The sequence below is a fragment of the Oreochromis niloticus genome, linkage group LG1 (genome assembly GCF_001858045.2).
Source record: "Oreochromis niloticus isolate F11D_XX linkage group LG1, O_niloticus_UMD_NMBU, whole genome shotgun sequence".
In the NCBI taxonomy this organism is placed as follows: domain Eukaryota; kingdom Metazoa; phylum Chordata; class Actinopteri; order Cichliformes; family Cichlidae; genus Oreochromis; species Oreochromis niloticus.
Window position 1 is genome coordinate 36,252,636 of NC_031965.2, and position 72,089 is coordinate 36,324,724.

Genomic DNA, 72,089 nt, shown 5'->3' on the forward strand with positions numbered 1-72,089 from the left:
GCATGTTTGATCAAAGAGTTTTAAAATAATATAAAACTCCAAAAGGGTAAAAGAAAAAAAGTATGCTGTGATTTGGAATGAAACTGTTTACTTGATAGCATCGTCAAGGCTTCCATTTTTAAGAATGTTGTCTACATAGTTCATACAGCAACAGGAATCATCAGTGAAATAAAATAAATAAAACATATGCACATTTTCCCTAAAATTAGGTTAATAAAGTCCTACAGAATCTGTCACATTTTCATCTGAAAACTTTGTTACATTCTGATTTACTGTATCACTGAAGAACAAAGATGTGTGGGTGAGTCTTAGGTCAATATTAAAGTATTCTACCTTTATTCTGACACTGATCCTTGCAGGAAAATCCTAATTTTTTATCTTTCATTGTGTTCCAGTCTGTTTTTGTAGGATTGCATGCAGAGGGTTGGTGTGAGAGAAAAACAGCAGCCACCAGAGAAGCCAGCACTTCATCCTGTGAAGTGGAGAGGATTAATTTCAAACAGTATCTGTGCTTTACAACCAATCATAGACTTTGTCACAGAAGAAGCTAATTCTTTGTCATAGCAAATACTGCCTGATGAGGTTTAAGTTTTATTAAGATATTATAGAAGATAAAACTTTTTAATTTAAGAGACAAATTTGTGAAAGGTCTGTGGGTTTTAAGAACAGCGTAAATTTAATCCTAAACAGTACTGATGTGGCAACACCAGCAACAACAATCTCCTTCTTCTTCTTTCACCTGTATCCTTTAGGAGTCGCCAAAATCGATCATCTTCCTCCATCTTACCCAGTCTGTAGCATCCTTCTCTGTTACACCAACCCTCTGCATGTCTTACTTCACTACATCGATGAACCTCCCCTGAGGTCTTCTTCTTTACTCTCTCCCTAGCAGCTCCATGTTCAACCTCCTTTGTGCAATATATCCACTATCCCTCCACATGTCCAAACTATCCCAGCCTTGCCTCTCTAACTTTGTCTCCAAAGGGCTCACACTGGACTGTCCCAGTGATAGATCTGCTTATACTCTAGTCAGTCTGGTCACTCCCAATGAAAATCGTAACAGTTTCAACTCTGCCTCCTGTCATTTTGCTAGTGCCCCCAAACTATACATCATATCTAGTCACACTACCATCTTGTAAACCTTCAGTTTCACTCTCGGTGCTATTGATCTATTGCACTAGTACTGCTCCTGACGGTGCAGAAGCAGCACGCTGACAGCTAACCTGTCGGTTAATTTGGCACATTTTACTGCGTTATTTCTTCATTCTTTTTCTTTCTTTTTTAAACTTTTCAGCTTTTCTTTGCCCATCTGTATCACCTACATACTAAACTCTTTTCTACAAGGTGCACAAGCACATAGGGACGGTAGAGTTGGACAATCCAGTGTCCGTAATGAAAGGGAACAAACTGTCTGCTGTCAGTGCTCACAGGGCCTGTGTAAAAATGTTGTCAACGAAAAATATATTGATCCATCGGCCCACACGTGCGTTAGTAGCCCCTAAGAATACTGTAGATCTGAGGCCACACATCTCAGCAGCAACTGCACGTCCATCCCACCACGATGACCCCAGATGGGGCGCCCACGACCAAAGGGTGGTAGAGAACCAGGGGACACCGGTAGCCAAAGGCCAGTCACCCTGACATGAGCAGAGAACAGGGCTAGAGGTGCCCAAGTACCACCTGGTACGAAGCAGAGACAACCCCCAACATGCCAGCCCAGACCACCACCCACTGATCAAAAGACATTTCTTTGAACACGAGTGTAATATTTTTTTTGTTGTTCTATCTCAGGAATACTTCCTGATGCCAATCAGGAAGTACTGATGAACACTGACTTCTATCGGTCACAGTGAAAAGACTTGAACAAACAACCTGTTGTGAATCAACAACAGGTGACTCACAAAATATTACATAATGTTATGTTATTTACATTTATTTATGAAAACAGCAGACCTGCTCACACGACAAGATATCACTCATTGCTGTATAATATAATATGATATACTGGGCTTTGCAAGGTTATATTATATTATATCATTTTTGATATACAAACCTTTTCCACATCATCACTGTGAAATATTGCAAAATACATTTTTAAGAAATAAATTCCAAAAAAATGCCTGATGTAGCAAATATGGTACAAATGAAAACTCACATATGCAAATTAAATTTTATTTCTTTTTCAAATCTTTTTCCTGAGGTTCAATAAACAGTCCATTTTCAAAAACCTTCAAAAACAATTTTCTGGTAATGATTTAATTCAGGATTTAAATGGATAATATAATTTAAAACATGCGTGTAATCCAATGTTTAACAACATTTGCACAAACAATTGCAAAAATATGTTGCTTTCAAAAGTATCTATGGCTGAAAAAAATAAGACAAATACCCACAACATTTACATCTGAACATATCTGAAATTAATAGTTTTTTCAAACAATAATATTAAAACTGTAATATTAGCATCAATACAGAAAGCTCATCTAGATCACAAACACAAAGACAGCAAAAGCATAGCCTACCTTTGCATGTTGTTGAGTCCCGGTTAAAATGATTTTATATGAGAAAAGTGCAGAACACAGCTGATGTGACAGCAGGAAAAAAGCAAATGAAAAACCCTGGAAATATTTGTTGGAGCTTGTTGCCATTTCATGTAAATTACTTTTTGAATAAGAAAACAGGAAACATGCTGAGAACTAAAAAATCACTCATCTCTTCCTCTACTGAATCACCACTGAGTGTACAGCAAATACAGACTGACATTTAATTGTTGTAAAAACATTTCCCTGAGTTGTGGACACTGTAGATATATTTTGTTCACACATTCAGCACTAAGTTATCTTTTTAGATGCTAATTCATTCTGAAATTGAAAGCAATTTATCATCACAGGCCAACTGGATTATGTCACTGCAATGACCAACAGATGGCAGTAGTGCATTAAAGAAACCAAACAAATCCCCAGCAGGTTGAACATTATCTACAGAATCTCATAGTTTTGTGTATATTGTAATTTTCCTCTTGTAATTAAAACAATAAAAGTATTGCATACTATGAACTTTTTTTTCATAAACATACAAATGAATTAACACATTTTTTTTAATTTTTTCATTGTGTTACTTTTCTGGTATGAAAACAAAGTTCCTGAGTCTGATGCCAGGCCAGAGACAAGGTTGTGGTGAGAGATGTATGAACCTGGTATTGTTATCATATGAACTTGAATTAAAGCCACCAACTCAAGTCTAATGTAGATTTATACAACATCTATATATTTGTGTATTTGTGGCACTTCATGTCTGTCTGTTGGCAGGTTTACTGGCTCATCATGCAGGTGTCCATTCTGGCCCTCACGGTATAGAGACAATGAAAAACACTACAGTGGGAAAAATGTGATCATATTGAGTACACTAGACTCTTTCTACATTTTAAATTTTACATGTACACTGTGTACATTCAGGTCTTAAAACTGCATGTATAGTACATATATAATGACATATAACCTGTTTTTATTACTGGAATACAGTAAATAGAATAACAGAATGACACACTACAGTGTTTCTGATAAATTTCTGTAATCTATACAAAAGCATAGCACAAAATAATGTATATCCAAAACACTATTAGTATATATTGCAGTGCTATCAATGCCTTTATAAACCATTGTGTTTTGAGTGTTTCGGTTTTCTTGTTGGGAGACAAATGCTGCCCGTGTCCCAAAAATTTGGATTTTTGTGTGTTTGGTTAGTTGATGTGAACATAGCATAGCTCACCTTCAGTCTGTAATGTAAGCAGTATGTAATGGCTGCTCACCTGGAGAAAGAAAGAGCAGTGAACCATGACTCACACAGAGCAGGTGTTCATCAAAACAAACAAACAAACAAACACAAAAGCTGTGACAACGCAAATTTTCTATTAGTGAAATCAGAAAAGGGAGCTACAGACAATAATAATAACGTGGATATTCCCAAGATGCAAAATTCTTTTTTGCATCTTCTGCTTATGTTTCTTTAAATTTTCACCAAGCTGGATGAAAATTTTTAGCATTTTTTTTTTAGCACTTTTTAGAACTTTTCTCAAAACTTAAATAAAGCACTTAAGTCTAACAGAGTAACTTTTTTCAAATACTGTGTTCATTTAACAAATTTGAAGTACTTGTGCTTTTTTTTTAGATTTTGAATGATGAAACTCTCCTGAGTGGAACTGCTCCAATTTAAATTCACAAACAACAACAACAATAATGTAGTCACGTTTTTTTTTATCTCAGTGTATCAATTACATGACTTTTACTTGTGTGATTTTTACAGTGTGGAATTAATATTTCTTTTTAATTTATGAGTGTATTAACTAATGTATAAGGTCAAAGAAATCATGCAAAGCCCCTAATTACCACTCATGCCCATGATGAGTGTATGTACTTATGACCACAACTGTAAATACTCTCAACATAGCTTACAGTAAAAAGTGTTTGCAAGAGTCAACTTGAATTTACTATGTGCTGATTTGTATGGGCTGACGTTCAAATTCTGAGGAAATAATCCTTTACAAACATTGTGCAAAGTGTCTGAAAACATTACCTCTTCCCATGTAAAGACCTCTAGCTAAAAGTTCACTCAGCTGTTTTGCTGCACTATCCTGCAATATCAAGCACTGCATAAATGACATATTCTTAAAAAAATCAAGACCCTATAAACCCTTATGTTTGTATTTAGAAGTGGTTAAAGTGTTTATATGTTTAACCGGAGACATTCAGCAGGGAGGTGTTTCCTCTTGTCCTAGATTGGATCCATTGATAGGGACATCTCTGTCTAAGCAACCTCTCTGACTGATGACAGGTGCTTTCATCTCACCTGAGTCCATCTTGACAGCTTATCAGTCACCTTTTTAGTTTCTAAACAAAACAAAGTTTGTTCTTTTTTTGTTAACTTTTAACAATAGCAGAAATTCTGTGGAATTATATTCAAGTACTGTTACTGAACGGAACTTACAATAACAATGATGTCACATTGATTGATGACTGAGTTTTTAGAAGTTTATAGTCACCTTATGAGTGTTTTACGTCGCATATCTTATAATTACTAGAGAGTATGTATGTGTTTGTGTGTCTAATGTAGTCGATTATCTCGTTTTTCGTGGAAAACCACATCAGTCCGACTAATAAGAGCGTCAATTTTAGGTCAGATAAGCTAATACCGGAAATGTGTTGCCTTCAAAATAATCGTCATTAATAGAAAATCGTGGAGTTAGGAGGTAGGCTACATTTCCCCTTGATGCCTATATCAAATGTTTATCAAATTTATCAAATAAGTGCACCTTAAAAAAGTATGTCCTTACTCAGCAGTAGATAGTTGTCACTCTTTCTCTAAATACCATCAGAGTGCCTTAGACTGAATTCTGTATTTTTACAACGGACCCAAGATCTCATGTTAATTAATGTGTGCTATTTGTGCCATTTTTGGATAAGCCAAAAAATGAGTTAATTCGTTTGCTGCTTAATATTCCTTTTGGTGGTTAAGATGAAATATTAATATGAAAATAAATGAGAAAAATGGGAGAATTTAAGTTTTGCATCCTCGTTTACAGACCCCTCCCCACAGGCAAGCTACTATGCGTTTATTTTGAAAAGCACGGCAGGAAAACGCCGTTAGCGTGATCCAGGTGCAGTAACAGCAGGATCTGAGGACCATTGTCCGTCCCGGTCCCGGAGGGTGACAACACGGGACCCGTTTCAGGACAGGACTGAGAGCAACTAACAAAGTACCGGGCTCCCGAGAACATTTCCTCCGAGAAAAGGGAAAACTGGATATTTAAAGGGCAAAGAAACCGTCTTATATGTGTTTTTAAAGGACAGGTCCCGATCTGAAACATTCATATTCGACTGTTTATTTCTTGCAGCTGCTGCTGAAGGAATCGGTCAAGTGTGCTGAACTTTGGACTTTGCAACTTTGCTGCTCTGGTTAAATTCAGCTGCACTATTTTGGGCATTATTATCACGAGACGCGGTTATTAGCTCACCGGATCCGGACATGTTCGCAGTAAAATTAATGTCAAGCTTTCCTGTGGTAAACACAGTTTCTTGAGAGTGGTCATTGCTGGTTCTTTTTTTGAAGTGCACGTTGGAGGTTACTAATTAAGGAGCGACTTTGATTTAAATTAAATGAGGCGTGGGCTCTCGTGGGCAACTCCCGCTTCTGATAAGAGCTCAGTCCGCGAAGGAAGGTGACACTCGCTGCCAGCGGTGTAAAAAACTTGGAGGAGTGAAGCTGTGTGCACTCACGGGAACATTTTGCTTACTTTTAACTGTATCAGGGATGGAGCTCTTCGGTAGTTCGCAGATGCGCTCTTGAAGATTGCTGCAGACTGTAGGGACTAGTTTACTAAAGTTTGGGTTGTTTTTACGGCACAAACCAGCGAGTAAAACACGACTGAGAGATCTTTTTGAACCCTTGGGATCGAACTACAACGAAGGAGCTCCCCTCGAGCCCGCACCATGGCCACTAGCTCGCGGGACAGCTGCTTCTGGTTGCTCTGGAGACGCACCCTCCTCGCGCTTTGGCTGTGCGCTGTAGGAGCGCGTGCAGCGGAAGAGAGCGCGTTTAACACAGAGGTAAGACGGCACAGAAGATGTGAGAGGCTTTGGGCGCCTTTAGGCATCGCAAATGATCGAAATGCTTTATTTAAAGCAGTCAACAAAAAGCAGGGATTCTCCACTGCTTTGCCAGGAAGAGTTCTGCTTTACTTGGGTGTAGATTTCTATAATGTCACGTTAATTAAATTAACCACAGTTGTGCTAAATGTTAGTCATCTGTTTAACGGCGTACTGACTTGATAGTTACCCTTGGAAGCGCAATATGTCCATGCCTATCAAAAATAAGGCAGAGCACACGATCTGTTTTCCTCCTATTACACGATGATGTAGGTTTTGTATGAGTATTTCGAGGGAACACCTTAAGTGGAACATTTGGAGGTCCCTCTCCAGCAAGTGTGCATCAGACACTTAATTTGTCTTTTCCCCTCTTTTTAATACACGTATTTCTGCATTTTTCACAGTTTGAAAACTCTAGCACACCCGGTGATAATGTAATGCTGGAGTGATATATTGGAACATAATTTTGTTTCGCTTTCAAATGAAAATATATCGTTTATTTCTTTCATTTAATGTTATCCCTACTGAGTTAACACAGATTAAGACATGGTTTCCATTTGTGCTCTTTTTTCTGTTTGCCTGGGTGCAGATGTGAGAGTCAAGAGTGCAACAAGCCACTATTATGTCTGTTATCAGGTTTGGGGGAGTCACCTGCTTACTTGCGCATGTGTCACCTGTTAATTATATATACACACTGTAGACTTTTGATAGCACATACATGTTTCTGTACACATTTAAAACTTTCTTCCCATTAAGCACACATCACATATATCTGCATATATCTGTGTGAAGGCTGGTTGGCAACAGCAACACTTGGCAATAATATTTCTAAGCTCTAATAAAAACTTTCTCACAAATAATGTTTTTAGACTTTTTGTGAAAAAAAATGTCCTAGTATTGGACATCCTCCATTGTTATCCACCTGTTGGAGTGCACACAGTGCTGGGCAACTGATGACTCAGAAATTATGCATATTTTAGTAAATGTATATATTGTAGTTTTTCTGGTCTTGTTGTCCTCCTTTAATGAGCGCTATGCCTGAATGTAGGAGTGCTGCCAGTTAACTTAAGTAAATGGTTAATCTTAAGTACACACATGCAAAGATGCTTTGTGACTAATCATTACCTGAAGAGCCGAAGTTTCATAAATTGTTTTGGAAGCCAGCTCATTTCTCAAATATCCACTGGCTATTTCTTTTTTTGTAGGTTTTGCTTCCTTGTAACCAGTAAAACCAGTGGTACACATTTATTCCATGTGTACTTAGGTGTGTCAGTAAATGCCAGAGTATCAAGTTGGAACTTGAACCAGTGCTTCTTGCACTCTTACTTCACCAGTCCAGCAGTTCATCCATCACACTTGTTTGTTTTGAGAGACAAAAACAGACAAGAGTTGACAAAAAGTTGATCAGTGCTGGAGTTTCTTTTGTGTGTAGCTTGACAAAGAGAGAGAGACAGACTGACAGACACTGAGACCTCCCAATCATTAGAGGTGAGCTTGCATTACCAAACTCACTGACCTTGGTGTGGGGGGGTTGCTGTCTGGTTGTCAGTCAGTTTACAACCCCTGATGGGCTGTTAACATAGTTGTGGTGAATGTGTGTGTATCTGTGTATGTGCAGGTGTGTGCTAATGCACAGACAAAGAGTTTCCACATTGTGTGGACTGATGAGAAATTTCCAGCCACTCGTTGCTAAATGTGCATGTGTGTTTGTAACAACTGAACCCCTGTTGTCAGTTTAACCTTAGGAGTTCTCCATACATGCAGAGGTCAGTGCTCGCTGCATCCTGGGAACTGTGCTTTTCTAATTTGTTGAGGCACATACAGTTTGAGTATCTGGAGAAATGCTTGACCGCTTCCAACTAAGGATATTACAAAAAAAAAAAAAAAACATGGCTCAGAAAAACTTAATATGTATGAAAATCAGGGCACAGACAAGTACTGTTACCCTCCAAGCATTTCTAGGGTAACCATTAAAATATATATACATATATATTACACAGCTTTCTTGGGCATAACTCAAATAACTGCACTTTTGAAGTTGATGAGTTTTAGTGTAATATGTAGACAATTAGAATTATATGAATAAAAAAAATACTAAAACAGTGAACATATCAGTAAAGAAATTTGATGTAATAACAGCGAATATGGTAAACAGAAAATGTTTTCCAGAAAATTAGATTTTATTTGTGGAGTGCAGCAGGTACTGAAGAATGACACTATATTTATATATACGTATACACTTTGTGATTTCAAAAAAATGGAGCAATAATTAGCTGCTTCATCAGTGAGCTTCTCTTCATCTCTGCCAGATGGTGACAATCCTTGTACTGCTCAGTAAGCTTGTAGCAGTGGCTCTAGTTATCCACCTGCTGCAGGTTAGTGTGGTTATAGTGTACCTGTAAAGGGCGATGTATGAAAGGTGGAGGTTTCTGGTCTGAAACGCAACTTGTATTCTTTGTAGTGGCCAACAGGGCCTCAGTAAACACTTTAATGATGAGGTGATCATCTCAGTTGGCAGTTTTGAATAATAGCGAAAACAACAGGAAGTTAATATGTACATTTTGGTGCCTGTTGGCACCAGAAAGAAGGATTAGGCCGTGTTCCTTGGTTCCAAAGATCCTCCCTGAACTTGTGACCTCTGCTTTCTAAAATCTAAACTGATGATGATTCATAAAGGTAGGTTGAGATTTCACAATGCACATTTATTATCCAGTAAGTGTTGGTGGCTAGATCCATCCTTTATGTACAGTCTGTGAGCCCAACTGAGCTTCAGAGCAGAACAAAGAATATTGTCACCTGCTGCTGCCCACAACAGTGAAACTGGAGTTTCTCTAACAGAGTCTCTCTTGATAGGCAAAGAAATGTCACTGATGATCACCACAAATGTGACCTGGTGGTTCTGCTGTCAAGAATTAGGAGATTACCCATTACTTACGTAATCATACTGTTTTCTCAGATGGCTAAAAAAAATATTCCACCCTTTAATTGGCTTTGCCCACCCAAGTAAAGTCAGTATGCAGAAAACATGGTGACAATTCTTGTGCTATGCCACAAGTGCTATGATTCATTTTGCAAATGTACAAATGCTGCCTTAAAGTAAATTATAATAAGCACCTGTAGCATCAATTCTTCCACTTGACCAGCTAGGATAATCTTAGTGTTTTGCAGCAACACAAAAACTGATCGCTTAATCTGAAAATCAGAAATTGTCCAGTAAATCTTGCAGAATGGAGACTCTCAGATTACAGTATATGTTACTTGACAACCTTAGAAGAAGAGCTATTGTTTGTTGTTGACTCAGCTAATCTTTAACACAATTTAATGGGAGACAAGACCTTGCTTTAGTGAAGGCTCGGATAGACACACTGAATAAATGAAGTCTAAGAACATTCGCCATCGCTCACTATAGATTTATGTTTTGGTATTTTCAATGTGTGAGTGGAAAATATGCTTGAATTTCAGTAGTAATAACATAAAGGGGCTAATAAAGAAGAAATGAGTGTAAATTGTGCAACATAATCAACATACAAAATGAAGTAATATATATTTTGGTTTGTTTCAAAGAAGCTGTGTTGTATTGTGTTAAAATTAAATTAAATACCTGTTTTGAAACTTATACACATATTGAAGTACTCTGTGTGGAAGTCTGATCCAGTCTTCAGGCTGTGTTTTAGAATGCGACCTGAAATCTCAACTCCTACTCTGTCTGGACAAAAAGGATGAAGTGGGAGGTTAAAAGAAAAGAGGAAAAAGAGAGGGATTATTAGTGTGTGTGACAAGAATCTGAGATATTTTGATTAACAAAAGGGAAACACGGAGAGAGATCTGATAGATTTGTTTATGAAAGAGGGAAGGAGGGACAAAGATGGAGGGAGTTGACGGGGAAGGTAGCGCTCTGTCTCAGCTGTGCGGCATGTGATGGCTGAATGTGACAGCTGTTCTCTAACTGGGACACACACACACACACACTGTGCGCATGCATGGCGGGCCTGGGACTCCAGGGCATGTCAGGAAATACAATGGACCCTCTTGTCTGAGGAGAGGGAACTGTGAGAGAAAAGTTTTGAATAAGAGGGAGAGAGAGCGGATGAGGGAGTGCAGACATGGACATGATAAGAAAAGCTTGGTTTATAGAGAGAATGCAAAATGTGTTCAGCAGCAATTTGTTGCTGAAACAGTGAGAGTGGTAAGAGGAGGGGGTAATAGGTGACTTATTGCAGAACACAAGTAGACTGCTATTCTCTTTGCAGCCATCCAATCTGCAAACGTCCATCTCTTCAGGTTCTGCACACTGTCCCTCCTCTTCCTCGTGATTGACTATCATATTCACACATATATACTACAGTGACGGTTTGGAAGTGATGGAAGGGGAATGATATTTCTCATCGTGCATTAGGGACATTGTGCTCTTGTGTATATGTGTTTTTGTGTTTGCGTGTCTTTGAATATGGTAAACGCTACAACAGCTGTTAATTCTGTGCTGTTTTCTACAAGAAGTGTCAGAAACATTGACACAACTGTGGATTGTTGTAGGCTAAAATACTGTAATCAGGGTTTACCTATCATGTGTTTCAATGGTGAGAGAAACCAAACTTGTACACAGTTTGCATGCTCCTGTTTTTGAACTCAGAACTTTATTGCTTTGAGGTAAAAGTGCTAAACATCAGATCATTGCATGATTGACTCCATTGTGGATTACTCTACTTTTTATTGCTGTTCATATTTGTCATGTGAACAGCGGGTAGGTCTTCTAACATGCTGTTCAGCACTGGACACTCCTTTGAACTGCAGCACAAGCTTCTCAGTTTTTCATCTGTTTCAAACCACAAGTGTTTAGATCAACTCACAAAAAGAGAGAAACAGAGAAGTCTTGATGAAATCCAGGTCTTACGAGTTGACTGCTGAATCCACACCGACGCCACAACAGCTTCTGTCAGACCTCAGCTTTTGAGATGCTGTTGAGATACGTCTTGGGCTGAATCTAGCCCCTAACTTCTGAAGCATGAAATATTTTAAAAATTACAGTTACATGTCTGGATGTAAACTCAGAGTGTGGCTCGTACCTTGATTTTTGGTTGACAATTTCAGTTTGTACCTTGGATTTTGCAAACAATGTGTTTTTGATCTGGATGAAAGAACGCTGATGACAAGACAAGACATTCTTAATTGTTACATCATAGGTGAGAATGAATTAGTTCATATTAACTAGCTAGTTATTGAGCATTGAGCCAACGGTAGTTAGTTTAAGGTCATTATAGGCAGCTGTGATAAGACTAATATTATGGTTAGATTTTCATAATTTTTCTTTTTAAATCACATAACTTATTTCCATTATGTGTTAAATGAACCCCCACTGATAAACTGCACTGCTGTAAAAGGTTTTGGAGAAGTGTGTGAACAAACTAAGCATCCAGTTTGTAGTGCATCTCATTATCATTTTGTTGAAATTAACTTGTTAAAATAAACCAGCAGGTGACAAAGGAAAGCCCACATGACTTGCTTGCATTTCTGATCCCTCCAAATTAAACAAATACAACTCTCTTCTGCTTCCTCCTCCTCTGTCGGTCTCACTTTCTCTCTCACTTCTCATTTACTTATCCATCCTCTTGGTAGGACGTCAGGAGGTAAAAAATGGCAGCAGACCAAGCCTCGGAATAAAAGCTGTTAGTATCTTGGCTGACATTGTGGTGGACACACACAAATGCTCTCTCACTTACACACACACACACACACACTGCCAGGTTTTACAACTCTCTGTATATTGCTGGGTCTGGTTTTGGCAGGTAAGCTCAAGGACTCTTTGAAAGACCATTTAATAGACGAGGCCCAGCGTGCACACACACCCATACACACACAAGCCTCTCCTATTCCTTACGTTGTTTTGTATTCAGCTCAGCTGACGAGGGAAAGTGAGCAGCCAGGCAGAAGTACTTTACTACTTTAGACGATGGAGGTGAGGGTTCATAAGCCCCCATACGTCTTCCTAATAGCACTGAAACTCTGCCCTTGTACCTGACAACAGCCTGTTGTAAATATACATAGATTTAAAAGCAATGGGACAGAGAAAACACGTGTAGAGACAACAGCAGACGCCTGCCACAAAAGCACCAAACATAAAGTGTGTACAAATGTGTACATGAAGGCAATTCCTGTGTTTATCAGGTAATATTACAGCAACCATGTGGAGATGCTGATCACAGAGGAGATGAGCAAGTGGCTGACATGACAAAAGATTCTTTGGAAGGCAGACTTTTCTTTGCATTCCAGAGTTTCTATCAGTGTATTGTGCAGTCAGTGGGCAGCCTCAGTTAAATCTGGCTGGGCTTAGGCAGCATAGATATGGTAAACTGTCCTGTGATATACAGTGCTGTGAAAAAATATCTGCCCCTTCCTGGATTCTTAATTTTTTGCATATTTATCCCAGTTAAATGACACAAGCAAAAAAACTAAGAAAGCAGGAAAGCAGCAAATACTTTTTCACAGCACTGTATGTGATGTTAATGGTGACTCAGTCTTCTCACTGGTATAAACTGCATAGAGGGAAATAAACTCAGGGTCTCACTCTTTCTCGGCTCACCCACTGTGTTTGTGTGTGTGTGTGTGTGTGTGTGTGTGTGTGTGTGTGCTTTTATTGGAATTCAGATAGAAATCGATATTTCTCTCCCACTGCTCCTTCCTCTGTGTCTGCTGTGGTCAATTGTCCCTTGCTTGCTCTATTACAGTGTTGCAAAGTGCTTGGTTTCCTTTGATGGACAGTAGGAAATGTGAAGAGCATTTGCTGAAGTGAAAATCAGTAATTCTTTTTACAGATTCTCTGTCATTTGGGTGATGTGTTTTTGACATTTAACATTTAAAAAATAAGAAGTGAAACTCTACATGCAGCCTGGTGTGCGATCTCTAATGACAACATTTTCTCAGATCTTTGAGTAACTGCAGCTGTAGAAAGTATAACAGAAGTGTCGATCTTTGTTAAATAGTAAAAACATGCATGCTAAAGTTATTTGAAAGGAAAAGAGTGCCTTTTCAACAGCACCACCTGTTTTCTTTGCCTTGACTTTGTAAGAGAGAGAGAGAGTCCTTAGATAAGTCTTTCAGGAAGTGTACGTTAGTTTGTACGTGTGTGTTTGCAACTTCCTTATCTTAAGGCAGCGGTGGGTCACGGTCACATCCAGTTGACCTCTACACACTTCTTTCTGCTCTAAAACACGGACGCACACATATGCACACTTAATCACAGTGCTAACAAATGACTCTACTGCCAGAAAAAAGCTTTTGTTCTGAGGTTTTCTTACCGTTGCAAACCAAAAACAATGTTATCAGTGTGTAAATGGCAAGTATTAGATCACAGAACCTTTGGTTAAAACCTGTAAGGTGGTGAATGAAGAAGCTCCTTGCGCAAAGTTCTCCACTGGCTTAGAGCTGAAATGCTTTGGTTTTTCATGCTTGGACTTCAGCTGGTCATTGAATAGACCGCGGTGTAAATACAAAGCTCTCAGGTGGTGTATAATGATCTGTTTGCTTCACTGTACTTTACCTTTGTGTTACTTGTGTTTTCACTGGGAACCTTTTCATTTGAAAGACCCAGACCAAGCACAGAAATACTGGAGCTTGTGAGGCTTTGGGGAAATAAACTCTGTCTTTTACTACAAAGATAATCTTTCTTTGGAAGATGAGTTTTCTAAATGATCTGCAGCTGTATAACGTTGGTGAAGCACCAATACATTTTTGTTTTTGTAATGAAACAAACCTGTTGGCTTCAGGTAAATAGAAAGGAGTTGCTGATTCAACAAACACCATAAGTCAAAGGGTGACAGGAGTCATTCACTACCTTAATTGAGCTCATGAAATGCCATGAGAACCTGGAGTGATTAATCAGTCAGGCGTTATGTTCCCTTTATGGTAGTTCATCACATCTAATCATAGAAGAACACAAGCAGGCAAAGTATTTCTTGTTTTCTCCACTGTGGAGTAGTAGCATTTGCCCTTTTGGCTTGTTTATTACCATCCATCCATTCATCCATCATTTGGTTTTCTTCCACTTATCCAGCTCAGGCTGCAGGGGGAGGGGTCGCGAGCCTATCAGGGTTATAAGATGCGTGTGAGACAAAAAGAAAACATTCAAAAGGACGAGTCAGTTGATTCCTCTGAAGGAGTGGGTAAGTAAATAAGGCCTTTATTGGGTAGCATTTTGCATTGTGAAAGATGGGTGTGAGAGCTTGAGAGCTGAAAACAGAGACACAGCTATAGCACATGCGTGACCAAACATGCACACACACACACACACACGGTAACAAATCCCTGAACTACCACTGGGAATGTGACTATGTGTATGAGTGTCAGTATCACAGACTACCCCAATATGGAGGGGTTTTTTCTGTGTGTGTGTGTGTGTGTGTGCATGTTTGTATGTGTGAGTGTGTGTGCGTGTGTGCATGTTTGTATGTGTGAGTGTGTGTGCGTGTGTGCATGTTTGTATGTGTGAGTGTGTGTGCGTGTGTGCGTGTGAGTGTGTGCATGTTTGTATGTGTGAGTGTGTGTGCGTGTGTGCATGTTTGTATGTGTGAGTGTGTGTGCACAAACGCCTGTGATATTGGGTTTCTACATAACAGGTGGAATAGTCTTTGCGTCATCTATGATTGAGACAAGTATCATGTTTTCTCCCTCAAGTCTGTCATTAACCCCCACCCTCCACACTACTGGGCTCATGCTCCCCTAATACATCAGACGCTGAAGGCCTCGCTAAGTTTTCTACCATCTTCAGTTTGTATACCAGGCATTAAATACAGCACAACTCACAGCAGAATACATTTTGAAAGAGCAGTTTACTTTTTTTAAGAGGCAGAGTTTACACGGTAAAAGTTATTAGATCAGGCAGCTGCAGCAGCTAGAGAGAAACAGAGACACACAGGGGAGTGTATTACCAACTTACAGCATGGACTACACAAGCACACTTAGTCACATTTAACCCTGTTTACATACAGTGATGAATGGGTTTAACCTACTTTGAATAGTTGACATAAGTGGACCGTTATCATGTGAACAGGTAAAACAGTATGAGGTCATAACATATGCCTTTGAGACATTTTTATGCACAGAAACAGGAAAAGTAATCTCAGAAAATACATTAACACACTTAACCAAAAATATGGCGGGTCAGGCTTGGTGGGAAACCAGGATTGTACACTTGCAGAAATAATAATCATGAGCAGTTTTCCCACAAAAATCAAGGCAAGTCTCTGTCATGTCAACATGTTACATAAGCCAAGTAGAAGACAAACTTTATGGTTTTTAGCTCTTCAGTGCTTTAACTGCTAATATGCTTATAAAACAGCTGTTGCTGTGTTCTTCTTATAAGTCAAAAGTCTCTTGTTCCACAGGCTCGTCTGTGTAGACTAAGCTGTTAAAATGAAAAGTATGCTATTTTTATATTTGGTCTTATGATAATATTTAGTTCTTCCTAATGAGCTTATCTTCAAGTAAGCTTGCTTCGGATGATACATTTTTTTTACGTTGTCTATAGGCATGGCTGAGGATGTACGGTTACCTGCCCCAGGCTAGCAGACAGATGTCGACCATGCGATCGGCTCAGATCCTGTCCGACGCTATCTGCGACATGCAGCGATTCTACGGTTTGGAGGTCACTGGACAGATTGACGCTCAAACCCTAAGGTCAGCATGACTTAACTGTTGCGTTTTAGTACATTATATCCATTAATGAGGCCCAAGTAAACTGGCAGTAAACACGAGTCACAAATTTTAACTAAACAGTCCATTTGAATCTTTTATTGATTGATTTGTCCCAGAATGCTGGTAAAAAAAATCCTCTGCAGTGTGAAAGAATAGACAGCTGCTTGAGACAAACTGCTCACGAAAATATAGCAGAACCAAAAGGTTTAATGTGTCATGAAACGCTGTGTGGCAGGCAGGAGTAGGACCCAAGGTGCAGACACTCAGACTTGAAGGATGAACTCAAAACTCAGCTTTATTTGCTGGCAGGGGAAAGCATACAAAACTAAACTGGGAAATATAAACTTACATTTGACGGGGAGGCACACAAGGAAACACACAGCTTGAGGGACGACGCGACACTGACTCAGGGAAACACAGGGTTTAAATACACTGGAAGTAACGAGGGGAACGAGACACAGAAGGAGGGCACAGCTGGGAGAAATCAGGACTGACGAGACAAGGAAGCAAAGCAGGACACATTCACATAAGACACGGACCTTCAATATAAAACAGGAAACACACACACACACACACACACACACACAGACTCCGAGACGCGGGCTTAACACAGGGACCTGACCACACTAGAGGGGATACACAGGCAGGGACGACGGAAAACAGGGAGCACAGAATGAACACTTGGGAAACCAAAACAAACTGTCATAATTCATAATATCAAAAATAAGAGTACAAAATCAAAAACACTGGGTCACCGGCCCAGAACCATGACATAATGTAATGCTCCCCTTCATCTCTTCTCTTGGTTGCTTCATCCTCTCAACATAAACACACACACACACGCGCACCTCTTCTTTCATCTCAACAGTGCTATGAAGAGACCCCGCTGCGGTGTGCCTGACAAGTTTGGAGGCCAGATCAAAACCAACGTTCGGCGGAAACGTTATGCCCTCACTGGACATAAATGGAACAAAAAGCACCTCACTTACAGGTAACAACAAAGATGAGCAGACCTGCCACAAATGTACAGTACAGAGAGGAAGTGAATGTAATCTCTGTCTGTTTGAGGCTTGAATAAAGTCGGCTTTTATGTGTTGCTTTTTATGTTTTTTGTATTAAGTATACATTTGCTGCAATGTGCTAGAACTCAAACTTGCCTCATCTGAAGATGTTTGCTCTCATCTTCTTCTTGCCAGACACTGACAATTTCTAACAGCATATAAATGAAAAACATTAATGCTTAATACATTTTACCTCAAACTTATATTGGCCACTGGCCTTTTTCTATTTCTCTCTCTTTCCCCATAGTATTCAGAACTACACTCCAAAAATTGGAGAGTATAACTCGTTTGAGGCCATCAGGCGGGCCTTCAAAGTCTGGGAGAGGATCACCCCACTGAGCTTTGACGAAATCCCCTACCAGGACATCAAATATGGACGCCGTAAGGAGCCCGACATCATGATCTTCTTCGCTTCAGGTTTTCATGGAGACAGCTCTCCTTTTGATGGGGAGGGGGGCTTTCTGGCTCACGCCTACTTCCCTGGACCTGGAATGGGTGGAGACACGCATTTTGACTCTGATGAACCATGGACCATAGGGAACCATAATGTACAAGGTAAAACATTCCTTTCAATCTGTTACATTATGGATTTTATTATTTTTTTAAGATAAGAGTTTTTTTTAAATAGAAAAATTTAAATCGTCTTAGCTGATAATATAGGAGAATGTTTTATTGCCAAGAGACAGATTGTTGTTTTGTGGCTTTTGTCTTAAGGGTTTGGATATCAACAGTGTGTTATTTGGTTAAATTCTTTGTAGAACTGGATGATTGAGGCGTTTTTGTGGGGGCCCAGCTGATGAGCAGTTTTCAGCACTGGTCGTGTCATGTTGTGCCGGTTGTAATGGATCTATATAACAGCTGTCCCCGTGGATTTCCCCCACAGCTAACTGGAGTTGGCAAGGCTCAGCCAGTTACATCATCTCTCATTTGTCAGGCTCAGCTGCTCCACTTACCTTTAAAAGTGGACTCCCTGTGACATCTCTCAGTCTTTATCCCAGTGTACCCCCTTATAAATTTGAAATATACCCCAAGTGATAATGTTAACATCTTTCTCCTGACTTTAGCCATAGCCATGAATCCCCCCTAAAAACAAAAATCCTTAGAATTCTAAAATAAATGCTCAAAATGTCTTAAAAACACATTTACTATTAAAAGGCCTTAAAAAGTAAAAACTGTTCATAACTGAACTTGGATTATCAATGTTTTTAGTCATGTAGCCTTGTGGGTTTCACATTGGTAAACTCATCTGGAAAATGTTCTCTCACTGAATCAAAAGCTCATAATTTGCCTCACTGTTAAATTTGAGCCAGTACTAGTATGTTTACTTGGAAGGAGTATATTGTCTTTTATTTAAAAACCCATACAAAAAAGGTTGAATTTTAACTTCCTCATACCTGAGAAGACCCTGAGGTGACCTCCCGAGCTTTAAAATCAATTATTACTCACTCTAAAAAGCTACTAAGTATATTTACCCATTCTGTCTTAGTTATTTGTTTGGAGATTATGTATCGGAATTTCAGGAGCAGGACCACGCCTCCAAACACGCTCCTTCCGGTTGTCATCTATATAGGTTCCCCCAGTTCTGCAAGCTGATCATTCTCGTTTATGTGCCCCACCCTCCCTCCCTCCCTCCTTGTTCTCTATTCTTTAACTTCTTCACTCCTATTTAGTGCACGGGGATCTGCCAGGCCCGGGAGCCATCGCCAGTCCCCTTCGAGGACTTCCCCAAACCGCAGCTCAATTCATGTCAAAGCATTCACCTTTACCTACTAAAACGCTGTCAAACCTAAAATGAGGACGTGGGCCCAGCTAGTGAAATACTGAATGATCACAACAGATCAGGATGGTGCTGCCCATTTTTATGTGATTTTGAAAATAATACTGTATCAACAAGTGATCTCATTAGAGGATTCACTAAGGACCAACTTAAACAGGCGTTATGTCCGGAGGAAAAACTATTCTATAAGTCACCATAATGTAATTATTCTGGGTTGATGAGAGAAGAAGCTTCATTTCTAGCTTGGTCTGGGTGTAGCTGCTGCTTCTAGCAGTTATTGGCTTTATAAAGACAAATTATTAGACCAATCATATTTAAGTAAGTCAAATATTTTATGTTCATATTTACGCCCTCAGGCCTACCTTTGGTAGGATGAGCCCATGTTAACCAGTTAAAAACCTTAATAACAGTGACTAGCACTAAGCTAGTTACACGCAGAAATGAAGAATGACAAAAATGCTGTTGCTGATTAAATGGGGACTTTACTTTTCAACAAAAGCCTTTTTTGGCCTGTCTGCTATCTGCATATCCAGCTGACACACATAGCTAAGTTTTGTGTGTGTGTGCATGTACGAGTCTGTATCTGTGTGATCAGTTGTGTGTGGGACGTGTTGCAGGGCAGATCACAGGGATGGAATGCCACTGTAAGTGGGAGTGTGTTCCACTTGGGAGATGTGGAGACTGGCCCTTTTGTTGCACCACGCTACTTACACCGCTTGAAAGCAAAGTGCAGCTAAATTTCCATGTGGTCTTCACTTTAGTTGGCATGTCTAAGTAGTCAGACTTGTCAAAAATGTAGCCTTTTGTGTGACATGCAAGTTTTTCTTTGTCTTTTTTTTTCTTCTTCTCTTTCAGAGGACAGAGGTCATGCAGATTGGTCTAGTACAGGGGTGGTGGAACTCCAGGCCTCAAGGGCTGGTGTCCTGCAGGTTTTAGACGTGTCCTTGATCCAGCATAGCTGATTTAAATGGCTAAATGACCTCCTCAACATGTCTAAAATATCTCCAGAAGCCTGACAATGAACTGATCATTTGATTCAGGTGTGTTGAACCAGGGTGATATTTAAAACCTGCAGGACACCTGCCCTTGAGGCCTGGAGTTCCCCATCCCTGGTCTAGTATGTGCCTGGTGGGGTGACAGTTGAAAGTTGCAAGTATTTATTTTTAACAGCAACAATTTTCTTTCTCAATTTTATAAACTTTTAAATATCATGTATGTAGTCCACCCATTTTCTTCCACTTTCAATTGAAGTTCATTTTGGATGGTTAGCAGTCAAAATTGTTAGCTACAGGTATGGAGAAATACATTAACTATAATGTTTAAATAGTTTAAATAACAGGTTAAAATTAGAAATACAATTAAAAATACAGATCTCTAACAATTGAATGGATAGCTGTATGAATAAACCATTTGAAATTTTTGCATAAGAAAATAACTGAGTCATAATAGTTTCAACTTTCCAAAAAATGGTCAAAAATATGTGGATTAGCTGTTAGTAGTAACTAAAATCAGTGGACTGAAAAAAGGCTGAAATAATAAAGCAGTTAGTCTGGTTCCATTTTAGGACAAGTTCAAATGAACACAATGAAACAAAGAAATGGTGTTTATGAAGACTTTTAGTCAATATAACAGGGGTTGTTTGTATAATGTCCAGAAAGAAGATTATTCTTAGAGCAGCAGATGTGCTGAAAGAAAAAACGAGACTTGAAGAGTGACGTTAAAGCCTTAGTCAGCATATGCTTTGCTGAAGGGTCCTCAGAACAAAATGAGCTCTCACCTCTGACCTCCTTTTGAGTTGCATCAGACAAACACAGCTTAGCAATCAATAGTTGGACATAAAAAATTAAAGACAGCAGCTGACGATAAAAGCACAAATGCATTTGATCCACTCATCATGGTGTTTTCTTTCCCTTTCCTTGACCTCAGCTTCAGACAGAGCTCTTTTACTAGGCTAAAGAGTTTTGGTGTAAGCCTTGTGACGCACAGTGTGATTAATCAGGCTTTCTGGCAGGGAAAACAAAAACAGCTTTTACACGTTATCCATGAAACTCAAACACCTTTCGCTCAGACAAAATGTGGTAAGCTGGTAGCACTAAAAGGTCAGAAGCTTTTGTGGTCAGATGAGACTGATGATGATGAGTAAGTTTCTGGCAAAAGGCAGAGCAAACTTGGGTAGTGGATTTTGGTTGTCTAGGTGCTGCTTTAGTCTGCCCTGTTTTACACTGATAGTCTCCCTGTGGCGGATGAATGAGGTGTGAGGCATGATAAACAAGGGAACAAAGCTTTAGGGAGTTGAAATAGGTCAAATGTATGTGTGTGAATTAGCAGTAGAGACACTGGCTGAACTTAACCAGGCTAAGACGTTTGAAGTGCAATCTTGCTTTTCTCTGTCAAACTGGTAGTCACAGTTACCTCACAAAGGGCTCTTTATCTCTCTTCATTCATCCTGAGCTATCTCTACCACTCTGTCTTACCCTCTTCTATTTCTTCCCCTCGAGTGTTAGCTGGCGCTTAGCATGCCGTGAGGACGTTCATGTGACTCTGGAATTACAAGATGAACTGTGTGTATCCTGTGTGTGTTTCAAAGAGGAAATGAGGAGATGCACAAAATGAGCAATCTACAGCATCCCCCCTTCTGTTCCACGTACAGCAGTGACATCACCAGCACACCCAACAGCATGATGTCACTGGCACCAATCCGACCAATCTGTATGGCCAATTATAGGGTGAACAAAATGGGTAGGAAGTTCAAAGGTCACTCAGGCCGGAGCCTAGGGTGAAAAGCAACAAAGAGGTATTGACTGGAGGGAAGTACCCAGCTGTGTGCTGGCTTCGCTTCTGAGATGAACTTATAGGAATATGATGTAAAAAATGTAAATCTGGTTTCTCTCTATTTTCTTTAAAAAAGAATCTCAAAGTAGTCTTTTGTTCTGAGAGGATGTTGGTCTGCAGTGGTCACTACGTCACAGATGCATAGTGTGATATTATTGCAGTGGCAGTGGATAACAGGATGTCTTGGTGGGTTAAAAGGGATAGAAATGCATGCAGATTCATATCAGCAGTCATTAGCATGCCTGTGTGTGATTAATGTTTTAGATCTGAGGAGATTTTTGTGTCATAAATAGGAGAAAAGAATGAACAGACGTTCCTATTCATTTTGTCTGAAATGTTATGGATATGTAGACTTGTTATACGTTGTTCAGTCATGTATGTGTAAGATGCTCATGAATGCATGTTGTAATTTCCATCATTCTGTACCAAGTTATACATCCCCTAGTTTTTCATTAACTTTGATCATCCCTGTATGTCTGTAGACCCACCGTGTTTCTGTATTGTTTAATATTTTGTGATTTATTTAGGATTTGTCATCTATCGAAGACAGTGAACAGTTTACCATCAGACAGTCCCCTTGCTCTTAGTTTGAAAGTTGTTAATCACCTACCACAGTGCTTCCTTTCTTGTGTTTTGCTGTGGTTTCGCTGGTCAGGTCACTATTGTTGTTATCCTTGATGTCTCTCAGCTTCCTTGATTCTCTCATGGTCTCCTGTGGTCGAACAAACTCCAATTCCACCATCTCGGATTGCAGTTGGATGGATTACTCGGAAGATGCACTGCATGTTGGAGGGTCAACAGAACTTGCTGCTAGTTGAAAATTACACTTGGTTACAGATGTGCTTGCGAAAGCTGCGGAGACTACACATTCTGCCTGGAGGATGTGTGCACAGTTGGTGCACTGAAGTGTAGTGAGTGTGGAGACGAGCTGGGTTTATAACACAGAACTCTGTAAAGAGTGTTGTGTTTACCCTTTGATAACAACATTTTCATGACTCTAACAATGACTGAACTCTACAACACCTACGCCCCAAGCAAACTGAGCGTTCTGTGAATTTAAGAATCTTGATACATCCACATCATCCAAGAAACTAAAGATGCAGACATCTTTGTTCTTCATGACAAGAACTAAAATCTTCACAATATTAAAATCTCTATGTTAAAGGCTATTGTGTCTGATGTTACCAATTTGTTAAATCCTCTGCCTATAAATGTCTCTCTGTGTTGAGGGATAGAGATTGTGGAAACTTTAAGACTGGATTGAACCCACTAAGCAAGCACTGGGTGTGGTTTACTTTGTTGGGGGTTTCCATCTTGCATTTTGTACTGCAGTGCACCTTGAACTCAGTTAGCTTTTGTGAGCCCTTTATTTGTTTGCCTCTCCCCTTCTTTATTCTAACTTATCTCTTATTCATACAGGTAATGACCTCTTCCTGGTAGCAGTCCACGAGCTGGGACACGCCCTGGGCTTAGAGCATTCCAACAATCCTCTAGCCATCATGGCTCCCTTCTACCAGTGGATGGAAACAGAGAACTTCCAGTTGCCAGAGGATGACCGGCGGGGGATACAACAGATCTATGGTAGGATTTTATTTTTAATCCTCACACATATCTTTTAAATGATGCAGACATGAAATCTTATCCTTGATGTTAAATTGTAACCAAGTTAGTAGTGTGCACCATTTCACCAGTTATCCCCTCAGTTTAAAGTATTGTGTCTGTGACTTCCTGAAGGTCCTCCTGACAGCAGTCCCACCCAGGCCTTGCCTACAGTGGCACCACGTCGCCCAGAGCCCAGACCACCTCAAACACCTCCTCGGCAACCTGACAGGCCCAGGACCACTGAAAGGCCAGATCATTATGGACCCAATATCTGTGAAGGGAACTTTGACACTGTTGCTATGCTCCGAGGAGAGATGTTTGTCTTCAAGGTAAATGGTTTAAGTATTAAGAAATTGAGAGTCTTTGTAAAGTTGTGAACATTAAATTCAATTAAATTCAATTTCATGCATATAACGCCAGATCACAACAGCTGCTTCAGGGCGCTTCATTAAGCAATACATGGAAAAGTTCTGCCACCATGAGTTTATTTCCAAGCATGACCTTCCTTGGAAATTAAGTCATCTTCCAGCAAAGGAGCTTTCATGACAACTCTACCGCTTCAATATATTAGTTATTATTTTCCTGAGAAAGGAGTTACGACAAATGGCGTATGCGCAGCCAACAAGGCGTCTGTTTTCAATCAGGTGCTTGTGGATTGTAAAACCACGGAGCTGGTGTTCTTTTATGAGACGGAGAACAGTGAAAAGGGTTTGAGGGCTGGTCAGGTGTTTAAAGAGCCTCTGGGCCCACACAAAACATTAGCTGCGGCAGCAGTTAGATATTAACTGAGTCTTAACCTTTATGAGATTTGTCTTGTAGATGCTAGTATTTAAACTGATCGTGTTATTGGCTGCAGCTCCTGTCTCATTATTTATTATATGTTTAGGGTATTTTTATATTATTTAATCAGGTTTTTCAGCACTTTTTCATTGTGCAGGTGCTGTGTGTTCAGTTGAATTTATTGAACTTATTGAACTTTCAGCAGCAGGTAGGGCTCCATTTCCTCCCATGTATTTCAGATCTTCTTCCTTTGGCGTTGGTCTATACATAGTGCAGCTCTGCAAAGATAAGTAATTATGTGTTTCCATGGGAGAGGCCAGAAAAGGTGCCCAGTGTTGATAGCATTGACTAGTGAAGAGAGCTGCAGATATTATACTGAGTGGGGCAGGGGACATGCAGGCTTTACTTTAAAGAAGCCTCAGTTTCACCTCCAGAAATGTTGCTCTGCTGTTTTGACATCTGACATTGAACTGAAGCATTAAGGCTTAAAACAGCTGTAGATAGCAAACTTGATCTGGGGTGTTTGCAGAGCTGAAAAACCCCCACAGATGTGAATATTTCTTGCTTGTGGGATCTTTCATTTGTTTTGTAGTCCACACAGCAGACTACTGAACCCCCTCCCTCCCCAAATACTCAGATCAGTCTATGAATAGCTCCTGTCTTGGACTCTTAAGTGTGTGTGACATTGACCAGTCATTACACACTCTGAAATCTGACTGCCTGGACATATGCTACACATGGTCAAGCAGTTATATCTGTGCTCTTGGGTTTCATCGCAGACGTTAATGTCTGTCTTCGTGGGTTTCATTAATGTCATGAGACATTATTATTCATTGTCCAAAATTAACCATTTAATGAGTTAATGAGCTTCAAAAATAGAAATTACCTGATCAGAGCAAATGCAGACAAAAAGCAATAAATATACATTCACTGGTTAGATTTATTCATGTGGTTATATCAAGGTTTGTTGATTTTGAGGTGTAATTATCATTTATTCACATTTCTCTCTATCACTCCTCCCCAGCTTGGCCTGGAAGTTAATTGCAAGGTTATAATACTATAATACAGTCGTCTTTATTTCTTCATTTTTAGCCGAGGACAGTGTGGCTTTATGTGTGGAAACATTGGTCTGTTGGTCAGCTTTCGTCCAAATTCAAATAAATGATATGACATTGGTTTTCTCTGCTATTATTCTGCACAGACAAAATTGCTCCCTGAATGAGTAGGAGTAATTTGTAGCACACCAGTTCCACTCTTTTCTCTATGGAGTCCTGTTCATTAAAGGAAAAAAGGTGCTGTCATTCTTCAGGAAAAGTTTCTTTCTTTTGTCCACTTCACAGCAGAAGTTCTCGACATAAAGAGAGCCAGCACACTGAGCAGTTCTCAGTAATGAAACTCCCACACTGAGATCTGCTCTAATATGGTTAATTCAGTAGGAAAGGAGCTGTCCGACCAGACAAACGGATGAGCATCCAGTTGGATTCGGCCCTGTTCTGTCTCACTCACCTCGCACCAACACATCTCCAGTGTGTTCCGTTCTGTACTGTGCCGCGCCGTCCTGTCTGCGAGTGTGTCCTGCATGAAGGACAAAACTAGCTGTGCTTGCCAGAAAGAAGCAGCACCCAGCATTTTACTGTTATAGTATCCAGGACAAGCAGGGCTACTGACTCACCAGTTATGAATTAGTCTAGGGGCTGCTGGTTAAACTCTGTCTGCTGCTTGTTTGCGGTAGATATGAATGTTCACTAAGGGACTGGGTAAAAATATGCATTTTCTTTTCCTTTGTTTTTTTTTGTTGCTGAAGTGATGAACAAACACCACAGTTCTTTATTAAAATGCTATCTCATGGCAGACTGATCAACAGAGAGACTGCAGTGAGGGAACATGATAAAACCAGCAGAGCAGAGACTGACTATTATTAGCCTGCTAGTGTTCTGCTATTGTTAGTTTATTGTACGTTCTGGTCTAATTATCCTGCAGAGCTCAGTTTGCTTGGCATAGAGGACAAAAAAGCAACAGTGTATGTGACCTCAGCTGGGGTGACTGCATGGATGACTTGAGAAAATTATTGCATCTTTTTGCTTGTTCTCTGAATAGAATTGTTTTTAAAGCTAAGGATGTGATATGAAGCTCTTCCCCTCCTGCACTTCTGTCATTGATTTACTTAGCAGTGATTGTATTTCCTTGAGTCTCAGCTAGGAGCAAGTTCTTAAAGCTAACTGAAAAGATAAGAAACTAAGACAAACTTTTGTACTGTGTCCCCTCAGGGCCGCTGGTTCTGGCGTGTGCGTAGAAACAGGGTTCTGGATAACTACCCCATGCCAATCGGTCACTTTTGGAGGGGTCTCCCTGGCGACATTGATGCTGCATATGAGAGACATGACGGCAGGTTCGTCTTCTTTAAAGGTAAGCAGCAAATACTGGTACACATACTGATGGATGCGTGCTTCCTATTCTGTAGGTGATGACTATGATGACTTGTCTTGCACACTCAATTCAATTCAATTCAATTTTATTTATACAGCGCCAAATCACAACAAAAGTCGCCTCAAGGCGCTTTATATTGTACAGTAGATAGCACAATAATAAATACAGAGAAAAACCCAACAATCATATGACCCCCTATGAGCAAGCACTTTGGCGACAGTGGGAAGGAAAAACTCCCTTTTAACAGGAAGAAACCTCCGGCAGAACCAGGCTCAGGGAGGGGCGGGGCCATCTGCTGCGACCGGTTGGGGTGAGAGAAGGAAGACAGGATAAAGACATGCTGTGGAAGAGAGGCAGAGGTTAATAACAGATATGATTCGATGCAGAGAGGTCTATTAACACATAGTGAGTGAGAAAGGTGACTGGAAAGGAAAAACTCAATGCATCATGGGAATCCCTGGCAGCCTACGTCTATTGCAGCATAACTAAGGGAGGATTCAGGGTCACCTGGTCCAGCCCTAACTATATGCTTTAGCAAAAAGGAAAGTTTTAAGCCTAATCTTGAAAGTAGAGATAGTGTCTGTCTCCCGAATCCAAACTGGAAGCTGGTTCCACAGAAGAGGGGCCTGAAAACTGAAGGCTCTCCCTCCCATTCTACTTTTAAATACTCTAGGGACAACAAGTAAGCCTGCAGAGCGAGAGCGAAGTGCTCTAATAGGGTGATATGGTACTACAAGGTCATTAAGATAAGATGGGGCCTGATTATTTAAGACCTTGTATGTGAGGAGCAGGATTTTGAATTCAATTCTGGATTTAACAGGAAGCCAATGAAGGGAAGCCAAAACAGGAGAAATATGCTCTCTCTTTCTAGTTCCTGTCAGTACTCTTGCTGCAGCATTTTGGATCAGCTGAAGGCTTTTCAGCGAGTTTTTAGGACATCCTGATAATAAAGAATTACAGTAGTCCAGCCTGGAAGTAATAAATGCATGAACTAGTTTTTCAGCGTCACTCTGAGACAGGATATTTCTAATTTTAGAGATGTTGGGCAAATGGAAGAAAGCAGTCTTACATATTTGTTTAATATGTGCATTGAAGGACATGTCCTGGTCAAAAATGACTCCAAGGTTCCTCACAGTGTTACTGGAGGCCGAGGTAATGCCATCCAGAGTAAGAATCTGCTTAGATACCATATTTCTAAGATTTTCAGGGCCGAGTACAATAACCTCAGTTTTATCTGAATTAAGAAGCAGAAAGTTAGCGGCCATCCAGGTCTTTATGTCTTTAAGGCATTCCTGCAGTTTAACTAATTGGTGTGTGTTACCTGGCTTCATGGATAGATAGAGCTGCGTGTCATCTGCATAGCAGTGAAAATTTATGCTATGTCTTCTAATGATGCTGCCTAAGGGAAGCATGTATAATGTAAATAGAATTGGTCCTAGCACTGAACCCTGTGGAACACCATAATTGACCTTAGTGTGTGAAGAGGACTCTCCATTTACATGAACAAATTGGAGTCTATTAGATAGATATGATACAAACCACTGCAGTGCAGTACCTGTAATACCTACAGCATGTTCTAATCGCTCTAATAGGATATTATGGTCGACAGCATCGAACGCAGCACTGAGGTCTAGCAGGACAAGCACAGAGATGAGTCGACTGTCAGAGGCCATAAGAAGATCATTTGTAACCTTCACTAAAGCTGTTTCTGTGCTGTGATGAGCTCTGAAACCTGACTGAAACTCTTCAAATAAGCCATTCCTCTGCAGATGATCTGTTAGCTGTTTGACAAGTACTCTTTCAAGGATTTTTGATATGAAAGGAAGGTTGGAGATTGGCCTATAATTAGCTAAGACTGCTGGGTCTAGAGATGGCTTTTTAAGTAAAGGTTTAACTACAGCCAGCTTGAAGGCCTGTGGTACATAGCCGATTATTAGAGATAGGTTGATCAGATTTAAGATTGAAGAATTAATTAATGGCAGGACTTCTTTGAGCAGTTTTGTAGGAATGGGGTCTAAAAGACACGTTGATGGTTTGGAGGAATTAATTATTGAAGTTAACTCAGAAAGATCAATTGCTGTTACAAATTTTACACGTATTGTCTTTTTTTAAAGGATTTATGTCACCTTGATACCAAATATGAGAAGTCAAATGGGATTAATTCAGTTTATCACTTAGTAACTGTAAAGAAAAATGCATATTAGTGCATGTACGTGTGCAGTTTTAAGCCTCCAACAATCAGTGGAAACAGCTTTTCAGTCTGAATTGAAGCGGGGATGACTGATTAGATTTTGGTCAAAAGAGGTCAAAGATCAGGGTCCCTTTGACCGCACATCCATCCCAATCACGAATGTGCTAATGAATGACTGGAGGAATTTATTTATTTATTTAATTTGGTACAACCATTCTCTTAGACTCAAGGCTGAACTGATTAGATTGTAGAGGTCAAAGGTTAAGGTCAGAATTCATAATACAAGAATTCATGCATTGGCTTTCTCATGCAAGGCATCCAGGCATGAGAAAGTAATTCTAGTGTTATGCAGTTTAAAAAAAAAACTGATTAAAGTTGTAATGCATTTTAGGAGATAAACACATCTGGTGTGTAGGTCCAGGTGTTATCATAAATCAGTCTGTCTTGCTAATGTCAGAGCAGGTCAGATTTTTTAAGAGTTGAAATATTCTATTTGTTTCACCTTTATAGATGAGGTGGGCATATGGACCACAAATATATCTCACATAAACATGTGCACTCTCGTGCATAAAAAACAACAACCCCCCCCCACACACACACACACATCTGGTTTCCTTTTTACAACCATATATAATGGATTGAAATACAGTTTCAATCCATTATATGAGCAGTAAAACTGACTGCAGCTTTTTTATCTTCTACAGATAATATTAAAGATATCCATAGTCCCACCTCCTTAAGAAAGCAGCAGTACATAATGTGTTCAGCATGCTGAGTATTAGTCTTTTTTAAAACAGCTCATTATTTTGGCACAGACTCTGAGAGCAGCTTGTCTTTTACAACAGCGAATAAAGTTGAATGAAAAAAGAAGAACTCGGCTGCTTGATTCTGGGTGCTTCGGGCTTTCGGGCAGCTGTTGATAATGAGGAGAATGATGTCATCAGCAAGACTCTGCATGACATTTGGCGAGAAGCCATTAAGCAAAGGAAGAGTGAGACAAAGGAAGAGGAAAGAGGGAGGCAAGAAAGGAAACTGGCAGAGTATAGGATTAAGGGGGACAAGCACAACAATAGGATGCCTATTATGAACACCTGTATTTAAACCCATCACATCAGTCAATACATTTACTTTCTCTGGTGGTGACTAAAGCAATCACTTATCACAGTTGTGCATGAGTTCTTGTAGACTTGTGAAATAGAGTTTTCAATCATGGGCCAAGAAACAAGCACAGCTTCAGGCACAATCAGCTGATCTTAAGACAAGCCCACATCAGCTGATACCGTTCAACACCTCCAAGTTCCAAGCCTCATATCGCCTGCGCTCTTTATGGTGCTTTAACCTGTCCACAGATCCTGTGCATCTGCAAGCCACTCAACCCATCTCAACTCAGTCCTAAGTTTTCATGATACTTTGACTCAGTGACATATCTTTGTGATTGATGACCAATATTATGTGCTACTATTTTAAATTGAAATACTAAAACAGGTTTCACTGAAAATTGTGTGTCAATGGTGATGAATTTTTTGGCTCCAGCTAAGACATGTTTTGTTATAAACTCTGGATTATAGTAGTCTCGACTGTTGTAGCTACAAATAATGGCCGAAAAGGATTTTCTTCCTTTGGTGACTTTGAGATCTGAAATGTGGGTTTGAGTAATAATAATGGCAACTGTTTTAATTCAGACACCAAATATTAACACTGTACGTGTTTTTACATTAGCAATAAACTGAGCTGTTATTTGTTTATTATTTTATATCCAAACTAGAAACTAGAAGCACAGAAAAGCCAGCCAAACTGACAAATCAAACCAAAGCACAATGGAGACAGTAAAGAAACCCTGACACACAGTCTAGAGATCTATTCATGCAGAAAAATTGCTGTTTCTACCGCTCTACCAGCCCTACATCCACCTGCAGGCTCCCGGGTATATTTTTTTCATCACTGCCCAATTTCTACAATCGAGCTCATCGCTTAAGCCAAAACACAAATTATTACTATATTCTGCAGTTGTAACAAATATCCTGCATCTGTGCATTGCCTGAAATACAGTAATGGATGAATTGATGTTTGTATTGTACTGATTTACTGTAGTGCGGTAAAGTAAAGTAAATCTTTACTGTAAGCCAGTTGCACAGCTGTTGTGTTACCCAGAGGTTTCCCTGCTGCTCCTGTCTAAAACAAGGCCAGCTGTAATAGAAACAACATTGTTCATCCTTGTAGAAAAACATTTCCAGGGGAAAAAAAGGCATCGGATCTTTATGTCACTGAAGTGCTCTGGCACTGCCTTGAAAAGCCGTGGAGTAAGTCATGGGATTTTACATGAGGGCTGTGCACCGCAGGAACCCTGGGAAGCATTGCGTCAACCTCTTGTTCTATCCAGATGCTGAGTGTAGAGCTTTCTTTTTAAACGAGGAGCAAGGGGCCAGAAGTGGGTGGATGGATGGGTGGGTGAGGGAAAGGCAGAATGAAGCCAAAAGGAGATGTAATGGTGAAACACAGCCCCCTGTCAGATACTGTGAGAAACAATAAAACGTTCCCTTCAGCAACAAAATGTGCTTTAGCCTGACATGAGACAAGCCACTCCTAGTGCATAATTACAGGCCAAACCCAAACTCTGTAGTCAGGGATGTCATACTCACTTCTGCTGAGTTTTTTTTGATTGCTTGCCAACAATCCATTATTGCATTCTTATTATTTACAAGTGTGTGTAAATGCTAGTTTGGTTTGTGGGACTGTTCTTATCCATAATTGCTAGCAAATTAAATGTGTGTGCACAAACATTCTCGAAGGTTTATGATGTGTAGGTAACCATATATGTGGCATATACAATGTGATTGTGTGTGGTAACATTTTCCATATAAGGGTAAGAGTGGATAGGGGAATGCCCCAATGTATACATCAGAAAGGATCACATAAAAGTTCTCCTCTCCTCTCCTCTCCTCTCCTCTCCTCAGGAAACAGATTCTGGCTTTTCAGAGAGGCTAACCTGGAACCAGGCTACCCACTTGAGCTAGTCGATTATGGTATAGATATACCCTACGACCGAATAGACACAGCCATCTGGTGGGAGCCATCTGGCTACACTTACTTCTTTCAAGGAGACAGGTAATATAGCCCTATGCCCTGTCCGACACTCAACTGAGTATATTGCATTAAAAGGACATCTGTAGTTTGATTTCTTTTGTCAAGTTTTTGCAGGGTCACTTGACAAATCAAATGTTTAATCTAAGGAGTGTTAAACACAATAGGGTCATGTTTATCACTGTGTAGCATCTCCTTTGTTTAACAGATGTCTGCAAATGTGTGGGAACTGACGTTTACAGACTCAGAGACCACTTGCTGAAATTTCAGAGAGGAATATTGTCCCACTCTTGTGTGACATGGGATATGAGCTGCTCAACAGTCCTGGGCCTTCTGTGTTGTACTGTTCGTTTCATGATGTGCCAAACATTTTTAGCTGGTGACTGCAGGCAGCCCAGTTCAACACCCAGACACTTCTACTACAAAACCTGCCTTTGTAAGAGATGCAGTATGCAGTTTAACATCGTCTTCTTAAAATATATAATGTCTTCCCTTAAAAAACAAAAAAGGGCATCTGGTGGGAACATTTGTTTCTGTAAAACCTGTATAAAACTTTCAGTGCTAATGGTGCCTTTCGATGCCTTTAGAGGCTCTCCTTGTACGCAGTCATGTTACCAATCTGTTGTCCGTTAGCCTAATTAGTTGCTTCACCTGTTTCTCCTTAGTCCTACTTGCATTTCCAGTCTTTCGTTGCCCTCGCTGCATTTTTTCGTGATATATTGCTGTTCTCAAATTCAAAATTAGCTTTTTCATGAAACTGTGAAATGTGTCAATTTAATGATTTGATACTTCTTGTGTTCTGTTGTTAATAAAATTAGGGTTTATGAGCTTTGCAAATCATTGCATTCTGTTTTTATTGAGGGCAGCAATGTCTTGAAACCTAGTGATCAACTTGCACTCGTCCCAGCTACAAAGGCCAAAGCAATTTGTTGATTGGTCCTGCTTTGGTCCAGACTGGAATATCTCACCAGTTAAATGCTAAATTGCTACGACATCTAGTGCAGACCGTCATGCTCCATAAATGATGAATCTTACTCATTTTGGCAGTCCACAGACTTTTCCTCTGTCACAATCATGATATCAGTATCATGATTGTAGTGAATTCGCTCTCATCCTGGCTGATGTGAGATGGATTTCAGACATTGACTCCCTGACTTGTTATATTGCTCTCTATCATCAAGTTACAAGAAAAGAAAACAAAAAAACAACTAGATTTTATGACCAAATACCAGCAGAAATAAAACTGTAAGAACAGCATTTTTTTTCACTTATCTGTTTTTATTATATAGAGAGAGATTTTAAAATACCCAGAGTGTATTAAAAGCACAGTTCAACTCAAAATAAAGTATATAGATTTATTTTGTCCATAATGTGTCTTTAGTTGCTCAGTTTTGGATATATCATTTGTGGCGATATATTGGATTCTCTTGAAGTTAATAGAAGTCGATTACATTTGTTGGAATAAAAAAAGCATCTGCAATTACTCTTTTTGGAAATCATGTCTCAGTTACTCAGTAGCCATCCATAGACCTTGTTGTGAGCTGATTGATGTAGGAACTATTTTTTCTAACTGAACTGCACCACCTAACCGTATCACTGTGCAGAAAAGCTCCTGTTAGTCTCTACCAAAGCTAAGCTGCACAATTCAAACATGCTTTCTTTTCACTACCACAAAGTGAGTGATTTGATTTTGGTGCGACCAGGAGGAGCAGTAATAATTATCTTTATTTTATAATATTATACTTTATAGTCCTGCAGCCACATTGAAAATCCTTTGCACAAACACATATGTAAGGGAAATGTGAAAATACACGCCCTGGAGTTTTATATGTGTACAGAACGCTCACAGCATATTAACTCACAGAACAACTACAAGTATTCTGTGGAAGCGGTACTGTGATATGCACTTTGTGCAGACCCAGCATGTAGTGTACTGAGGAAGACGTCTGCTCTGTTCTTGTTTAGACAGTTGATAAACAGTATCAACCTTCTCCCGCTTTGCTGTCTTCAGGTACTGGCGCTTCAACGAGCAGTCTCGCTCAGCTGATAGAGGCTACCCGAAGTCAATCAGTGTCTGGGGAACGTCAGTGCCCTCTAATCCCAAGGGGGCCTTCCTCAGCGATGATGGAGGTGAGCTGAGGAGAGCGGTGTAGTTTCTGTGTATGTGTGTGTGTTTGGAAAGGGGAGAAGAGGGTCTGTGGCAGACTGAGACATGCCTGAAACAAAGAATCAGGGTGTGGTCAGTCATCAGGAGATGGGGGAGGGTGTGGGTGTCATTTTGAGCTGACATGTGAAATGCTTCTGGCTGTTCATTATTGGAGAGGAGTGATTCAGGCTACGTCCACACTAGCCTGGATAGATTTGAAAACGGCGTTTTCGTCTGAAAACACTCCGCGTCCACACTAGCGTTTTCAGTCGTTTTCACAGAGTTGCGTGTCCACATTGAAATGGCCCAAAACGCTTACGTTCCAGTCCTGCGCATGCTCAAAAGCGAGTGAGAATTAAAGAATTTGAAGAAAAGCTATCTGGAGCATGTACAAACTGATAATAATCTTTTTTAGGGCTGTCAAAATTGAGAGCAATCAAAACAACTGCTGTATAATACACTCCGCTTTGTTTTAATGGTCACATGACTGCATCACATGACTAAAATGCGTCATCGTTTTAGAAAGTCTGCGTTTTCGAATGTCCACACTGCGCCAGGGCAGCTGTGTTTTGAAATGTATGCGTTTTCGAGAGCGTTTTTCCTTGAGGAAAACGCTGTCTCAGTGTGGACGGGAGGCCAAAACGGAGAGAAAACGATGCGTTTTCAAACAAAAACGCATTAGTGTGGACGTAGCCTCAGTGTCTTGATTCCTCAGGACGCAAATTTATAGTTTAAGAGCTTCATGCAATCTAAGTGTTTTGAGTTCTATTCTTGTCTATTTGAATTTTATTTTGCTCACTCAGTGTTTAACTTGGTAGCTGACTTCTATTAAGAGTTGTTGTGCACACTCTTGTTGAGATGATTTATGAAATCACTGATTTCATAAAACGTGCTGTCTTTAGTGGCTGTTCTTCAGTTGAATGGTGTTCAAAAGCAACATCAATTCATAAATAATGGATGAAAACTAGACCAAAACTGCATACAGTTTTTACTTCCACCTGTTTGTTGATTAAGAGAGTGCAAACAGAGGCAAGTCCCTCAGCTTGTGAGTTTTATCGATTTTAATAGTATAACAATCCCAAAAAGGTGATTTTGAGCTTTGCTATGATTGGATTTATTGAACATTCTGGGTGTAGAGTTCTTTTTCTTTGCAGATATGTTAGGAATAAGCAATTATTGGACTGACAATAGCCACTTGAGTCATTCTAATTGCCTCAACTGAACACAGAGTAAAATATTGAAGTTATTAAAGCAACAGTTTGACTTTTTGACAATTATATTAATCTGCTTTTTTGCCAAGGGTAAGACAAGAGGCTCAATATCATTTTGATTTTTTTTAAATGATCATGTTAGCGTAGCTCAGTATAAACCTTCATATTATGGAGAAACCACCTACTTCTCTCTAATGGGGAACAAATACAGACTGTCATTCTCTCTAAGATGTACAAATATCTTGTTTAATCTGTGCAGCTGTCAGTTATCTGGTAACTCTTTAAAGATCTCTCAAAAACTCAAATTATTATTTTAGTCATGCTTTAACATTCTTTTGTGGGCTCATGTTTTCTTCTTTTATATTTCAGCATACACCTACTTCTATAAGGGTTCCAAGTACTGGAAGTTTGACAACCACCGTATGAAAAGCGAGCCGGGCTATCCAAAATCCATCCTGAGAGATTTCATGGGCTGCAGCGTGGACCTGGATCCCGACAGAGACACGGACACAGACTCGGGCCGCAAATACCCAGACGTAAGCCGACCGCCATTTAACCCCGACGCAGGACGTGACGGTGACAAGGGCAAAGACGGAACAGATCGAGGAGGAACGGACAAAGACAAAGGCTCAGACGGTGACAAAGATCAAGAGTCTCGCGAGGGACGCGAGGAGGAGACCAATGAGGTGGACGTGGTACTGAAGGTGGACGACAGCCAGGAGCGGACCATGAGCATCCTGATGGTAACCATCCCACTGGTTCTGGTGCTGTGCATCCTGGGACTGATCTATGCCATCATCAACACGCTGCAGAGCAAAGGGGCGCCACGCCTGCTGGTGCACTGCAAACGCTCACTTCAGGACTGGGTCTGACCCCTGATGTTAGGTCCTTGAACGCTGAACTTGATTTAAACCTTAGATGCCCCCTCCTCCTCTAATCTAGCCCTCTTCCCAGTGATCCATCTGTCTCCAGTCTCTGTGCTCAGTGGCTCCTGCAGCTCTGTGGTAGTAGATCCATGCAAATACTGTAATGATACATAGGCACACACAAACTAGACGCGAGCGTAACTTATGTCTTACATTCACACACACACACAGACACACACACTTACATAGACACACAGCTCTCTAACCTCCTCCTGTCTCCCATGGTGCTCTACAATGCAGTGACTGTAGACTATTTATATGAGAGAAGTTTGCACATAGTTTTGTTCTTTTTGTTTTGGTTCATTTTATGTGACTTTTTTGTTGTTGTTGTTATTATTACTTCTAAGCCAGGAAGGCCGGTCTATTCTCTCTCACATCTCTGCTCCGCCCTCCTCCTTCCCCTAATCTCCGTAGGGGCTTTTTCCTCGCTGATAACCTGACATCTGCTTATGCTATCTCAGTTGCCACAAAAGGAAGAAATTCAAAGCATTAAAAAGATTTGTAGACAGACCACAGTGCTTCAAGTGGGGTCCAGAAGGGTTCTTTCCGTCCTCTCATCAGCTCCGTGTTTCTTGTCTTTCCTTTTCTCTGCAGGAGAATCTGTGAAGAGGTGTTTTGGGACCTGCTACGAGCTCAGATATTATTCTCTTTGACTCTTGTTGATGGTGATTAGGGTGTGATTGTAAGTCTGAAGGTTAATTCAGAGTTCAGTTTGTTAGTCAGAGGAGGGCAGGTTTGTTTTTAAATCATTAAATCTTATTGTTGCAGTCTCTCCTATTTATGTTAATAATTACTCTGTATTCACTGTGAGATCTGAGAAGGTTACATGTATATCAGTCAAACAGGGTTTAAACAAACAAGATAATGAAGCCAGAGCTGTGCGGCTATTACATACTTTTAATTTCTTGTAACCTTCAGTCAGCCTGTGTGGTTCTAGTGAACATATTATTTATTTAGACAATGCAAAGTAGTGAAAAATGACATTTTGCTAGGTATATGATACAGTAGCCTAAGACTGACAATTGGCTATTTAACTTCATTGACAAACAAATCGATGCACTCTGCAGACACACAGTGTTACTCTGTCTATGTCTATATCCACTTTTGTCTCCGGAAAAGATTTAGTTTTCCAGTCCGGCAGCTATAAAAGCTTTAAGCTTTTAAACCGCACTCAGCCATTTTATGTTTTTTATGCCAGTAGACAGAATTGACTAGCAACACATTCACATAGTTATGTAATCAACAGAGAGAGCGGTCAATTGGTTTCCTGTCCATTAATTAAGATTGCCTTAAGATAAACATAATATTAACTTCCACAGTGTTTTATGTATAAATAGTGAAATAGTGACTGTCACGTTCTCTGTGATTGTCTCACTGAGGTTTCAGGCCATCATGTAGTCATTTTGATATCAGCCCATATACTCTTATGATTACATTACAATATACGACATAACAGATAGAAACACTGGCACTGCAAATAAATTAAGATGACTACCGCCTTCCATATCTTGTGTTCACACTGATGGACAGTAGGTCTGCCTTCTTTCTTTCCCTTATTTGGAAGCTTGTTAAAGACCTCTCTGGCTGAAAGGATAAATAGACTATAAAGGGGACCTCTTCCTTTAGTTCTCAACTGTGGGGCTAATTCTCAGAGAGCCTCTTTTATGTCAAAAATAAGACCTGTCCTTTGTGCCGTGAAGGAGACGGACTAATAGTTAATGAACAAAGTCAGCTCACTGTGAAATAACACAGGAGGGTGTGCGAGAGACATAAAATGAGGGGGAAACGAAGCTAAGGCTGTTACAGAGCATTCACGGATTGCAGCTCGTCTGCCATGCAGTACATAATGCATCTTTTACTGCTAGTATTTCTTAAAGAAACTTCTGGGATGATATGCAGTCTTACTGTAAGCACCAGGGTGGGCTCAGGCCATGAGGGCTTATGTGAACACAGACTAATCCTCCTCATCAAATAACAGCAGGTGTGCGCAAATGCCGTTAACCTCTAAACTAAACTTTGACCTTACTGAGTCAAAACAGTCGGCTTTCGTTTCATCTCTCAAGAAGCCATGCACAGAAAATTGCCTCTTTATTACACAGAGTTCTCAGTCTTTGTCAGTGCATTCAGACACAGATTGGAAATTGGTGTAAAACGGTGACTACGCTGATAAAGAGTCATGAAAGGCTAAAACCAGGTGTAGTGACCTTTTAAAGTCAACATTTTTCATAATGGCAGCAATTTATCTCATCATGATGAATTTATGCCTGAAGATAAGGCATAAAATGAGTGTGTGAGTGAAAGTGTTTAGAGGTTTGACTTCAAACATAAATTGGAGGAAGGTTTATCTGAGGTAGCATTTAGAACTAAGCTGCCACTCTGACCTGGGGGGTGGGGGGTGGGCTCAGCTCACCCAGCTCAGGTTACACAAATGGGGAGGGTAACGAGAGTCTGAATTTCTTGCAGCTGAGAAAAGGAAAGGGGGAAGGAGGACTGAGGGAACATGGCTGACCTCGTCTCCCTGAGCTTGCAAAGTTTAGATCTCAGGAATAAGGAAGGGTGGGAAGAAGGAGGAGACAAAGAGAAGAGGGAGAGAGAGTTGGCAACAGCCCATGTGACCCAGATTCCCTTGCAAGTTCAGCAACAGTGCTGGCCAAAGAGGAAACTTTCGCTTACAGTAGGTGACAGGCCTCGTTTAAGAAAGCTTGTCAAAGTGTTTCGCTTGTAGTTTTGTATAAGCACATGCATGCTTTAGAGCCTCCTTATTGGCAGCATTCATACTTATTTTCCATGGATCCAGTGCTCATGTCAGTGCAGTGCAGAGCCATTTCTGCCTTGGTGCCTTTTAATAAACCCCATATTTCCACAGGTGAAGAATCAAATATTATAAAAAATTATGAATAGTAGTTGGGGTCATTTCAGTGTTGCGGATATTCTGGCAGACAGTCATGGGTGAATTTTTCTGTAGAACCTTGTCATATCCAAAACAATGTTTGGTACCAGCTTTTTGGCACCAGTACTTGTCATTTTTTGGTTGGAATACATTAAACTGGTTCTAAACTGGGCACCAGCACTCTGTCCATGGATAAAGGTATAAGTGCATTGGCCTAACCTGATACTGCTGTTCTGCTAGGCCTCCCACTAGGAGAAGATAGGACAAAGTGAGACACCTAAGTAGTCAGACCTGAAGTTAACAGGACACTCGTACTGAAAGGAGGAAAAGGAAGAGCAAACTCAGCCGTCACCAGAAGTCTGGAGATTGATCTGAGGCAGGTCGATAGCAGTTGCCAGGAAACGGTGTCCCGTGTCCATCCCTCATCTCCTCATCATGAAGCTTTTGTGGGGAAGGAGGGGTTGGCGGACGCAGCTAATCAGCTTTAAAAGCACTCCCTCCCCCTCTCCTCTACTGTCCTGCTCTTCCATTTGGTCCTTCAGGCACATCAATGAGCGCTCAGACAGCCCAGCGTCTGGACAGACTCAGAAAGTGCCTACTCATTGCGCTAGACACCCAGTTGTTTATGGAGTTCTTCTTTATTAAGCCTCCTATTCTCCTCTATAACCTCCAAACAGAGCCCACAGGGAGTTAACCACTTCAAAGCTAAAGTAACCACTTCAAAAGTCTGAAAGAGAGGTCGAGTGCACCTGAGTTTGCCTCACGCAGAAACACAGTTTTGGTGATTCAGCAGTTTGAGCGATTTTCTGTGAGGGGACACTTGCGGGTTTAATACAGTTTATTTGTCTCAGGACACCAAGCAGAAGAGAAGTATTGAAAGGTTAGGAAAGAGATCTGTCAGGGCTGATTGATGCTCGTTTGTGTGCGTTTAGAGGTGTTGAGTTAATCAGCCCTCCTCTCTATAAGCTAGGCCTGTGTTCTGACTGTAAATCTCCCACACTCCACGTCTCTCCGCGCTCGGCCCAGCCCTCAAAGCCCGAGGGGATCATAATAAAAACAATGGCCTTCTCTCTCACTCTCTTTGTCCTCCCCCTATTTTCTGTCTCTCTAATACATACACACTAACACATTATTGTCACTCACAGCAAAGCTTGCTGGTAGATCCACCTCCCTGTTCAGCAACTTTTAACACTTTGGAGCGATTTGCTTTGATTTTTGTTGATGTCACATTCAGATTCAAAGCTTGCAAAAGGTGAAGTTCAGTTTGAAGTGCATACCCTTAATGCAAATTTTAGGTAAGGTTAGGATGTGCTGATCTCAGTCTGAGCTTTCATCTCTCAGGATGTGTTTCTGTAAAGACTGCACGCTAAGCATTTCTCACTCAGCCCTGATGTTTTGTTCTTTTTAATGAACATCTGTTAAAATCTCCACAATCGTTCTGAAGCCAGGTTGTATTGTAGCCGTGTCTTCTCTCTCCACACAGTGTGCTTTTTAGCTTGCAGCTTCCTACTGTCACAGTGTATCTCTGCACTGCCTAATCACTGCAAGCTTCAAAAAGTCGTTGCATCAGCCCTGTGCAAAACCCAAACTCTAGGAGGAAAAACAGATTAATAAATAACGAACTAAAAAAGATTAAAACAAAATCTGTTGAACTTGACAGACTGTTTTCCTGTTTCAGTTTGTCTTGGGTTAACTTTGTGGCTTACAGTGACCCCAGCCAAGGGGATTGTGGGTTGTCCAGATGCTTCTCTCTTTTCCCAGAGTGCATCTCAGCTTGCTCTCTGAGCCCATCCACTCTGAAACCACTCATCTGAAAACACCACTCGGCAAACCCGACCGCTCAGCTCGGGAATGAAACAAAAACAGCTCCTGACAAATGACTTTCAGCATCCGTCTGCAGCGGATCATCGCTCGTCGTGCTTCAAACAGACACTGAAACCGAGTAACTTAGGAAAACTGTTTCCATCCACTAACTGCAGCTACTGTAGAGAAGAGTATATTTTGAAGGATTCAGTCACTTCTGTGCTGACCAGCCATATTGAACCATGGCATCTCACAGCATCTCTCTTCATTACTGCCTGAGTAATGTTTCAGTGATTTTCTGAAAAAAAGAAAGAAAAAACAAACAAACAAAGAAAAAAAAGCCTTCAACCCTGTGTGGGACTAGATGGAAAAAAACCCCTCTGTTTGTTTTTGATCATTTGTCTTATTTTGATTTGATTTGTGCATTTTTTTTCTCTCCAAACTTGATTTGTTTCTGTTAATAACATTCCAATTATTTTAATTTTCGGGGGTTTGGTTGTGTTTTTATTTTCTTTAGAAAACGTAAGATTTTATACATTTGTGTTGTGTGTTCACCTCTAGTAGAGTGTGTTAACAAGCCATGCTGGACATGTACACATTAAAATTTTCCTCTGAAAATCTACAAATTGTGTCTTTGTTCTGTTTGTGTAGTGACTGCGGCAGCACAACCTACAATCCTGCACAATCGCATACAGTACACACACCCTCTACTCTCTTCCTGCGGTGAGGTCACTGTCCATAGGGCCTTGCTTCCTGTCTCACACGGGACAGGCAACACAACGGCCTTATGGACCCAGGGAGGGGAGGAGGAGAGAGGGGAGGGGGGCATGGCAGATTGCCAGGAAACCATGTGAGCAAGAAGGAAGTTAGCAAGCAGTTTTTAGAGCCCTTATGAAGCCGCACAGGCAATGTTGTCATCACACAGAGAGGAAATTCATTGTTCAAAGCACCACAACACAAACAGCAGAACTGCAGCCTGACAGCAAACTTTAATGAGATATTTTTGTGCATGCAAGTTGTCTGCAAGACTAAATAAAGTGACACCTACTCTCATTCATGCAGGTGTAATTGCCCCAAATTCTTGCTACACTCAGAAAATAAAGCACCTTATTGTACCTTTAGGGTTACAAAAGTTTGCCACAGAAGCGGTACTCCCTAAAGGACTGCCACTGTACCCAATGGCAACTTCCAGAGCTGAAAAATGAAACCAACTGTCAAAATCTGCAGTTTCTGGCATTTGACTTGAGTCAGTCCCAACAGACTAAAACACCCAACTAAACTGTATCAAATAGCAATTTTACAGCCTGTTACAAAGAACATTTTTGACCTGTATGGATAGTTTTCCATTTTATATCAACTGTACTATCTACTTTTTGCTATCAACAGTACATTCAGTGATGATTAACTTCTTTATAACTGCTTTAATTAACAGGTGGGCCAAAACGAGGAGCTGTGCAATAACTTATTGACCATTTGATGACCCATTGGGAGTTTTTTAAAGGGGAGGTTTGTACTTTCTGGTATTTTATTTGTCTGTTATTTAGCAATAAATAGTGGGAAATGTGTCCTGCAATGCATCTGTAAGTACAATTTATGTATGGATGCAGACTGCCAACCAAGCCTGCTAGTGTTAGCATGACCTAAACACAGAAACTGTGCATTCAAATTGATTTAATGCTAAGTTCATCTTTTTATACAATCTGTGGTCGTACCCTTAACATGACGTACTATTTTAACTCTTGTAGTTTGTACCTGTAACAAACTACAAGAGTACGAACCTTTTTGTGATAATTTTCTACTTTAATGTACAGAAAAAGAACCTACTAAAACAGGTACAGTATTTATTCATTCAAACACAAGTTTGAAGTGGATCTGAAATGACTCTTGTCTTCTCAATTAAAGTTTTATTTATCTCACATCTGTACATATGAATTTAACCTGACCAATCGACATGTTTGCTGTGCTAATTTCTGCACCATTGTGCTTCCAGCATACACAATAGTGCTTACAATATGCATGAATAAATAAGAAAACTATAAATTCTAAAAATCGAAGAGTAAATTTGATATTTTACTAAATTTCTTTTTGGATTTGGAGTTTCTTTAGTTATTTTATCTTAAAATATTGAAGAAGCAGTATAAATAGGCTATTCAGCTTTCAGTACTGGGTAACGTACATGCACATTTTCATACTTGAAAAATGACACAGATACCTTGACGTCCGACAAGCTGTGGTGTGATACCTCTATGGAGATTTTAGTGAAATGTATTACTGATAGTGCACATTAAAGTTCTGTTGTCTTAATTTTCCTGATCGGTTAGTCAAGGAGGCTACACTGAGTAGTCTCCAAAGATGTTTCAGGTGGACACTGTGTCTCGACAGTAATCCATAGTGAAAAATCTATCCAACTGTTTAATGTAATGTTAAAAATGTGTAAAGATGACATTAAATCCTAAAGGATGTAACCAATAAATCACCAAAATATATATCTAAATTAGTGTGTATTGTTTGCTTCCCTGTCCTATTATTCTGCACCTGTTTTTTCCTCCTTTGTTGATATAGGCTGTGTTTTCTCCTTAGTGCCATTGTCCACATACTCAGCACTCCAAAGCATAGCACAGTTTCCTCGTGATAGGCTTCTATGACCTTGTTTTCTTGTTATTATTATTATTATTGATTTTCTTCCTCTGTCTGTTTTTTCTGCTTTAGCATGCCAGCCAATTGACCACTTGTGTAGCAAACCCTGAAATCCTAATGGACATATTCTATGACAGATTTTATTTTCCCTGGTCTCCTGAGTTGGGCAGAGTCATTTTTTTCTGTGTGAAATGTTTAAAAAAGAAAGGTCACAAATGGATCCTTTAATTTGTGAAAATGCCAACGAATTCAGTGGAGATGAACACTAGTCTCTACTTTTAAATGGTATATCTACTGAAGTGAGTTATCAAACGCTCAAACAAGCCAGCAGAAAATCAAACAAAAAGTTCCTTTGCACACCCAGACCACAGTGGCTTCATCTGCAGTCATTCTGGCCGCCTGACCAATGCAAAACTGTAACCGTGTGTGAGAATTCAATGTAGTTAGATGTGACAGCCACACTCTTTTCATCGTCAGCTCGCTTCCACAAAGTCTGTGTGATGTCCGATTGCACCTACATGAAAGCAGAGCGAGTCACTGTCAAAGAGAGGTTATAGGTTGCTCCATCTGCTGCACGCTGGATCCAGCAGAACACTTTCTTGTGTGCTTCATGTGTCAAAGAGCAACTGTGGAAAAGACTCGGACCTGATTCATGTGTAAAATCAACTCATTTCAATGCTGAGTGAAATATCTGCCTCTCTAGCTGGTTGTAGGGTCCCTTTTGGTTTTGGAGAATTTTTGATGCGTGTTGATCACTGCCTTTAAAAAACAAGGTTGTGGGCAAAGCATGCTGAAAGATATTTTTAAAAATTCAGAGTAATTTTAATATTTAGTAAGACATCACTTTGTGATCTAACAAACCATATCTGACAATTGACTTTAATCTCAACCTAACTGATGTACGGACCTTCTGTCTGGATAATGACCTACTTTGCATTGTCAACACTTACTTTCCCTCCTTCATCAGACATACCTCTGTGCACTTTGTAAACAAGCTTAATTTGTGCATGTCCCATGTGTACGTCGTATTTGAGTGTGGCTTGCTTTCTGCTGTGTTTACATACTTTTAAAGCTTTCCTGCTGCGTACATAAAGTCCTAGGATTGCTTGTTAAATCTGTCTGCCACAGTTATCACCAGGTACACCCTGCGGAGTGCCGTAATTACTTACAGTCATCTCTTTCCGCCAGGTGGAAATATAACTTTCCTTCAGGCCCATGAGACACACATGCTTAAAGGACAGGAACTTAATCAGTAACAGCCACAGTTACTGGCTCTGCTGCAGGAGTCTGAAGGTGGTGCCACCTGTTTAAGAGGACTTTTACTGCCATACACCTGTTGGGTATCCTGATCGCATTGGCTCACCTGTGTGTCACTGGGCTTTAACAGATTTAAATGTAGTTTATAATTTCAATTATATATTCTTTTCCTTAAAGAAAAGGAATATCGATGCTAAAGCAAACTTTTCACAGGGAAAAAAAGCACATTTTCAGCAGCATGACAGGTAAGTGTTTTTTAAGCTTATGTGTGAGTTCAGTGAGGAAGATCTGTAATCACTCTGCCTGCTTTCCTGGGTGTTGGGCTACTTTTCTGTTCTCTACATCACTACCACTTTCCCAAGTTGTCAATCTCAATACTAACATGTTTACTCTAGTCCAATCACCTTCTCACCGGACTTGTTTGAGCCGATCAGCCTCCGCTTCGCATCGTTTAAATCTACCCTTTCCAACTTGCTTTTATGAAACCCACCTCCTCCTCATCTCCCCCTCAGACACCTCAGCCTGAGTTCTTCTTAAGCCTCAGTCTTCATCTTCATCACCACCAGCGTCTAGACTCCGGGGGGTCCTGTCTTAAATCTTACCACCGCTGGGATTTGGTTCTGCCAAGATGGGTCATCAGAGTCTAATCGCCAAACACATTCATTTCTCTACCTCATTAAATCATGTTCAGTTTTCCAAGTGATGTCTCCTTATTGGAATCTCACCTGTTAAAGGTTTACTGAAGTTTATTGAAGCAACTGTTTTTATAAGTTGGCACTATAAAAATAAAACTGAATTGAACTTAAATCTAGGTTTTAGGTGCTTTTACTGGCAGGTGGATGCGGACACAGAGAGCTTTAGCCTCTCACCTCCTCTAAATCGAGTTGCTGAGCTGGATTTCTTGAAGGTTTGCCGGAGTTTTTAAAGGGGGAACTATCATGTCTACTATGCTTAGTTATATTTTCCATTCTTTTCATTTATTTCAGTTTAAAATAATCTTTATTAATTTATCATAGGTCTTAGTGCAGCCTCTGAGTGTAACCACAGTCTGTAGCTCCACTTCCTTTTAGGGCCACACTCTCTTTGAGCCAGCTGTCCTCCTATTGGCTGCCCCTCATAAACAGAATTCTTTAATAGCAGGTGGGTTGGGATTCTGTCGTGCCATCCTGTCTTCTGATATCCACTCACTGACATGTCACTGATGATGCTTTAGTGTCATGGTCCTAAGGTTTTCTGATAATTTTGGAGTTATTTGTATTTTTACTGAATATATTTGTGTCTATGATTATCTTTAGGCTTCAGAGTCATTGCAGTATTGAATTTAGTTAATTACTATATACTTTTATTTCTTTTCATTCTTCACATTCATCCCAGGAAAGAAAAATCCTACTATACTTATATACAACCCTTGTTGTAAAGTATTGTGAAGAAATGTAATGTGGGTGTGTAATGCACTAAAAATCCAAAGAACAATGTACTTTGGCTTATTTCTTTAGGTGTGACATAACTTATTTAGATTAGCTGATTAAATAAGATGAAACTTTAATGAGGCTGGGGTAAATCTGCTGCGGTAGATAATGAGATACAGCAGGGGAAGATAAGAGCAGACTGGATGAATGTCCATAAATTAAGTAAAACCATTTAAGCAGGCTACAACAAAAGCATCAGGAATGTACAGTATGCAACAATATTAGGAAAAAAACCCAATAAAATACATTAAGAGAAACACGAGATAGAAAAACACAGCATATGCAATTTCAAGCTAAATGAAGCCGAAAAGAGTGGTATTCATTTTGTTATGCCGAGAGCTTTTTCAGAACATCCACAAAGGATCTCTGTGCATGGATGTGTGATGTAGCAAAAAAATGCTTCACCACAAGAACAGCTTCCACTCCTGCCCTCTGTCACATCTCTTTCCCTTCTTCTCGTTTGATATTTAATGGTGAGGTAATGTTGAGGTAACATCTGGAGCTGTAATACATCTCAGTGTAGCGTGTTTTGGTCCTGGCTTCATGGCAGCAAAGGGTGCAGCGATCCTGCCAACATTTTGGTCAGTGTGCTCCTGATGCTTGTAAAGCTCTGGTGGAGCGTGAGGTGCAGCTCATAGCTACAGTGTAGGAATGCTTCTGAGTGAAAGTGTATTTATGTCAAATGTTCACTTTGGAATGCACCACAGAATTTAGCAGCTAATTTCATTTAACAGCTAAACAAAAATGTATTATCTGTTTCTTCCATGTTGGGTTTTTTGGGTTGCTGACACATGCACAGCATTGAAACCTATCCACCAGACTTCTATCAGAATCAGAATCAGAATCAGAAGGGGTTTTATTGCCAAATGTTGAGCAGGTTTACAACATTAGGAAATTGCTACGGTACTTAGTGCAAACATACTGTCATATAACGCTTAAATAGACATAAAAATAAGAATTAAAGAATTAAAAGTGCTAAGTAGATAGATATATACATGGGTGCAGGTGATCGTCAGGTCCAAACATGGAATGATGCAGTGAACACTGTGTAGGGTCATGTGTTAGTGGTGGGAACAGTCATATGGTTATTGTTCATGAGTCCAACAGCAGAGGGGAAGAAACTGTTCTTATGGCGGGAGGTTCTGGTGCGAATGGACCGGAGCCTCCTGCCTGAGGGGAGCAGGTCAAACAGACTGTGTCCAGGGCGAGAAGGGTCAGCTTTGATCCAAGCTGCACGCCCCAGTGTCCTTGAGGTGTACAGGTCCTGCAGAGATGGGAGTCTGCAGCCAATCACCTTCTCAGCAGAGCGCACAACACGCTGCAGTCTCTGCTTGTCCTTGATAGTGGCTCCAGCGTACCACACGGTGATGGAGGAAGTGAGGATGGACTCAATGATTGCAGTGTAGAATTGCATCATCGTCCATGTTGGCAGGTTGAATTTCTTCAGCTGCCTCAGGAAGTACATCCTCTGCTGGGCTTTCTTTATGACGGAGGTGATGGTGGGCTCCCACTTTAGGTCCTGGGTGATGGTGGTACCCAGGAAGCGGAATGAGTCCACAGTCCCTTGGAGATGATCTGGAAGGATGGTGTTAAAGGCAGAGCTGAAGTCCACAAACAGGATCCTGGCGTAGGTTCCTGGGGAGTCCAGATGCTGGAGGATGAAGTGTAGAGCCATGTTGATAGCGTCGTCTACATACCTGTTGGCTCTGTATGCAAACTGCAGGGGGTCCAGGAGGGGGGCCGTGAGTGTCTTGAGGTAGGAGAGAACCAGGCGCTCAAATGACTTCATGACCACAGATGTCAGAGCCACAGGTCTGTAGTCATTTAGTCCAGTGATCCTTGGTTTCTTGGGGACAGGGATTATGGTAGAGGACTTGAAGCAGGCAGGCACATGACATGCCTGCAGTGAGGAGTTGAAAATGCCAGAAAACACTGGGGCCAGCTCGTTTGCACAGTGTCTGAGGGTGGCAGGAGACACACCGTCTGGGCCAGGAGCTTTTCGAGCATTCAGACTCTTAAACTGCTTCCTCACATCTGCTTCATGAAGCGTTGTGGTGGGAGAAGCTGGTGTGAAATCCTCCTTGGTGAGGGGTGTGGAGGGAGGTGTTGTAGGTGAAGTGTTTGATGGTGGTGATAGCTCTATGGAGGGGGAGAGGTGGGGGATTGGGGCCGTTGGAGGTGTGAAGGCTGCTTGATGGCTCGTCAAAACGGCAGTAAAAGTCGTTAAGGGTGTTGGCCAAGAGCAAGTCATCAGTGGAGTGGGGGGTTTTAGGCTTGTAGTTGGTGATATTCCTAAAACTTTTCCACACAGAGGCCGAGTCTTTCTCTGAGATCTGCTGCTGCATCTTCTCAGAGTGCTGATGTTTAGCAATGTCCACTTCTTTAGTGAACCTGTACTTAGCCTCTCTGTAGCAGTCCCTGTCTCCGCTTCTGAATGCCTTTCTCTTTTCAAGCCACAGCTTTTTGAGTTTAGGAGTAAACCAGGGTTTGTCATTGTTATAACTCAACCTGGTGCGTGATGGTCCTCACAGAAGTGGATATAGGAGGTGACAGTGTCCGTAAAATCGTCCAAGCTGTTAGAAGCAGCCTTCATTGTGTCCCAGTCTGTAGACTCCAAACTAGTGCGAAGCTCCTCCACAGCCTCGTTGCTCCACAGTTTTTTAGTCCTCACAACAGGTTTGGAGAGCTTCAGCCTCTGTCTGTACGCGGGGATCAGGTGGATCATGACATGGTCAGAAAGTCCGAGTGAAGCGCGGGGCACCGCACGATAGGCCCGGCTGATCGTGCTGTAACAGTGGTCCAATGTCCTCTCCTCTCTGGTCAGGCATTTAATATACTGCTTGTATTTGGGAAGCTCTTGGCTCAGATTGGCTTTGTTAAAGTCCCCAAGAGCAATAATGAGAGAGTCCGGGAATGTCCGCTCCATGTGCAGTATCTGCTCCGCGAGTGCGCACTGAGCTGCCTGCACATCCACATCTGGCGGGATGTAAACAGCGGCCAAGATGAATGAAGCAAACTCCCGCGGAGAATAAAACGGTTTGCAGTGAATAAAAAGGTATTCCAGAGAGGAAGAGCAGTGCTGAGCAATCACTGTTACATCTGTGCACCAGCCACTATTAATGTAGAAGCAGACCCCTCCACCTGTGGTCTTACCAGAGAGAGAGGCCTGCTGGTCCGCGCGCAGCAGATGAAAACCCTCCAGCTTGAGCGCGCAGTCCGGGATGTCCTCACAGAGCCACGACTCCGTAAAACATAAGACACAGGAGGAGGCAAAGTCTCTGTTCATGCTTCTCATCAGGGCCAGCTCGTCCATCTTATTCCTGAGTGAGCGTACGTTGGAAAGGAAGATCCCAGGAAGAGCAGTTCGCAGTCCGCGTCTCCTCAGACGCACGAGTGCGCCGGCTCGCTTTCCTCTCCTTCGGCGTCTCACTTTCCTGATCAAAGTCTGCAGTAAATCTGCCGCAGATGCGACAAATATTGGAAGTAAATCCACAGGTGTTGTAGTCCTGTAGTTAAGAAGCTCTTCTCTGGTGTAAGAATATCCAGAGGAGTGCCCAGACACACAAGTTAATCTCTGAAAGAACTTCTTTCAGATAAACACAACTCCCTGGAGATACCTGGAGATTCCAGCTGTCACGGGCCTTGGACAGGTCACCATTCTATGACATTGCCAACACTGGCAGAGAGAGGCAATCATTTAAACTTTGAAATTACCAGTTAACCTAACATGCAGGTCAGTGTGCTGTGGAAGGAAGCCGTAGCATTCAGAAAGAACCCCATGCATGCTTTGACCTTCTTGTTCTGAGGCTACAGTGCTGCTGACTGCACTGCTAAAATGATGAAACACATTTTTGTTTTTATTTCAATCATTTTCATTTTTAATAAAACACATTTTATATTCAATATTCATGTTTTGCCCAACAAAGGCTGCCAACCTATGTCCACAGTGTGCTCTGCTGCCTCTCATCCTATCCCAGTCTTGTTACCATATCCTTTTATTTAATCCTTTTTTTCTCTGCCAGAAATGTTGGTAGCTGTTTTTTTTTTATTTAATTTTTTAAAGTGTGTATATAATTTAAAAAAATGCTGTACCAGGCCATTAAAAGGAAAAGTGAGTATTTTACTCCTAATTTTGCTACACATGCAGAAACTGTGGACAAGATTCCACCTGAAGGATGCTTACACAGTTGGTGTATTGCTATGTAGTGTCTCGCAGATGAATCCGTGCAGTCACAAAATGAAATGAAATGAAACTTGGACATTTGCAATCAAACGGTGGCTCAAGCAGAACCTTGTATAACACTGCTAAAGTTTAACCTTAAATTTAAACTTATTCAGGAAGCTACTTGGAAACCTATTTCAGTTGTACCTCCTATATTATGCTATCAAACCAGTGTTTATTGCATTAAATTTAAAAAAGAAAAGCTTACTTGCCGTAAGAGGATCTGTCCTGAATTATGACTAAAGCTGATGATTCTGTATGATTCCCCAAAGGAGTAGTCTGGGTTACATAATTACTGTAATTAAGCCAAAACCAGACTTTGAGCCTAAACTGAGACATTTACTCAGCATTTACCTGTGAAGGATTTTATATTAAAGCTTTGTGCTTGACATGATGTGGGGATTTGTCGCTTAGTTTGCTGCTGAGGGAGAACATCTGGACTCCTTCGTGAGACCACATACAACACCTGGATGCACTTATAAGTAAAAACAGGCAAAGAATGTGTGAATTAACATGCTCACACGCAGGTGAATGGGTATTTTAAAAGCACATTTAGCAAAGCAGAGCATGTGGTGTAATAATAGATAATTATACATTACTGATTTTTACTCCTTTATGTATGTCATTTATGTTTTTTTAGTGTAAGCCCACATTTTCCTTCGCTGTCCATTACAGAACCATTTTCTCAGCTGTCATCTTTGCACAAAGAGATTATTAAACTAAATTATGACAACCAAAAACAAATAAAAAAATTACAACCTGTGCTGTTGATGTGAGGTGACATAAAATGCAAGTTAGAATGTGCAAAAAGTACGTGAAAATCAAGAAAAAGTGAAAAACAATGAGCATTAGAGATACCGAACATGTAGGTTTGTGTCTTGTGGTGCTGACACTGCTGCGGTTTTCCACAAGAGTTCCATCGTTTGTCCATTTTCCTTTCCTGAGAGAAATTTTTGACCTCATCTCCACACCAAATGAGTCCAGAAGACAGACGAGCTTCCCACAGTCTCTTGTGTTTTTAACTTTTTTTAACCTGCACAGAATCAAAGCAGTGAAGAAGAAGAAGAAGTGAAGAAATGATGCTCACTTTAGATGACTAATTTCTTCATAATGACTTAATAGGACAATTAAACTTTGTTTAGATGAAAGAGTAAAATCTTGTGCCTTTCCCACAGGTCATTCTAGTTATTATGGACTTACATCATCGTGTCCTAGATAAACCACAATCCATCACCCTGTAGGTTTCACTTACAGCTTTAAAAGGGGAGATATCTAACTTTCTACATTCAGCTCATGCATAAAAATCCACTGGGAATTTCAGCAACAGTCTTGGGAAGACTTACCTGGTCATTGCATTCTCCTGACTTTATATTACTGTCTTTATATAACTGTCGAAACTTTTTATTACATCCTACATCAACTCTGCAGTGGCTGATGTGAAATTCTGTGCAGAGATGTGCTCTGTGAAGCTGAGATCGCAAAGACAAGCCAGATGAGGTGGTAAGAGTTGAAGCAAACCTGCTCCTGTGTTTTACTGTGATCTGAAGTTTCCCCATCTGTATAATAAAAACTGCATCTGTGTGAGGATGTGCGCAGCTGATCTCTCTTATGCGTAGCATTAGGAAGCGTATGCGGAGAATGTGGATGCTATCATAACAACTGGCAGGAAAGCTCATATAATTAAGGAATGCAATAAAGTTAATGAGGAAAACATCGCGGGGGACACAGACGTATACCTGTGTGAGCGATAGTGCAGCGTGCTTGCATCAAAGAGCAGTCTTCACAATACAAGAGAGGAGTGCTGATGATGAGCAGCAGCACATTTCAGTTACATCTAGGGTCTGAAACGATTCATCAAAGCAGCAGTTAGTTTGGCTTCTGTGCTCAAAGCTCATCTCTCCCCACAAATATGATGCACATAGAAATTGGGGAGTGATGAGTACACATCTTCCAGAGCCTAAAAGTGGATGCTGGGGTGGTGGAGGGTTTGAAACAGCAGGCAGCGATGCGGAGCAGCTGCACCACTGAAGTGTGAGAGGAGAGATGGGAAAGTCTGCAGCTTAAATAGACTGGGTACCGTGTACAACACAGTCTATGTGTGTGTAGGTGTGTGTCTGTGTACACTGATCCTACATTACCAACACTGACTGAGATTTGCTGCAGGGTGGCTTTAAGGCCCAAATCGGCCATGAGTGAACATGTCTGAACCGGTGTTCTCAAAGTGCGGCCTGCGGGCCAGGGGCAGCCCTGAGTGACGTTTTGTGCAGCTTGTGAGTGAATAAAAAATAATTACGTATTTCATTCATGGTTCCCTTCATTCACTCATTCGATTCAGCAATGCAGCATTGTAGATATTCATACATACTAATCTTTCTTATTCCTCAATACAGCTTACGTTACTTTTTTTTACCCTGAATAAATTAATAGTTTGGGAATAGTTTTGTTTAATGTATGCATACTCAGAATCAAAAGTGGTTTAACTGGTTCAAATGATCAGAGCAGCAATTTCCAAGTAATCAAACTGCAAAGTAATAAAATAAAAGAAACAACTAAAAAAAACTTTTCAATAAATAACTTTGCATTTTGGAAACTCTTCAGTGTTGGGGTGTAGTTCTAGATCCTTACACATTCAATGCAAAAGACATGAGGTGTAAGCATAGCACATAAAATATGAGTTTCAAGTTTCCCAGTTAATGAACTGGGACACGCAGATTCATACTTGTGGCTGCTTAATGATCTCTTAACTAAGCTGTAAAGCTGAAACACAGTGGCAGGTTTTGGAACGTATTCACTTCTCTGACAGAAACAGGAACATGAATAGCATCTTTCTGCAATGTTGCTATCAAATACATGTATTAAGATCATTGCTCATTGGAAAATACACCGGATCGGTTTTGGACCCCATCTATCTTTTTCATTCTTTTCTTCTGTGTTGTTATTTTTGCAGGATGTTACTTCTGCTCAGCTCCAGGAGGAGAGGGTTAGTATGGCTCGATGGGTTGATTGCCAGAGTTGATGCCAGTTCACTAATCAATCTCTGTTCCCTTTGAGTAGTAGGCTGGGAACTTGAGGCTCAAAACCCAACATGCATGCTGTGCAGCAGTTATAGTCACACCAGGCTGGATGTGAATCACACAAGTGTTTGTTTAGCTTGTTGAGTCTGAATGTAGTGCAGAAATAAGCCAATCTGCTGTCCAAATTCCTGGACTTCTGGACCCACTAGACCAAAGAGTAGCAGAACACCTGCTACACTTGTTTAGTTTTTAGAGTGTTACTGATGGAGTCCTTCTGAAATAATCATATGGGACTATTATCTGTAAGTGTGGAGTTTCTCGCATATCAACAAAAAACAGGTGCTTAATCACTCACTTCAGTTTAGTTGACTTGGAACAGCAGTTAATGCGGTAGGCCCTCCACACAAATGCTTAAACAAAAAGTGCAAAGGGGTCAGATGGGAACTGGGTTATTGAGTCATCCTGGAATACACAATTAACCGAAGAGCTGCTCAAAACTATTTCCATCCATAGCCTTCAGAAATGCATTCGGACCTCTGGATGTATTACTCTTTGTTCTTTGTTGTCACATTAAAACAGCAGCTTCCAATACAGACTGTAAATGCATGCTAGTGTTTGTTGTAAGGGTGTGTGTTTATGGCAGCTTATTCAGCTGATATTGCAGAAAACACATTGATGTGGACACACACAGATACGGTGAGCATCTGGACACAAGATTAGTTTAATGTTTTCTGGGCAGTCTAACAACTGTTAGGGTGGCACCCAGGCAAACACACGCATACACCTTTATCTGGAAAAACACTGCCGCCCATTAGGGCAGGGACATCTGGAGCTTGACGAGTCCATGTTAGTAGGCCACACAGCAGGAGTGGGAACCCCTGGTCCTGGAAAGGCATTTGAGATGCTGTCATGTTTTCCAGGCAGCTGGAGCAGGAAGGGTGAGCCAAACTATCGGTAAACAAACAGATGCCAAATGGAGAAAGAAGTTAAAGGAGTTTGAGAAAGTCTAATGCACCAAGGAGAAAGGAACTCTGCTTGTTTTAGATATTTACCAGTTTTTCAAAAATTATTTTCTCTATTTTTTCACTTTCTGGTTTAGGATAAGATGGTTAGATAATTAACCAACCACTCAAATACATCTACATCTCTATATATGTATGAATCAACATGTCTCCTGTCTTTCTAATATACCCGTGTCTCAGTATTAATGCCATATTTCTGTCAAAATGCTAAATGTAGCACCTGCAGCTAGTTTGATAACGAAAGCTTTATTGCACAGCCACTGACTCATAAAAGAACAGTTTTGTGAAATGTTAATGTTTCTGTTTAGATGAGATGATCAGTTTCATTGTCATTTCTGTATGTTGAGCTGCTGCGAGGCAGCGATTAGCATAGCGCTTGCATCTTTTTCAACCAGCTTGCTGTTTAGCATAAAGGCATCCAGTCTTTATGCTAAACAAAGCTAAGCTAACTGCTCGTGGCTCCAACTTTATACTCAGATTATGCACAAGTTGCTCCATTGGTCACAACTCTAGAAAAAAATGATGCATCAACCTAATTGCTCACGGGGAGCGAGGGCGAGAGACATGAGCCTACACAACTAGAAATCATAAAAATCAGTGATAATGTTACACCTGTATTATGATGCAGGATACGTGACAGCCAAAGACAAATTATTTGGCTCAAAATCTTTTTTTCTTCAGTGCTTCTGCATATAACATCTGTAGAAATCGCTATGCACTAAAGATCTGAACAATGCTGTGTACCTTCACCCTCTTCTGGGGCTATAATTCATACGTTTGACCATGAAATCTAAGATTACCTAGATTTCATGATCAAACTAGGTCACTTTATTGCCTCTAAACAGATTTAACGGATTACACACAATTGAGGACTACTTATATGGTGACATAGCCACTGACAAATCAAATTTTCAATACCGATAATTCTTAAAATGGTACTTTAATTACAGAATGAATAGAGGATTTTGGTGCAGCACTGTGGCACAGGATATATTGCTATGGTGTCATGTTAGATATTAGCTAGTGATGTATATATTATTATTATTATTATTATTATTTATATGCATTTAATGGTTGTTTTCTTTCTTAGGATTTAGCTGATTAGACCATTAGCCTACCACTCACAGGTCTGGCAAGTACAGAGGTGGATCTGGAAGCGACTATCTCAGCTCAGTTTAGCATAACTTAAAGCAGGGCAACAATGACGCACAAGCTTTATGTTAATTACCTCCTTGCAGCGACTCAACACACAGCAATGGCAGCAATATTGATCTTCTCATCTATGCAGAAATAAGAATATTTCTTCAAACTAGCCTTGTACGAGTTAGCGCCATGCAATAAAGCTTCACGATCTATAGCTGCAGGTGCTACATTTAGCATTTTGACAGCAATGCCCCATTAATCCAGAGACATGGGTAGACTGGAAACAAAGAGACCCTTGAGGTGCAGAGTGTCATCAAGTGCCACGCTTGTCATTTCATGCTGTGACTTCCATTGTATCTGATGCTGCACAGTATGAGGCACGATTGCTTGAAGGCACGATAAGACGTACTGTACCTTCAGCAAAAATCCTCAAGAAGCAGTCGTTTGGAGGGGATTCAGTTCTATTTTGAGTCACATTAGCATGAGCAATACTGTTTATCAAAACATGATAACGATTTGTTTATGGTAATTAATTAAGATATTAATTTAGAAAGTTGAAAACTTATCTATAAATATTGTAAGTAAACTTAGTCAGAGAATTTGGGCATGGCTTTTTCTTTTTTATATGCTTTTGTGAGACAGTGCTTCATATCATGCTAACAGAGATAGAATAAAACACTTTTCAGTTTGGGCCTCTACATCTCGGCTCCCATTCTCTCCCATTTTCATCTTTTTCAAGGCAGAATCCTTCTCTGCTCACTTCATCACCCTGTGTGACTCTTGCACATTCATTGTGTTGTCGAGGCGAGACTACTCTGTCTTCTTTTCAGCTTCTCCATCAGTTCCCGCCTCTGGCCAGAAGGATTCCTGTGATAGCATCCTCAAAGTTAAGATATGCCTGCACACTGAAACACATAACAGAGAGAGAGTGAGACACTGACTCAGAAAGACCGGTTGCTGTTCAGTTGTTGTGCACCTTCAATTTACCTGACTTCTAATTTTAAATTTAAACTTGCAAATTTACCAAACTGCTCCCTTTAAGTAATGTTCTTTTAGACTAGAAATGAAAAAGGAAAGCGGTAATATAGTTTAGTTTGTGATTTCAATCATGCTGAATTTTAGCCGAACAGAAAATATGTAGAGCCAGTGCCTCCCTAGCTGTGTTTGATGCCTGTAGCTTTGCTCATTTTCTCTGGGCAGCTGGTTATCAGTCTCTTCTCACCCCCTGCTTCTATTGGTCTAATAACTTCTGTGCCTTTTCTGTCATGTCTGTCTCCGTATAAAGCATTCTTGTGCAAAGGGAGTGCAGTCTGACTGACTCTTGCCTCTGCATGCATTCAAGCCTCAGGGCAATGGCTTCAGTCTGGATGTACTTCTGACTGGCTGAGTGGGCTGAGTAGGTGGCCGCTTGTCTGTCTGCAATCTGCCTACGACTTCTACCAGGCTAACAGTGTTGATAACCAGTCAAAGGTGGGCGTTATATAGAGCTGCTGAGTTTCTGACATTTAAGCACCATTTTCCTTTAAAACATGCAGCGAGCATGCATCATCCCTGAGTCTGGCCACCAGCAAAATGCATAAGTGAGGTCACAAACAGGAAGAACACAGCCCGGTTTACATTTGCTTCTCATTTTATAGATACATGATTATCAGCCAACAGCAATCCTTTTCTGGGGAGTTTTGACATTGTTTTTTCACAGAACGAAGAAAAAGAGCAGAGAAATGGATTATCCAACAGTCGTCATGTATATCTCAATAGTCTTCATACTTTTCTGGAAAGTGGAATCTTATTTATTTTTATTATTTTTATTTCACTGCAATCTGTTGTTACTGATTGATTAAATATATGGGGTGGATAAAGTGTATTATATGAGGTGTAAGCTTCTTTGTGTTCTATCGGGGATATGACAGACGACATACCAGTGTGCAGTATCTGCTGGTATTGAGTATTGTTGCATTGCTAAAAATAAGCACCAATTTACAATTAGTTTTTTTAATGTTCATTGTTCAGAGTGCGCTAAGCCTACTAAGTATAATGACTTAACCCAACTGCACGGGGACTCAATGTTGCTAGCAATGTTGGAGTCGTTACTCAGTAAGTAATCTTAAAAGTAAGAAGCACTTAAACGATTAAGTCCTTGCTTAATTACTCCAGCAAGTAAATAAGTCATGAGGACACATATACAATCTTTCTTTTAGTGTTTGCTTATGAACACAAAGCCGACAATTCAAAGCAAAGATGAAAACCGGCCAAAAAGAGACTTGATCACCACAGCGATTCTACTTTAGAAACAGCAGCTGATAGAAATGGTGGCTTCAAACCTGAGTGCTCAACACTAGTTGCTAGCATCCTCTCAACCACATAGCCAGCAACAAGCATCTTTAGTGGTGTTTCTGAGCTGTAGCATCACCATCATTGTCCTCCTCAATAGAACTGCATTAACACTTTGCATGCTACAATGAAAATATAGTAAATTAATAACACTTTTAACATAATATTAATTGTCTTGATATGAAAATTTTAGCCAGTAGTTCAAATGCAAGACTAACCCCCCCCCCCGAAAAACCAGTAAACACCACCATCTCCAAGACAAAACATGAACATGAACATGTTAAGTATCTAGTTTATAATTAAGCATATACAAAGATGTTTTTAAATCTTTAATATGGTGACATCTCCGGTTTCTCCAGTTCATTTTTTTGTTTGCTTGTTTATTTGGGGAGTTCCAATAATAACAATAATAATAAGAAATCCATGTACAAGCCAAGATAGATTAAATGGCACAATTCCGTTTTCATGGTTTTGCACTTTCTCAGTTAGAACCCCATTTACATCCTCACTGACTGTTTGACGTATAAGATGTCTGCCTAACCTGTGTATATCTATACTTCCTTGTCCACTGATGTCAGTCTTTGTCTTCTGTGGTTTATGTAAATTGCATCCTAGGCATCACATTGTATAATGTATGTATATTACATTGAAATCTGAAGGTCAAATATCAAACTCTTGGAAACTTGGAAACATTGTTTATTGTGGACCAAGAGTTTGATTTGATCTTACTGGAATCTTTATGTTTTAATAAAAAAACAAACAAACAAACATATGTTGTGTATTATATGATAAAAAATATATCTTAATAAACATTTTCAGTTGAATAACATCTTTCCACTCTTCAAATCATTTCGTTTTCTTGCGTCACAGCCTAAAGCTACTGTATAAAGTTCCACTGTACTCTGACCCTTCTGTTTCTGTTCTATTTCTTCGGCTCTTTGGTGTTCATACATTTAGCCATATTTGTACATATGTAAGTACAATGTGTGAGATGAAGTCTTTTAGTGGTAGACAGTGTGATGCACATGTAATCCACATTTAGATATGACCACAAATGAAAACTCTCACGGTTATTCTTAGCCAGACTGTCTGTGGGCTGAGAAGTCATACCTTTACTGTAGTATATTTGGAGCAGTGGTCTATTCTCAGAGGAAGTAAACAGAGTGATCAAATGCAGTGAAATACAAGTAATCATCACTGGCTGCTCTGGGTAAAAGTAAAACTTTTTAACATAATTACACTGTATTATGATTCTAGGCTGTAAGCCAGAGTTCTGGATCAGAAGCAGAAGTGAGACAAGTGAAAAAAAAGAAAAGAAAGGATGGACGCTGGGTGAATGCTGAATGAGATGCCACAATAAGTACATCTTTATATTCACTTCCACCCAGTTATTCTCTGTGGCATGGTGTGTGTTTGTATCGGTACTGTGTTGTCTTGTTTTTGCGTCTGGCTCAGGAATGCAGACAGATAGCGAACTAGCAACCACCTCTCATCCGACCACAAACTTACGTCCCCGGGGTGATGCAGATGCTCACATTCACACAGACAGTAGGTAGCTCGGTAGATTTACTGGGCTATTTATTGTGGCAGTGGGCTGTTTGTCTAGTCAACATTTATTCTTGTCATGCAGGTGCGTAAGTGTAAATTAAACCTCTTCCTGGATGATGCTTGTCAAGAGATTTATTCTAAAGACACTTCTTCAGCTAAGAGTCTAAGGGTAGAAACACACACAGACGCTGTGGTTTTCACTTGTATACAGGGGCGGTCACAGAACGCTCACAACAGAGTGGGGGCCCTGTGATCAGCGCCCTGTTACCGCTCTGGTCTTTATTTATATACAAAGCAATACAACAGTGAATACGTCTATTCATAGGCAGAGGAATGTTAGTGCGTAGGGAGTGAAGATAAGAGTGGTTCAGGTGTATGCATGTGTGTGTTGTGAGATTCAGAAGGACGCGGCCCCTCTTCTTGTTAAGGAGCGCAGATAAAAGTGTCCAGCTCTCCTCTTCCTGCTTGTTCAGCTATTATCGCTGTGAGAAAGAATTTATAAAACAGTCTTGTAGTGGACAACAGTCTAAGTCATCAAAAGGTCAACACACAGTATTCTATCATATGCAAACTTATATCAGTAAAAGCTTATACTGACTGCTAAGTACAATTTTCCATTGACAATGCTCTACGTGTAGATCTCTCTGAATGGAAATATATGCTCTCTAAATGTCTCTCAGACTTTATGAACTTTGTCATGTTTAACAGCACATGCCAAAGCAGCTGGATACATTCTATGGGAAGCTGTCTGTCTGGGGTCCCCTGGGGGCACAGTAGGTTGCAAGACACATATTGCACTGTCTGCTTTGTGACCTTTTCTGTGTGTCAACTTTTGTACCAACCCCCCAAATACTTTGTTTTCTCCCACCATGTACAATCAAGTGCTGTGAAGCAGTTATCACCCAAAAACAGCATTGTATTGAGCTCTGAAGCTCTTCCACCAAGTGTGACAGGTACAGCAATTTGCAATAAAGTAAGAGGAAGGATGCTGGAATGGAAGATAACATGTTATTTCATCCTTACACTGCTTCAAAACAACTTTTAATGCAAAATGAGAGGGTTAGTTAAGAATGTTAAGAATGAGCCTTTAAATATAATGAAATGAGACCTCAACCACAAGCAGACAAGAAGTTAGGGGCTGATGGGGATACAGCTAAACAAAGCTAAGTTATAGGTCTCCTGTCTCATAAGGGCAATTACAGTGAGGCGTACATCCCTCAGGACATGAGATATTGTGCAGTGTACACAATGGTTTATGTTTGTGGGACTTGCTGCTTGTGCGGGTGTCTGCATCTTTGCAGAGCTTTGAGGTCTTGTGATGTTTTCCCCACTGGCTACAAGTCGCAGCTATCAGACGGTGACAGATATAGTGCCGCATGAACTAAAAAGTACTGGTGCGACATGTTTCTGACTTCTCTGTGAAACAAGGGACTTGAAGTTTTTGAATGCAGTTCTTGGCAGTACGAATAGTCCTCCACATGAATAATTCTGTCTGTGTTTTCCTGTGTCTCTGTGTAAGGTAACTCACACTGACAAATGCAAGACATGGAAAGGCAGTTTTCTGGCTTTTCGCAGTTTCAATGAGCAGTCATAGAGGCCACTCTTCATGTCATGCTGCTGCGGATTACGGGGTTTTTTTTGTTTTGTTTTACAAAGTTTGAAGTACTTGTTCAGCTTTAGTTGCCCATTTGTCACAATTCAGACATGTAATGAGGCCGCTTCAAACAGGCTGACAAAGACAATATCCCTAAAAATACTTGCGTGCATTTTCGTTTGCTTTTTTAATGCAAGTATTTGGGGAATTGTGCATTGAGGCTCTAGGCAGCACTACCTCTCTGAACTCACTGAACATCAATACAACCATATAGAGGCTGTAACTGTCATAGCAGCCATCAGCAACATGAAGCATACCGGCATACTGCTGAAGAAATGTAGGTGTTGGTATGCAAAAATTACCCATGTACGCTTGACAATGGAAAAGAGAGGTTTTGTTTTTATGAAGAACATATCGCTGTAGAACAGCATCCATATATTACTGGCACCAAATAAAAAACTTTGATGCTGAAATAATGATGCATTCAAAAACTGCAGTTACTCAAATAGCCACTTGAGGCTGAGTTTCCATAGAGTTTAAAATGGCCAACTTTACAACTAAAATAAGCATATTTAAAATCTGGCCCAAAACACATATTTTCATTTCTATACATAATTTTTCGTCACCACACCTAAATGTGGGCATTTTTATATAATTCCCTTGTTTAAATTAAATCAAAAGTCTTAAATATATGCCTAAAGGCAGATGAGTGCCCAACGGGCAGCTGTAGATGCTTTAGCTCTCTGCTGGGTGTGACCATGTGCACGTCTTGACATTTTAAATGCAATTATCGGATGAATAAGATGGCTTGCTGTCCAAGAAACCCAGATGCACAGTCTGGATGCACTTTGCTAACAAAGAAAGCTAGTATTAGCTGATCACATAACACTTACACTGTTTTTCTCTGATATCTGAACTCTCTTTTTAGGTCATTATCAACTAATTTAGCTTTTAAATTGCTAAATGCCTCCATATCTAGGGAAACAGGATGGGAGATGATCTGCTATGCTATCTCCTAAAAGGAGCAGCCAACAAAAAAAAAAGCTTCAAGGGTAGCTAATCTTCAAGATCTAATGTCAGTTTTTTGGAGTGCAGATGCATGTCACCAAGGAGATACATTTCTTTTCTTTTTGATTAATTACATTACATGTGCAGAAATCATTTCCCTCCATTATTCAGACACAAAAATTTAATTTGAGCAAACAGTGAACTGATTAAGTCGAAATTGGATGCTCTTCTGAATTTGAGCCCTGGTTCTTGATTTAGGCATGAGTGGTTTTTAAGTAAAAAAAAATGTCTGGTGTGTTTTAAGACCCATTAGCTTCAAGTTAGATTGCTCTGTTTTCAGTTAGGTACATTTACAGACGAGCTGATGCCACAGGCTACGGTTCTTTTACACAACTGGATATTTAACAATAAGCTTTCTGACTTTCACTTTGCTGCTGTAACTAGACGCTTTGAAGACCGTATTAGGAAGGGAAACTACAAAACCAGAAAGTACCGTCTCATTGGAACACCTTCTGTGGTTACGGACAACCAGCTGACTTCATTCTGTGAAACAACAATACCCTTGTAATTCTATGGCTGAGCCTCTGGAAATATCATCTCATGATCACACATGTAAAACTTTCTTTCCAATTTTTTGCTCCTTTATCCTTTATTTTTATCTCCATGTGTCCTCTTTGTCAGTTCAGATGTGGTGGCTGTAACAATTTTTTGAACCCCTTATTTCTGTACACCTGCACTAAATTATAATTTATCTGTATTGTTTTCTTTGCTGTAAAGTGTAATTATGTATATTTGTGTTTTGCCTTTTGATAAAAATGAAGTTTTAACCATCTTAATTCAGTTGAATTAGAAGGACGTTTTGGGCACTGTTGTTCTATGGATGCATTATCTTCTATCATCTTTTCTTTTTGCCTTCAACGAAGGCGCTTCACCGGGAAAAATAAGGTGCTTTTCTGTCTTTGATCTTTATTTTATGTTTATATTATACTAGCCCTATCCATGTTGTTTCACTCCTGATCATTAAACTGTGATTTGATAATGAGAGTTAACAGAAACATAAATTAGAGCTACAAGTACTGTCAACTTGGATTTGCACGTACCAGGTGACCTGGGAAAATTTCTGAAAATTACTCCAAATTTCTCAAATCTGTTAAGGCAATGACAAGTCTTACTTAAAATGTCAGTGTTGTGTTCATAATAGCTCCCTGTGGTGACATCTGGGTTTTGGTAAAAACAAAACAAAACGTGGGTTTAAAGGCCAAGCACACCCACTGCAAACCTACAGGGGTCTTAATTATTTTTGGCTGATTAGTCCTTTTATAGTTTGCGTAAGCAGCTTGTGGTAAATTAACATATTTCTGGTTGTGATGATTATTTTGTTAAGGTGGGGAATTCAGACCTTCGTCATTGTTTGTTAATAAACGTATCTAGTGAGCTCAAGTGATGTCAATGCAAAGCTAACCAGCTCCCCACCTGAGCAGAAAGAGGCGTTTTATAATTCAGTGTTGTTTGTGTGTACATGTTTGGGCATCTTTGTGAGGACAGAGAATTGGAATAGCACTATACTTGTGGGGACGAACAGACACTTATGGGGACAAAATGCCTGTCCCCACGAATTTGAAGGTATTTTTGAGGCTCAAAATGTGGTTTTAGTGTCAGGGTTACAATTAGGTTATGGCTAGGTTTAGGCTAATGGGTCGGGGTAGATATTAACTTTTGATGGGTAGGGTTAGGGTAAGCACTAAGATATGAAAATGAGTGCGTTTGTGTGTGTGAGAGAGAGACACAGAGAGAGAGAGTATGTGTGTTCTCTTAAAGATTCTTTTGTTTTATTATTTAAAAAAAGGGTTGTTTTTTTCAGATTTCCAGAAAATGAGAGAATTTTCATAGTTTCTGTGGAGGAAATGAAACGAGTCACATCATATCTTTTTTTATCAATTGCAGTAAGCTGGTGAATCAAATAGTTGGTGTTTATTAGGAAGTAGACAGATCAATCTGAAAGATCAATTTGCAGTCGACTTCTTTAAACCCCTGCATACGAAAGCAGTCGTTTTTCCAAACTGCCGAATTTATCTCAGTCTCTGCAGCTTTCTTACCTTCAGTGTTCATATTAGTGCTTTAAGGCATGCAGTATGCTTGCACAACTAATTGCCTGTTTCCATCTAAAGGATTGTTTACTCTGAATATATGATTTAGCACCACTTGAGCAGTACTGCTGGTTGTGTTTGCCAGTGTGTGTGTGTGTGTGTGTGAGAGAGAGAGAGAGAGAGAAAGAGAGAGAGAAAGAGAGAGTCTGCCAAGTCATGTAAGAAAAAGAGCGAGCCAATCCGCTGGCACAGATCATTGTGGATGTGAGCCAGAATATTCTCCTTCATGTGAAATGGATAGATATTCGTGCCTTTGTGAATGAATTTGTCCCTTGCTGCACTCTTTCCAGTAAAACAGACAAAAAGAAGAACTGGACATGATCTATGAGAGACTGGCAGCTTGGTCTTGACCTGCTTCTCACTGGAATGCTCTCTTTTCATCTTGATAGTTTGCAGATATCGCCTCATCTGTCCTATGTGAAAGTATTGTTGGCTTGTGAGCCAAAGATTTCAGTGGGAGAAACGTTTCAACACTCATCCAAGTGACTTCTTCAGTCTCAGCTGACTGCAGGTTTCCCCAAATCTTATAAACAGTACATTTGCATAATGTATGTGGAGGAAATACCTCACCTCAAAATAAAAATAGTCTTAATTTGAACAAGATTCCAAGTGTTACTGAAGCCCAAGGAAATGCCATCCAGAATAAGTAGTTTTTAAGATTTTTAAGGTCAAGTACAATAACCCCAGTTTTATTTGAGTTTAGACGCAGGAAATTAGAAGTCATCCAAGTATTTATGGTGTGTGTTATCTGGCTTCATTGATAGATAGATAAATCTGGATATTATTTGCATAGAAATGTATGTATTTGAATGATGGTGTCTAGGGGAAGCATGTATAATGTAAAAAGAATTGGTCCTAGCACAGAACCCTGTGGGACTCCATAATTCACCTTTGTGTGTAAAGAAAACATTTTTAAATTTAGATAGACATGATTCAAACCACAGCAGACACACCTTTAATACATTCAATTCAATTTTATTTATACAGTGCCAAATCAAAACAAAAGTCACCTCAAACAAGCTTTATATTATAAGATAGACCCTACAATAATACATACACAGAAAACCCCAACAATCATATGACCCCCATATGAGCAAGCACTTTGGTGACAGTGGGAAGGAAAAACTCCCTTTTAACCTCCAGCAGAACCAGGGTAAGGGAGGGCGGCCATCTGCTGCGACTGGTTGGGGTGAGAGAAGGAAAACAGGATAGAAGACATGCTGTGGAAGAGAGCCAGAGATTAATAACAAGTATGATTCAGTGCAGAGAGGTCTATTAACACATAGTGAGTGAAAAAGGTTACTAAAGAAGAAGTACTCAATGCATCATGGGAATCCACCAGCAGCCTACACCTATTGCAACATAACTAAGGGAGGATTCAGGGTCAGACATATAGGGTCAGATGCTCTAATCTCTGTAATAAAACATTATGGTCAACAGTACTACTGAATGCTGACATCTGGCAGGATAAGGGCAGTGATGAGTTCACTGCCAAAGGCCATAGGAAGATCATTTGTAACCTTCACCAAAGATGCTTCTGTACTGTGATGAGCTCTGAAACCTGACTCAACTCTTTAAATGAACCATTCCTCTTCAGATGATCAGTCAGCTGTTTTACAACTACTTTTCTAGAGTTTGTGAGATAAAATGATGGTGGATGGGTTGGGGGATGGTCTACAATTATTTAAGACAGCTAGGTCAAGTGATGGCTTTTTAAGTAATGATTTAATTACTCCCATCTTAAAGGCCGGTGGCACGTAGCCCATTAATCAAGATGGACTGATCATATTTATTGGTGTATTAATTAATGGTAGAACTTCTTTGAGCAGTCTTGTAGGAATGGGGTATAACAGACATATTGTTGGTTTGAGCATCATCTTGCTGTGAGGAAAAAGTGCTAAGCTGTGCTGAGTGGTGTGCTAAGTTATCAACTAAAGTTAGAAAGCTAGCAACACAGACACAGGTATTGATTATTGGTGCGAGGTAGCATACAAATGAAATACTACACTCATCGAAAACTTGTGTACACAGTTCTTGTACAGTTTTTACAATTAACAAGACAGCAATTCATTTTCAGATAAATTCAATAAAACATGCCCCAAAAGCCACAAACAGTAGAAACACAATGGAGAGGGGTGATTTTGTGATTCTAAGTAGTAGAATTACAGAATATGTAAGAAAAATTGTGTATGTTTCTGTTCTGTGTCCTGTGTACTGTTTGTTTGTATATGTGTCTTTTTGGCTGCTGTTACAACCAAATTTCCCCTTGTGGGACAATTAAAGGATTATTCTATTCTCTTCTATTCTATTCTATTCTATTCTATTCTAGAAGTGAAAACTAGCAGATGACTGCTGGTTTTAGCCTTGCTAAAAGCAGCTATGCATGTAATTTTACGTAGCTAGTCCCAAACCATTTAAAACATTACTGTATACATACTTTTTGGCTGTAAAGTTGGGAATTTTTGTGCTGAAGTCTATTTGGAGCCCATGAGGACTGACTCACATTTGGACTCAGCTTCATCTCAGATGTGCTGAAGGACTGCTGCCCAGGTCCAGAGTCCAGACAAGCAGCAAAAAATAGATGGATTGATAGATGGATGACCACCTGAGGAACTTTTTTTGATACTGTTATATTGGTTTCATTTTTTTAGGTTGTGTACAAGGTTGCACATAAATACTAATAAATGTTTAATTTCAATATGTCATGTTTATTTGTTTATTAACTCCCATTTCCTCATTTAGTATCACTTCAATCTAGACAGTGGGCCAGACAGGGTTCATTATAGGGATCCCAAAGGAAACATTGGTGTGCTCAAATCACCCAAGCATGCTAACCAGGAAATGAGCCAGTGTTACCAAGGAGACCACCGGCAGAAGACTACTGCTCTACAACGTAGTCTCTCAAGAGAAATAGGAAATAGTTGTTCTGTTACCAGTTTCTGTGCCCTGTTACCAGATTTACAACTCTGTGAATACTAACAGAAATACCAACAAAACCTCCCAGTACAAAATGGCCATTGTGGAGGCAGGTGCTCCTGAGCTGGTCCTTAACTCTCAGTAGAGGTAGCTTCTTGCTAAATCAGTACAGCAATTATGGCTTTTATATGGTTCTGTGCACAGTTTGCTATCAAGATACTAATTTATACTAAATGTCTGTAATTATTACATTGACCCTCTATTGGTGGATGTAGGATGTCATAGATGCACATGAAAAAATGCTGGACAGCTGTAGATTATAGTTGCTGTAGTAATTTTGAATAATGTTGCTAACATAAATGTACCAGTGTTTCTAAGATGCTTGTGAGTTTTAGACAGTATTTGGGTGAATGTCCATCACTCTTAGTTCATACTACCCACTCTCTTTCTTTGATCCCATAATCATCCCTCCATCTTGATCTCTATCTCTAGTGTAGGCCGGTAATTACTACCTCCTACTGTATCTCTTACACACAAACGTGCGCGTGCATACATACACACACACACACACATTCATGCACAAATCAGACAATAAACACAAGGCATTTCACATTTCGTTTTTATTCTTCCATGTCTGTCATCCCAATTTATGTAAATTACAGGGTTGCATCAGATTGAGTCTGCCTACTCTGCTCAACTGTAGCAGTTCTCTTGTGTTTCAGAGGATTTCCATATGAGTTCAGTAATTAAGTCTAGCTATTCATCCTACGTGTAGCGACCATGCACCATGGGTGGTAGACTGACTGCAGTTCATTGAAAGGTCATCAAGTAAACAGGCGTATCGTCTTTCATACACTCCTGCTGCTGCCTGCTCTTCTCATGGGTGCATTTGATACTGTACCATGTGTTTGTGCATGTCGCAATGAAAAGTTGAGCTTTATTTTAAGCCGTATTGAGGCACTTTTAAGAGGACTGATCAAATCCCAGGAGTCAAGTGAAGAGTGAAAGCCTTCATCATTGCTAGTGACCTTATGGTTTAATTCAACAGCTATTTCCTCTGGGAGGACCGATGACTCGATTTAGTCTGCATTTATCATTCAGTAAGTGAACTGCAGGAAGAAAGGCTGGCCTTGAGACCCAAAAGTTCAGATAAGGAAGATTAGCTGGAAAGTGATGATATATTCAATTATTAGATGCAGTTATTCCTGTAGCGGTAAATAAAAGACAAGCAAACTTCTGGGATATTTTACTAATCAGTGAGCAATGTGACCTTATTTACAATGTGAACTTATTTCTATTTATTTCTATTTAGTTGTGGCAGAGTCCATTAAAAATCTTTCTGTCTCGGTGTTGGCTGGCTTCTTTGAAAGAGTGATGTCTTAGGCTCATCACAACAAAAATACCAAAGAAAGTGCTACAGTATGTATATCAGAGCTGTATAAACCAAGTCATCCATTTAAGTATCGATTGGTTTCACTTTAATGCTCATCACCTTTGGAATATCACTGGCTATAATAATGGCTGAGCTTCAGTTGACTGTTGCTTACTGCTGATTATGTATTACTTTGTTTTTAATGGGCATTGTTATTGGCATATTTAAATAGATTTTTTAAATGGATATTTAATAAAGAAGGATGGTCTCAACACTCTGACCACACTTCCCACTCTGACAGCCACAAAGGCAAAGAACAAAACCCTGATGGATTAGAGGGTCACAAAGGGAAGAAGTGCCTCAAGGAGTAAAGAAAGAGACGGGAAAGAGGAGAGACCGTGGAGAGGGCGGAAGGGGAAGCAGTGGCTAATTATCCAACCACCATGGTTCCAGACCAGCAGTTTTTAAAAGTGGAAGTCCTCCAGCAAAATGAGGAAAGTGTTCAATTAATGTAATGACTACCTATTTGGCGATATGCTCTGGTGATAATCTTTATCCCTGTCTTCTGTTTTGGACTTTATTTTCTTCACCTTCTCGATATTCCAGTAACTGATGTCTTTTTGTATGCAGCCCTTACAGCAATGACATCTGGATCTGGACTATATGAGTTATGAACATGAAAATCTTTGGGCTATTACAGTCTTGTGTTTCCCAAGAAGTCCAGGAGAGGTGGGGAAGTTAACAGATTATTAGTACGCTCAGAGACAGATGACTTTAATTCAGCATGGTTACATGGGATAGGAAACCTATAGTATTCCTTCTAATAACTTATGGTATTTTAAAACTGTGAGTATCTCAAATGTATCACCATGAGTCCTGTCTTCCTCCCCTCACCCCCAACTGGTTAAGAGAGATTGTTGCCTTTGCCTGAACCTGGTTCTGCCAGAGGTTTCTTCCTGTTAAAAGGGAGATTTTCCTTCCAAGTGTTTGCTCCTAAAGGATATGTATTCTCGGTATTATTGTTAGGTCTTTACCTTAAAGTGCCTTGAGGCGACTTTTGTTGTGATATGGCACTATATAAATAAGCTGAATTTAATCTTTTGCCACACTAAAAAACGGCCATTTGACATTTTCCACATTAAATGATCCTGTTGTCTTTCCCTTGGTGTGAAATACTAGCACCTTTTTAAAGACACTGGCATAATACAGATCAGTGACATGATGCAATACGTTATGGTAAAACTGTGACAGGTCCCTACTTGACGCCTTTGGCGTCATGTTGAAAAGCACTGCAAAGCTTTAAGATGCAGGGTTAAAGTTGCACATGGATCTATTTTAACAAAAATCACAAGCATTTGGTGAATTTTTATGCAGGAATTTCTTTATTTTGTGCATCAGGTTTTTTTTATGTAGAGGAAAAACAATCAAATGAGGCAACACACTGGAATACATAATGCAGTGAGGTGCTTTGATATTCAGTATTGATTTAAATAACTGCTGTCAACTTTTCTCATTTAACAATATGCCTGCTGAGTCGACACAAGCCATACATATATGAGGTGACAGTTTTACCTGACATCAGCCTAATTTTTTGCCCTTCTGTCTGTGTATTTGTCACGTGTTTGCGACAATGAATAATTTATTTGTTTTAATATCTCAGATGCGTTTTATCGAGGTCTCAGCTCATGTTCAAATCTTCTGAACATTAAAAACAAATTTTAAAAAAAATCAGTCATTTCAAATGTGAGAAGTGTGACTACAGTGAATCAAATGTTTCTGTAGTGATATATTTTTCTGTCACACTTGTGGTTTTAGTATTTAGCTTCTGTTCAAAGCCCAGAACTTATCCCGTGTCAAATCATTAAAAAGCAGTCTTATTTCATTTTAGTTTTTAGAGTTGTGTAGTAAAAGTCTTTTCTGTAATGCAGTCCCTCCTGCTAAATGATTTAGCTGGCACAGATACCCATGGGCATAACTCACTATCAGCTATTATAATGGAGGTCAAGGGTCATACTAATTCATCATAGAATGGTGGAGTGGACTAAATGATGGAGCAACACACACATGCAAAACACACACATATATGCACACACATACAAAGTGGCAGCTCGTTAATGACAAGCTTGCTCCCTCAGCAAGGAAACTGAATGCGAAATGCTACCTCATAATAATTTGTGACCTCAAAGTTCACACTATCAAAGCTTTTATGTTTGGTGTATCTGGTTTTCATGTTATCAGATGACTTTTTTTCTTCTTTCCTCATTTATATGGTCATTCAACATAGGCTTAATTCCTTCCTTCCTTTCTTTCAGGAGCATTTTACACTTATTTTCCTTTACGTAACTACAGACATATCAGAAGAAGTGGTGGAAATGTGGAGCAGAGGTGGAGGAGGAAGAGACTTTGGTGACATCACCTCCTTCCTCTTACAACTACGTTTGTGACTATGTGCTGTTGTTGTGGGAAGTGGTGTTCGTGTGGGTGTGTTTGAGTGAGCGTGAGTGACAAAACGTCATAAAATTGATAGAACACATTCAAATAAAACCTTTTTTTTTGCATTTTACATTCATTAAAAAAGTAATTTAAGAAAGTCAGACATACAGACAGAAAGAGACAAGCTCACCTAGAGCTCATGCCTGAGACAAACCTAAGGAACGGGTTCGTGTGTGAATGGAGTGACTTGAGGATGGGCAGTGGTTAGACAGGATATTGGGCAACATTGCTGGTCACTATACCTCCTCCAGCAGTTTCACACCTTAATGATGTCAGATACTGGAAACCACTGAGACTTAACCCCAGTGTCCAGTAAATTTATACTCCCATCAAGCCAAGTTCATGAGAACGTGTTTTGTGACCACAATTGTTTTTTCTTGACCTTCTAATTCACAAATGCTGTCTGTGTCCTTTTATAGTGAATAAAGTCAGACTAAGCTCTCTACCATACTTTTCAGTTATAGTTATTTCACAAATAAAGTAAATTGAGGTTGTAGCGTCTTATTAGTATGTTAACTAGTAGAGCTAGTTAACATACTAATAGATTAGGATTAGGATCTGTCAACTATAAAAGATAGAACTATGTTTTTAGCATTTTTTGCAGTTTTAGAGAACATTCAGGAATCCGTGAGAAAGTTCTTCCATCTCTTTTTTATATCACTCAGTTTCACATTTCTGTGTAATTTCCCAATCAGGTTTTTGTTTACATGGTTCACTGGCTGTTATCGACAAATAAAGCATCTTTCAAGTAGCATGTAGGATGAAACAGTCAGAAAGAAGTAAGGAAGTAAACATATGAAAGGGGATATGAAACAGTTGTGAACGTTACACCACAGACTGCACAGATGGCATTAGACGCCA

The 72,089-nt window shown here is 40.1% G+C and overlaps 1 protein-coding gene across 1 annotated transcript; it reads left to right on the forward strand.

Moving 5' to 3' along the window:
- Positions 1-5,653: 5,653 nt before the first annotated feature.
- Positions 5,654-41,677, forward strand: mmp15b (matrix metallopeptidase 15b). Its single transcript, XM_003437581.4, has 10 exons — positions 5,654-6,602; positions 16,162-16,310; positions 17,197-17,319; positions 17,637-17,944; positions 23,418-23,579; positions 23,733-23,929; positions 26,648-26,786; positions 31,953-32,103; positions 34,091-34,209; positions 35,806-41,677. The coding sequence occupies exons 1-10, from the start codon at positions 6,486-6,488 to the stop codon at positions 36,306-36,308; spliced, it is 1,968 nt and encodes a 655-aa protein (XP_003437629.1). The 5' UTR covers positions 5,654-6,485; the 3' UTR covers positions 36,309-41,677.
- Positions 41,678-72,089: the final 30,412 nt, after the last annotated feature.

What these genes read in the sequence shown, in the direction of transcription:
- mmp15b (XM_003437581.4), top strand. Translation starts at nt 6,486, where the DNA reads ATGGCCACTAGCTCGCGGGACAGCTGCTTCTGGTTGCTCTGGAGACGC. An exon ending in GAGAGATGTTTGTCTTCAAG is followed by an intron (nt 23,930 to 26,647) that starts GTAAATGGTTTA and finishes GTGTCCCCTCAG; the next exon opens with GGCCGCTGGTTCTGGCGTGT. An exon ending in CAGGTTCGTCTTCTTTAAAG is followed by an intron (nt 26,787 to 31,952) that starts GTAAGCAGCAAA and finishes TCCTCTCCTCAG; the next exon opens with GAAACAGATTCTGGCTTTTC.